Source organism: Brachypodium distachyon, chromosome 2 (genome assembly GCF_000005505.3).
Source record: "Brachypodium distachyon strain Bd21 chromosome 2, Brachypodium_distachyon_v3.0, whole genome shotgun sequence".
NCBI lineage: Eukaryota > Viridiplantae > Streptophyta > Magnoliopsida > Poales > Poaceae > Brachypodium > Brachypodium distachyon.
In genome coordinates, this window is record NC_016132.3 from 24,487,488 (window position 1) to 24,558,742 (window position 71,255).

A 71,255-nucleotide genomic window follows, 5' to 3' on the forward strand; every position below is an offset into this window, starting at 1 on the left:
GACAGAAAGGTGATTTAGGGTTTGAACTTTCGGGAAAAGTTTTAATTTGCTTCCGCGCAATCATTCACCCCCCCTCTGATTGCCTATCTCGATATCACAATTGGTATCAGGAGTGATAATGGAACTGAATTTAAGAATTCATATTTTAATCAGTTTTGCGATGAACTTGTCATTGAACATCAATTTTCTGCACCTTATGTACCACAACAAAATGGTGTAGTGGAGCGTAAGAATCAAACTCTAGTTGAGATGGCCCGTACTATGCTTGATGAATTTTCTACTCCTAGAAAGTTTTGGGCCGAAGTTATATCTATTGCTTGTTATGTTTCAAATCTTGTGTTCTTGAGATCCAAAATTGGTAAAACGCCATATGAACTACGATTTGGACGTAAACCTGTTATATCTCACCTAAGAGTTTTTGGATGCAAATGCTTTGTTTTTAAATCTAGCAATCTAGATAAGTTTGTCCAAACAAGATACATGTCATCACATAAGTATCCATATTATTCAAAATATCCACATAAATGTTTCATCTAAATATCCACATAAATGTTTCATCTAAAAGCATAATATTTATTTTCATTGAATTTATATGCCAAGTCAATTCAACCTTGTCAAGCCTATATTTAAAACACCATGCCAAGCCTATGTCCAAAGTGCAATGATTAACAATCAGAAGCTTAAGGCAAAGGTTTCAATAAACACAGCAACTTCCAAGTTCATACCAAAGTGCAATGGTAAGCAGTCTCGTGAAGATGTAGTGCGACATTGGCATATTTAGATTGACAAATTTATCTAGATTGCCAGATTTAAGAACAAACTTATGTGATATGGTAAGCAGTCTCGTGAAGATGTACTACTACTTATGTGATCAAACTTATCTAGATTGCCAGATTTAAGAACAAAGCATTTGCATCCAAAAACTCTTAGGTGAGATATAACAGGTTTACGTCCAAATCGTAGTTCATATGGCGTTTTACCAATTTTGGATCTCATGAACACACGATTTGAAACATAACAAGTAGTAGATATAGCTTCAGCCCAAAACTTTCTAGAAGTAGAAAATTCATCAAGCATAGTACGGGCCATTTCAACTAGAGTTCGATTCTTACGCTCCACTACACCATTTTGTTGTGGTACATAAGGTGCAGAAAATTGATGTTTAATGACAAGTTCATCGCAAAACTGATTAAAATATGAATTCTTAAATTCAGTTCCATTATCACTCCTGATACCAATTGTGAGATCGAGATAGACAATCAGAGGGGGGTGAATGATTACGCGGAAGCAAATTAAAACTTTTTCCGAAAGTTCAAACCCTAAAACACCTTACTGTCCGTGATAGTAAAACAGCCTTGACTTTCGATTAGATGAACCGAAAAATACGTCTGAGTATCCAAAAGTAAGGTATTAAAATTATCTATCCAGCGCAACAAGAATCAGCCCAATCGGACATGTGAATCAAAAGATATGATCAAAACAGTAAGAGCTGACAGAAAGTTACGAGAATCAATCTAGAACCAATTCGAGGAATAACTAGAAAGATCGTAGTCTTCCCTTGATCTCGTGAGAAATCTGCATCAAAGTATTACGAACTTGTGGTAAATCTGCAGCAAAGTGTTAGAAAGATATAGCATGAAGAATCCACGAAGATCCGAGAAGAACAGATATGACACCGTCAACAAATCTCTTTCTTGCAACGATGTCGATCGATTACAAAAGACGCAACCATGCATCTAAGAACTCTCCAAGAATTGATCAAGATCTAAATCTCTGAGTTCCCTCACGTCCTTGCTAAAACCCTAACCTAGACGCCCTCTATTCATAAGGGAAAATTCGCGACACGAAAACGAGTCCGAATCCAACAAGATCACCTCTGTTTCGTTCGTTATTCTGCCCGTGGAGCCCCCATACGACCTCGGATTGAGATGACTCTAAAATCAAAGTTGTTCGTCTCGACGACGCGCACAACTTTCGTGTCGACCACTTTTACATCGGACGTCATCTTGATGAGGTTTTGTTCAGTCTTTAACAGCTCTCAACCAGCCAGGACTAGACCTAGGTTTCTACACGTCGATGCCACTCCATGCCATCAACTCTCCTTGTGATGTCTTCAAAACTCAACCATCACGTGTCGAATATCTCCAATACTGTACATCTCCGGTATAAACAACGTACGACAAACCGGTGCCCTCCCGGATCATCGTAGCCTTCACTTTCATTGTTCCTTCACTCGAATGTCCCACATGACCTTGATCCCTCGACGTCAGCTTTTCCCAAGCTTCGTCCCTCGATCCCGTCATCAACCACGTCCCTCCAGCTTCGGCAACACCTAAAAGCGAACACACAAATAACCAGTACGAGCACAAGTCCACGACTTGACTCGGGGTAAGTTCCAACACAACTCACGCCATGTTTTCACATAAGAAACTAATGGATCAACACACCACTAGCAAAACACTAAGTCCAAACAAGATATATGTCATCACATAAGTATCCATATTATTCAAAATATCCACATAAATGTTTCATCTAAAGCACGTGCCAATGTTACATATACCTACGATTTCACATAGTAGCAACGAATAATCATGACAATAGATATTTCTCACGCACGAGAACAAGGTGGTTTGGTTTCTTGCGGTGGAACCATCGCCACACAAGTTCAAGTTTCAAATTTGACATGAGTGCTCGTATTTTTCTGGACTCATTATATAGGAAGGTTTAACTAATGATGTTTTTCTTTGTATAGAAAGAAGGGTTCAGTGGGAGGGCAAAAGGTAGTTAAGTTTTAGGTTGGCTCTTGTTTTTTACATACTTTCTTTTCGGTGTAATTTAATAAAGAAGTAGCAATTGATCATTTTATTTCATTTTTTTGCACTGGTAGTTCTTTTTCATTTGAAACATTAATCTCAAAACCCGCCGAGATGTATTTGGTGAGAGTGCGGTAGTGTCTGCTCAATGATGAACTAATGAAGCCGAATGAAACAGCAGCAGTTCTACAGAAGATGGATGTGGGAGATACACGCTGGTGGAGAACATTCTAGAGAGGCTCCTCAGATCGAAGTTGCTGGGAGCAAGAAAAAGTGAAGCTGTTTCAAAATGGGTGCTCCGCACCGGCGAATTAGTGACTTTTGTCTTCGAAATCCGTAATGTGTTTGTCCGCTACTTAGTTTTCTATTAGTTAATTCATCACTTTTTTTTCTGCTGAATTAGCGGTCTGACCCCCAATTTTGCACGGCTAGACTCACTTTTATACTGTCTAAAAGACATGGAACCGAGAGAAGAACGATGGCATGCAGTCTTGGATGCACGATTCCAGATTTGTCTGGCCGGCCAAGCACAAGTAGGATGACACTCAGATTTACTTTATTTTTTCTCTCTAGATTAATAATTAAATATTAGCCATTAAATAATTAAGATCAATGATGCTACTCCCTCCGTCTCATATTAGGCGACTCAAATGTGACCAGATATGGATGTATCTATGCCAAAAAAGCGTCTAGATACATGTAATAAAAAGTCACTAATAATGGAACGGAGAGAGTAGCTTTTAAGCCCACTATTGAGTTTACACGTGTGCAATGCACGTTTTCACAATGCGCGTCTTTTGAACTTAATTACTCTAAGTTATTTATTATTGATGTTTTCTCTAACAAATGACACAACCAATCCAAATCCTAAACGTCTTGTGCAGCAACTGCTGGTAGTGTTTTCAGTAAAATCCTCATGTTGACATCTGATGAAGCACCTTTAAGCATCCCAGTGAAATCCTTGAGGTCATAAATTGGAGGTTACAATTAAACAATGGAAGTCTAGAATGCTGCAATCTTAGTAATACAATACATAATTGACCTTACCCTCGCAGTGCAGAAATACAGAATGCAAGAAAGTTAATCTTGTCAGAAAAAACTTATAGAAGGCGACGACTAAATACCGACTAAATGCTACGAATCTATGTTGATCTGTGTATAGTTAGACAGACACAAAAAAATCTGCAGCGCGATTATCTTTAAGAGAGAGCATAAGTGAGCAAGCAGGAGAGGAATGCTGGTCCTCTCAATGAAGCAACAGATAGAAATTCGTCCTGAAACTGTAAGTTACTCAAAATCACCTAAAACAAGCAGCAACAGATAGAAGACGATCTTCAGAGAAAATATGGTCAGCACTGAATGGATATGGCCGAAGCTTCCCAAAAATGTCCCACTGAACACTAACACGGAACCAAATATAAACATTTATGTTGCATCTTTCACCTTCTCTGATTCTCTGTTTATGTCCTCTGGTATCTTGACAAAATCATTTAGCTTGGCCTACTTCTCACAAAATTCACAGCATGAACTGATTCGAGGAGACCCAGATCTGGGGTTTCCCCCAGAGCACCCTGAGCGAGGGAACGAGAACTGCAGGAACGATGTTTTCAACAAGGTGACGGCGCATAGACGCCGCCATCGCCAGCCATGACAAAGCTCGGCTCGGTTTTCACCGGTAGTCGCGTCTCCCTGAACACACAGATCAAGACGTTCCGGGCTGGACGGCCGAGCACCGTGTCAGGATGCCAACAGCTGGGACGCGCAACACGTCCAAGAAGTGCTAGACGCCATCGGGACGTGAGAAGGGTGCGCTCCTCGCCGCCTCCCTCATCGACGGTGGCTGGCTTTGCCCGACCTCGGCCTCAGGGGACTGCAAGATGGAGGGAGGATGGATGGAACGCGGAGGCCGGCGGTGCTGGGAAATTGCCCCCGAGCCGCTAGGAGGACGATGCGGGGGAGAGGAGTTGAAATCCGTTTTTTTAGGAGCTGTGGATCTATTGGCTTTGCCACAAGCCCACCAAGAAGTTAATGAAACAGTTAATGACCACAGCTAAACACCAGCTGTTTAGTCTAGCTCTGTACTCCGTAGCAAACAAGCCGCTGCAGGGACGGATCGGTTCAGCTAGTTAAGGAGTGATTCCCAAAAGACACAAGAAAATATGTGGCATTGGCTTCAGCACTAGGCACTTGTGACTTGACTAACTATGTTGTGTGATCTCTACGGCTTCCTCTTACAATCAACTCCGAGTCCAGGAGGCAACCAAAATGCTGCAAAATTGCACCCTCGATCTCTACAGGAAAACAGGAACACTTCTCCAAATGTGCTTGACGCTTAGCCGCTCACCCACGCTTGGTTCTAGAAGACATCGAATTACCGGAAGTGCTATAAAATGAATCGGAACACTGAGGAAAGCATTCAGTTCACCACCAAGTGAAGGATATTGAATAAATCCATTACCTGCATGCTTTCAACGAAGTAAAATTTTCAAGACTCGGTCTCGGTGTAGATGGATTGAATATTAGCCCAGTATGAAACAAATCTACACTTGTGCTGTAACAGAATGCTTGACTACTTGCATGTCTATTGCACATAATTGTTCAATATGTATATACTCACAGATGTACGAAACAATGAAGAATAGCATGAGCACAATAATCTGTTGCTTAGCTAGAACAAGTACTCTACGGAGTTTCAGAAGGGATGATCTAGGGAAGTACCAATGCATTAGACAAAGCTAGATACCATCTGAAAGCTAGATACCATCTGATGATCACCGAAGCTCTGGACATGGTTGAAGGTGGTATTAGAGCATCTCCACGAGCAGGAGAAAAATGATTCCCAAAACCAGATAACCATTTTTTCCTCCCCAAACAGCTCCACCAGCTCACCAAACGCAATTTACAATGAGTAAACTTTTAGGGAAGGAGGAAAAATCTCTCTCCTCCCCCCTCCAAATAGGGAGCCAGCACCCGAGCGCGAACTACCGACCGCCGATCCGGACGGCCGCCGCCGCCAAATCCGCGCCGGAGCCGCCGCCCAGAGGCCCCCCCAGCTGCCCGGAGGCTCGCCGCCGCCCCCGACTCCCTCCCCCGTCTCGGACCTGCAGTTCCCCGGTGCTCTGCCGCCCCGGCCAAGAAGCCGGTAGCCGCCGCCAAACCCGCGCCGACTGCCGCCGCCCCTCGACAACCTGCCTCGTCCCAGCATCCTCCGGTGCACCGACTCCCTCCCCCGGTGCCCGCTGCCCCTGACTCCCTCCCCCATTGGCCACCGCGGGAGCTCCGCCGGCCACGGCAGGGCTATCTCCCCCGATCTGCCATCCCATCCTCCCGGCCGCCTCCTCCTTCAACCTCCCGTCGACCGTGCCCTCCTCCGAAGGTGATTTTTCTTCTTCTTTTTTCATTCATTTTGCAATTGAATTTGCTTCTGATTTCATGCATTTTTGTAGATGACTTCACTTGTTCTTCAATTTTTTGAAGAGCAATTGTCAGAGGATGAACAAGAAATAGATGATGATGAGGATGATTTGCTTGCAGTCATGCTGACGGACAAGGAGATGAAGAAGAAGAAGTATGGTTGTTCTAGGCCGGGCAAACAGCTGATTCATCGGAGAAGACAGGAAGCTCAACGCCATCTCATTCTTGACTATTTTGCTCCCAATCTGGTATATCCACTCGATACTTTAGGCGTCAGAATAGGATGTGTAGAGATTTGTTTCAGCGTATTGCCGATGCCATCGTTGTCCATGACTTGTACTTTGTGCAAAAGAGGAATTGCACTGGATTACTTGCCCATAGTACTTATCAGAAGATGACAGCGGCAATGCGTATACTTTGCTATGGTGTGCCCGCTGATTTGATTGATGATCACTTGGCAATGGGAGAAAGTAAAGCCATCAAGTGTTTGAGGCGCTTTGTGAAGGCCATAGTTGGGATCTTTGGGGAGGAGTACTTGAGAGCACCCAATGCACAAGACACCGAGCGTCTTTTAGCAATGAACAAAGATAGAGGTTTTCCAGGTATGCTTGGTTCTGTTGATTGTATGCATTGGAAGTGGAAGAATTGTGCTATAGCATGGCATGGATAGTTCACAGGACATATGCATGATCCAACCATTATTCTTGAGGCAGTTGCAAACCAAGAGACTTGGTTTTGGCATGCTTACTTTGGGATGCCCGGTTCTTGCAATGATATCAATGTGTTGCATAGATCGCCTCTCTTCTCTAGAATGGCAAGAGGAGAAGATCACCCTGTTGAGTTTGAAGCAAATGGCAGCAAGTACGTACATCATTCCCTACTACCTTGCTGATGGCATATATCCAGCTTGATCGACATTTGTGAAGCCAATATCAAATCCCCAAGGTAACAAAAGGATTCACTTCACAAAGGCTCAAGCTGCTGCTAGGAAGCATGTGGAGCGGGCATTTGGGATCCTTCAATCCCAATTTGCCATTGTGCGTGGACTAGCTAGGTATTGGGATCAGAAAACACTTTGGTACATCATGAATGCTTGTGTGATCATGCACAATATGATTGTGGAGGATGAGCATGGTGGGGTGTTCGACTATGTCTATGAGAAGATGGGATGGACGGTGTGATATGGACATGCTAACCATGGATACGACCTTTGGTACCCTCAATTCTATAATATTTGACAAGATTTATAATCAGGTGAATTCAAGTAGTAATTGTTTTCATTTTCATATTTATGAAGAGGCGGAGCTACTACTATCTTGTCTCGTTTTATTACGTAGGCATCTTGTCGAGCTTTTCAAGTCCAAGGTCAAGATGAGATACGATGGAGGCGAACGGGAGGGCCAACAAGAATCAAGCATCCATACAGCTGAGAGGGAAGGATTTCAAGTGTACTTTCCAACAAATCAAACGGCATATGATTTGGAGCTTGCTAGAGAAAGATATCACGAATTAAAGTTGAATCCGATTCGGGTCCGAGTTGTCAGAAGACCCGAATTTGTTTTAATCACCGAGGCCGTATACGGAGTCCAAATCAATCAAACAGGTACTTGTTGGAAAGGTAATTACAAGACCTTTCCAACGGATCTGGCCCCATCAAGAGATTCGACTCGTGATGACCGTGCCGGACAAAACAAGCGAACGGATCTGTTTTTTTGTTTCCTAAAGAGTTGTAGTTTGTTAGAAAAGTTAGAGATAGAGTTGGATTTCGGCCTCCTTACTTAAGGTGGACGAAAATATCTCTTCCTCCTCCTTTTTATACCCCATGAGACCCCCTAAGGAGCCTTGGGTTTTGTTTAGTTAAAAGTTAGCCATCGCTACTACTTCGTGTAATCGCGTGTGTCGGTTAGACCACCTGTTTTATCGCTTTCGGAACCCCGACTTATCGTCTCGTTGAGACATTGGTTTGATATAGTATATTCTCAATTTTAGATTGCATCCGCTATTTATCTTGTTCTTGCTTGTTCTTCGATTGCTTGTAGGAACAAAGACCTTCGTGGTCAGGTTGATCGTGCCCCCGTGTGATCAATAACCCTCTGGAGTTGGTGTATCGATTGCTAAGGCGCTGCCTCCTAGGCCGTAGTCGAATCGTCAACGTCACCTCCTACCCAAATCGAGAGTTACCAATCTCATCGAAAGATCGGGCCACCCTGACCCACATCACGGTGAGGCCACGGAGAAATGAAGATCGCATCCAGAGGTTCCTCCAAGTTTATCGAGAGATCGAAGATAGGGTGACACATGAGAAGCTTTGTGATGACCTTGTTGAGGAGATGTGGAATTGGCATGGGCGACATCGTCATGATTGATTTTCATGTATATTTTCTATGAAGTGCTTTGAACTATGTTTAAATTTTAACTTGAACTATGTTTGAATTTGTATTCGATGGATTTGGTATGTTTGGTTTTTCATATGTTGAAATGTCTAGTTTATTTGAGGTGAATATGTGCAATAGGATGAGAGTTTGAAAATTTAGGGGGCTATTTTTTCTCATGCTGCTAGAGAGGAAAAGTGTTGAGGAGAAAAAACTGGGTTTTCTCACTCCCAAAAACCTGTTTTTCTCCTCCAGTTTTTCTACAGGTGGAGATGCTCTTAGTGCAAGGTACAAGGAGAATACATGGTTTCGAGGATAGAAAAAAAGAGGAGCTCTTTCGCTGCACCTCGAAATAAATATGAGTCCCATTTGCGTACTCTTGAGGGATGATATTGAATGGTACTCAAGTCTGAGAGTATACCACTCACGAAAACTGAAGAGTACAATTATAAGGGCAAAATGGTAACCCAAAGTTCTTTTAAAAATGATCTAAATAAGGATCGGTGAAATCACGAGAGTAAAGCTCAAAGCTACTTCCCGTGAAAAGCTCAGAGCTACATGATTAAAGCCGACATCACACAGACTGGTTCAGAGGATAATCTCAATGTCATTGCCGGGGATCAATCTACTAATTCTTAGAGATATAATATGGTTGGGATTAGAGATAAGATAGTATTAGGGTCAGATAAATATACCAACATAGATTAGGGTTCCAATCTCATCTTTCCGTATAGTATCAGAACGGTTAGACTAACGTCGCCAATCTTGGCCACACCTTCCGCAACATGCTGCCTCTAGGGAGATTGATCTCCGTACTCTCCCCGGAGTATTTGTCCTCCGATCAACAATTAGTTTAGATCAATTCCAAAGTTTAGACAATCTTAGATTTTTCCAGTTACCAATCTACCAGATTGATATTCCTTAGCCATGCATAAATCCGAGTACCCGACGATCCTCAATCTTCCTGTGAGAAATCGAGCACTGACCGCGGTCATTGCAGCTACGTCAACGGAAATCGAGCACTGATCGGTCATTGCAGCTACGTCAACGGCAACGCGGAGATCACGACTTGGCCGACCATGGCCAGATCGATCCGTGCGGCACGGCGGCAACTGCTGCACACCGTCGTCGTTCCGCATCGACACGATCGATCGGCTCCATGGGATCGGCCGGGCGAGACCTACCACGACATCAAGCTCCGCACGGGATCCTGCTCCAGATATGCAGTCCAGGAGATCCGGCCATGTGAGGTGCATGTAATGCATGCACATACACCCGTACGTAGCAAGATGATCCATCAGGCACGTGCAGGTCTTCATCACGTCCAGAAGTGGAAGCAATTCCATCGAGCACCGAGGACCAAACAAGCAGCCGCAACACAACCTGGGTGTTCATCTACTCCGAACCGACGCACTGATCTGCACCGATCTGTACCCAACGACGTCGCGCCTTCGGCTGTATGACTACATCAAGCCCAGTTAACTCAACGTCGAGCATATACACGAGAAGCAACATCAACACGCATCCATCCACACGCCGGGCCGGTGTGGAGCCAGATGTAATCTTCATCAACTTCTCATACACGGCACGGCACGGCATCGACACAGCGTCATCAAAAAGGACGCCTTTGAGAGACAGATCATCATCGACATGCCTGCTACGCCAACGCTGACACTACATCACCAAAGGTCTTCATCAACATGGTCTCCATCAAGAATCATCGTCAACATCACCACGTCATCCACACGGATGGACATCTCCCACGTTCTCTGATAGTTCAACAGCAAGATGCATTAGCAACGACGGCATTCCCACGTCAGCTTCACCGACGACGGCATTCCCGCGTCTCCGATGGCTTCGACTGCATCGACACCAACATCACTATTTGATGACCCCCCACCCCCCCTTTAGTTTTGGCAAAGCTGGAGGTTGCACGGCACGCACGGTCTTGGCAAAACCGATGCGTGCTCGATGGGTTCCCTCCGGTTTTGACAAAAGCGATGGTTTCATCTTCTTTGACGCGTCCTCTGACATCCGCATGACGCCTCCGACGACACCCTCTGACATCTGCAAGGTGCTTCGTCTTCGATTGTAGCTACGTCTCTGTATCATAGTGCATTTTTTGTGTGCCTTTGGCTATGTGCAGCTTCATCCACTACGACGACTACGACATCGTCCACGGCTACATAATGATCGGCTTCCTCGCCATCGGCTACCAGGGATACGTCTACAACTACTCATCAGCAACAACTTCAGTCAAAGCGTCCGCGTCGTCACTAGCGTTCACGACACTCCCGCTATGTCTGCGGGAGGGAATAGAGGAGAGACAAGGGATGGCACCAGAAGGGGACGATAGGCACCACCCTAGGTGACGGATCAGTCCATCAGAAACGCAGTTGATGATGGCGAAGCGAAGAAGATGATAGAAGCAAGACTTCAAATCCAGTCGCAATTGTCCGTTTCGCTCCCGTTACGATTGAGGAGGAATGTTAGAGATATAATATGGTTGGGATTAGAGATAAGATAGAATAAGTTTAAACAAAAAAGATGGGGAGGCCGCAGTTGTAGGATGGAGAGGAAGGTGCGGTTGCCGTGATCTGGAGGGCTGGATGTTCGGGTGAGATGAGGAGCAGAGGCCCTCATTGCGGCGGGGCGCCCATGGAGATTGCGGAGAAGGCGGTGTCCGGTTGATCAAGATGTGCGGCGGGCGCTGCGGATGAGAGCGCTGCTACCAGCGGCGGCGACATGCGCTTGATTGGGATGAGGATTTTTCAGTTAATCAACATTGCCTTAGTTTAAAAGAAAGTTTTGAAAAGAAAAGCTAAATCATAAGGACATGTACAATGGTTGATAAGACCGCTTTCTCTTATGTGTTCCACCTCTTTTAGATAAGACAACAAAACATTTTGTACTATAGGTCGTCTCTTAGTGCAATATCTTACAATTAATGGCTAAATGAATAAAATGAATCAAATAAATGTTAAGATAAGTTGAATTCTAGGGCAATGTGGAATTTTCCTTTTCTTTGCTTTATTCTTCTTATGAAGAGATCATCTTTTAGCTAAAAGAAGACTCATGCGTTTCTTCACCTCGCTCTCTCTTCCACATTAGCAATTATCTTACGTGACAGCGTTAAAAAAAGGCTGACGTCACCCTACACACCCTAAGGAGCCAACCTTTTTTATCTTTCTCCCTTGCACGACTGTTTTTTCTCCGTTGGATGGTTTTAGCTCCTCGTAGCTGTCTAATTCTCTACAGCACGGCCTTGGATTGGGCTTGATTTGCGGCCCTTTTGTTTGATATTTCTCTAACTACTGCAACACATCATTACTCCAGTGGCCCAAGTAGGAGTCCCATTGAAGAGGTTTTTTTTTGTCTTAACCCTTAAAATCTGAGTAGGGGCCTGCTGACGAATGATGATTCAGCACGATTGGCATTACCATCTGGTGGCTGGCACACCAACCCACCCAAGGGCAAGAGGCAAAGAGCAAGGGAAGAATGTACAAATTTTTCCCTTGATTTCCTCAATCTAATCTAGACATCCAATGGCCAATCAGAGAGACCTCGAGATGTTTTTGGTGAGGAATGTGGTAGCAGCTGCTGAATTTTCTCATTGCTGTAGGACCAGGAGATGCTTCTCAGCCGCTTGGACAGCAGGAAGAGATGTAATTGACATGCAGGTCCCAACTGACTTGGATGCTATTGTGGCATGGTCAACACGACCCGTCAGCAGTCATAGGCAGCAGATCTCAATTTGGACTAAAGTGGACTCCTTTAATAAGTTTAGGTGCCATTTGAGAGTAGAAAGAATGAAATGAAGCCAATCACCGAAATTGAGGAGCGAGCAGTATACGTCCAATACACCCTTGATTTTGAAGGGTATTTTAGACTTTTCTATCATTATCTTTTTTGGGTAGTTATTTTTTTGTTTGCAACTGTTTAAGAGGAACCATACAGATGGGCCAATTCCGGCCCATTCCCTAAGACGCCCTGGCGGACGCTGCGCTGGTCAACCTCCTCGGACCTATCCGCTAAGAAAAAACCTCCTCTGATCTCCGTGCTTGTTTTTTTAGAAATATAATACAAAGGCAGACGCTCACACGCACATCCTAACCGTATGAGCATCCCTGAGAGACTGAGCCGGCAGATCTTGAGAGATTGACGAAGTCACAGCAGGCGCGGGTACGTCACCTACCACTGAAAGAATATCGTCGGTTAAATCCTGTAATAAATTCAGGAAATGTGAACACCTATGTCAAGTCTATGTGTTACGTCTGGGAACGCAAACATTGGGAGGGCAAGCACCCCCTTTTTTGTTTAGGTAGGGTGGCGCCGCTCCGAACTTCACCAGTGAGGACTTCGACTCCTATCATTTTACCTAGGTTCGGACCATCCGGAGGTGTAATACCCTACGTCCTGCTTTGTGTGTATTGATGGGGGTGGATGGAACAAGGAAAGAGTAGAAAGAGCGGCCGGAGCGGCAAGTTCAGGCCTAACTAAGGCGGCTCGGGGAGGAGGGAGAAGCAGACGCTGCTCTTCTCCGACGGTCGGACAGCAACCCTTTTCCTACCTCGAGCTCCTTATGGCTGGTCTAACCCTGATGCCAATCCTTTTTGGGTGGAAGCCTCGGGCCTCCTTTTATAATTCAAGGGGACACCACAGTGGTGAACTAGGGCACATGGCATGCGTGCTACTACAGGGGAACATCCCCGCTACAAGACGAATATGAAGTTGTCCGCCTGCTCTGTAGTTTCTATCCAAAGTGATCAGTACCCGGTCCAGGGCGCAGAGAAGCTTTCGGCCTTGTCTGGGCCGAAACGGCGATAGTCCTCGCGCGGCATGGAAGCTGGCAGGTCAAAAGGAAAAGGTGAACCTGCCGCCCCCAGCATGCAGTCCTCGCCGGCGATCGTCATATCACAGTCGCGCAGTCCCGAGGACGCCTCTGAACGGGCAGATTCGTACCAGCCCAGGCTCGAGGGCGCCAAAGTGGATGCCCAGGACCGGTTGAGGTAAGCAGTGACGTATTGTCTCCCCAGGCACCAGACCAGGCGCCCCCGCGGAGCCTTGGGGCTCCGGGTCCGGGAAGGAGAAAACAGACACAAGGCTCCCGGAAAGACGGTCCCGAGGTGCCTTACACAGATATGGTGGGGCCGCGACCAGTGCTCCTAGGATCCGGGATACCCCGTATCCCCGAAGCCGACACTATGACTTGAACCTGAGTGGGCTGATTCCACCGAAAATAACCAGACCACCTGAGTTAGGTTCAGTACATAACTTCGGTTCGCCGCTCGCCACTCGTGGCTCCTATCGTTCTCTATGCACTTGCCGGCCAAACCTTCGCGGCCTCGAGGTTGTCTTGTACAGTTTAATGGAGGCATATTCGACGCTTATATGAGGATTCATTTGCCATTTAATTAGGAGGGTGAGAACTGAAGTTGCGTGATCAGCTCAACCACCTCCGGCCGCCATGGCACATGCCATGCTCATCCTATATTGCGCCGCGCGTAGGTCCCCTGAGCCCTGTCACTCCACCGACTCGTTTGCCACCACCGTTACTCCTTCCCATTTCAGTTTTCGTATTGAGAAGATAGCAGCCGAATTTATGGCAACAACAGGGGAATGGAGCGGATCATGCGGACGGATGGGCACGCATGTAGGATTTTGTGTTTTCCTAATTTGCCATCAAATTCCATATACTGTTCTGTATATACTGTCCACCCAAAACAACAGTATAGATCAATCTTCAACATTAGATCTTGATAAACGGATGACTAATATTAATCACAGGGTACCATAGAAGAGCTCACAACACCATGTTTGGATGTACGTGTTGAGATGTACAATTCAGAACTGGTATTCACTATCCTCAATTCCGTTGTTTTGACGCTGATTTACTGCATAATTGATCGGTGGATATATGCCCATAGATATACTCCGTCCGTCCAAAATAAGTGACTTGAAATTATATAGATTTTTATACAAATCCACGTCACTTATTGTTTAGAACAAGGATTTGAGAAGCAATAACACTCCCTCCGATCCGAGTATTGTTCTCAACGACAGCAAAAGAGAGAAGTAATGGGAGTTGAAAGAGAGTCAGGATTTGGAAGTACAACCAACAATAGAGCACGTCTTGTTTCTTCTATTTAAGAGAGAGCGACCAAGACAGGAGACAGCAGAGACCAAAGAACCAGAAAATGTTCGACCATTTTGAAATGGTTGCCTCACTGTTGCTTCATCTCGTTGTAGATACTAACTAGGCTTTGGAGGCATTTGGAATTTAGCTACTTTCTTCGTCTAACAAAAAAGTCTGACGTTTGTTAAAATTTTAGTTAAAGTTAAGACATCTTTTGTTGGACGAGGAGTATGACACCATGTACGCATGTTACCCGTACGAGAAGAAACAACAGGAAGAGGATGCATGTGCACACTTGCCGCCCGGATCCAGATTATCGAACTCAGCGAAGCAAAGTTGACATGCCATAGTATTACGACTTTGTCGTACACCAGTCAGAATCAAAGAGCTCGGACAAGATTAGAAATGTACTGCAGTGATGTTACGTGCAGACATGCAGCTTGCTCTGGCTTACGGACTCGCAAAAGCGTAGTGACTCGTAAAAGACACTGCTTATTACTTCCTCCGTTCATAATTTTTATCTTAATATTGTCTAAAAATAGATGTATCTATTCCTAAAAAATATAGATACATGTAATATCTTGATAAAAATTATAAAACGGAGGAAGTATTTTTCATTGGCTTCCGCCATCGGCAGTAGAATTACGCTGGTTAATTTGGGGATGACGAGATGTACAGTGGTGCTATTTTAGCCAACAGAACGGATGAGTTGCATGTTTCGTGGTTACAATCTTCACCCCCTCTCCAATAGCCTCCTCTTACATTTGGAATGCCAAACTGTATACACCAATTCCATTGCGTGCCTTCATCTTCTCGGCAAAATAAGAACGTTCTCCAAATCTGCTCGATGCATGCTTACCCAGACCCACACGGCCACACGGCCCACACTTGGTTCTGGGAGACAAAGCCATTGGAGCAACGTTAAATTGCCCAAAGTACAGCAGAATTTGGAACATTGCGGCAAGCAGTCTTTGTAAAGCTAGTCAGCCCAAACCGCAGGTTGATGTCAAAAACGATATATCAGTCCACAGACATTCAGCCTGTATATGTTCAAAAAGAGTGAATGGTGAACGGATTCCTTTTCAAAAAAGAAAACAAAACTCGGAAGTACGGAGTATAAGCCAGTCAGCTCCTAGCAAGAATGGATTAATCGGAACCGAAGACACGTCTGAACTCCACCTTAATAAGATTGTTATTCTATATTTCAATCCCTTCGCTCTCATCTTGTGATCTAACTAACACGTCACTTACCACAATGCATTGTTTCCTATGGATCTCATCTCTGTCCTTCATAGTAACGAATGTTAAAAAGAAAAACATTTTAGTGTAGATTAGAGAAGATGGGATATGATCTTCAATCAAACAGCAAAATATATAAAGAGGAAACAACAGTCAAAATAAAACTGAGTATATTGGCAGTTTGGCCAAGTCATTGTGCTTAAGCCACTAATGGCTTTTAAGGATGATTCATAGTTCGGTCAGGGCACATCCGACCACGGTCTTGTGCTCCAATGGATTTCACAACAAGCGGCTTTGATGGCCTAACAGGAGGTACATTCCAAGCAATCCGATACAAGTCTCAGTACATACTGGTATCAAAGACTGCCTACCATAGAAAGTTTCTACTTCATTGACATGAAAAGTGATGCTTCTGCGCATTAGTCATTTCAGGGTAACTGACACAAGAAATATGGATTTCAACAACGGTGGCTATTTCAAGTTCCAACCAGCTGCTGAGTAACTCAGTAACAAAATAAATGCAGATGTCTCTGTTTAAGTTCCAACCAAACAAAGGTAGTACAGACACAGAAATTTCATTAAGCCGAAGACCGAAGCAAGCAATAAGTGGTTCAGAATAAGAACGGCCAGCATGTATGGATTTAGTTCTTATGATATAATATGTAGAAACTGTCACCATAAAGAGTTAAGAAAAGGAGGAAACATGGAATACAAAAGCATTGAGTTACTTTGGATATGTTTTTGACTTTTTGTCGATAAGCGAATCCCTATATATGAACTTGAATACGGAGCCATAAGGTCATAAGGAGTTGCTTCTTTATGGGATTCGAGCAGGAAAAGAAACACCATGGTTGTGAAGGAACTTCCATAAGTTGATAATATAAAGGCACAAAGCTACTAGTAATATTACTCCCTCCGTCCAACAAAAGATGTCTCAAGTTTGTTAAAATCTGGATGTATCTACATGTGACTTAGTGTATAGATGCATTCAAATTTAGTTCAAGTTGAGACATCCTTTGTTGGACGGAGGGAGTATTATTTTTACAAGTGAGATAAACCTAACATCAGTATGTCTAACAAAACAAGAAATATAAAAATGGTTATGAATGATACGGAGGAATGGAGGACTGAACCTTGTATTCCCAAGGATCCATAGTCAGGTACGGTGTAGTGCAGAAAATCAACAAGCCTTACGACACTACAGAGCCTGAAAAGATCCACGGCACCTTCGGAAAGTCCTCATCCAACCCAACAATTATACCTTGATCACATGAGCCATAAATACGATTGATGTAGAGACTAGAATAAGTGAATTTCAGATAAATATGTTAACGTACCACCTGCAATCAGAGCCTTTATCTGCAACAGAAGTGGGGACCAATGTCAACTTGCAGTCTGCTAAATCAAGGCGGCATAAATATATTTCAGGAATAGTAATTGCATCACATAAAAGGAGTAACTCATTGTTCGATGATTACATACGGATAGCGGTACAATGTACAAAATAAGAATCAAATTCAGGGCTTGCTAACCTCATAGGACTTACTTTATCCAAGTATTCCTATATAACACAGATATGTCATTTCAAACAGGATCTCGTGAATATGATTAAACATATCATGCTTAGCTATCTCATGCCACATCAAGAAAATAAAATCAGGTTCTATCGTAGTAAACATGTGACTGTCACCTATACATTATTGAAACTTCATAAGCTAACTTTGTACTTTCAGGGTAGTATATTCTCGATACCATTTATATATTTGGAGGAGAATGCAGAATATTGCATAGAGATATTACAATACAAATTTATAAACCTTGTAGGTTAAGAGCTAATGTTAGTGGCACTTGGAAAAATAGCAGGTTAACATAAGCAACTTCCAGAGTAGCTTCAGAGTCTTTAATCACTTACTGATTCTGGACGCTATTAAGGAGTTCTCCATGACAATTCGAAGCAAACAAGCATGCTTAACCTCACCAGAAAAAATTCCAGGCAACCATCAAAGTCAAAGGTAAAGCCTAGTTCGGACCGATCGATACATCAGTTAAGGAAAGGAATTGGAGTAGTTTTGTCTCTTTCTACCAGGATCACCTGTCATCAGTGTGTGGGATTGACAAAGATGAGGAGTGAAAGAGAGAAGGGCAGCGACGACCACAGGCATGAAGGCAAGATGAGCGGGAGCTTATGGAGAGAAGGGTTCACATGAAGAAGAAAAAAAGAGGAGGTGAATGAAAAGAAGAAGCTCGGTTGCATGACAAGAAGCAAAGGAGAGGCGTCATGGAGCTGCTTTATCTTCCATCTGAAGCAACACGTGCTTTATCTTACTTCCCTCTTCTTGACCTTCCATTAAAACCAATTATAGCAATCCAGCTATTTGCACAAGTGATTTAATGGCTGTGGCAATAGAGGTGCTGAGGGCTTCCCAGCGTGCTCTACTGCAAGCTTCAACTGGCCAACTTAAAATATTGAGCAAAGTTTAAGAGAATAACGGCTCATTTAACACCACAAGTAACAAGAAGGCAGTATGAACATTAGATATAGAATCCATTTCGGAAAATGCTAAATTTTATTATCACAAAAATTCTTATTTACACAGCAATTTATTTGGACCAGAGGTCTTTGAAAGAAGGAAGCGAGTGTCAACAGAGTTATGACTTATCACAGAAGCAAGGAGAGATCCCTCTTCGATTCAAATAAAACACAACTGTGTGCTTTTACTTCATAAGATGAATATCCTGGCACTTGTTGCACTTTAGGATTAGACTCAGTTGCAAAGAAACCCGGAAGCGCAAGTGATGTATCAACCAAGCATAGCCACATGGATCCTTCTGCAGGAGCAGGTAATGTCGCACTTATTGATTCCTCATTTGCATTGAAACAGATGTACAAGTCACCTTTGGTTGAATCTGGCATATTTCCATCATTCTCTGCGATTACATGCATGCAAAGAAATTTGCTAGTAGGATCCTCCCATCTTGGCTCAGATAGATCTTTCCCGTGCCAATAAATATTTTCCAGTTTGAGGAATTCTCTTCTCTGAAATATGTCACCTCGCCGACTCCTGAGAGCAGCTAGAAATGAAATGAATGCAGTAACTTCCTTAACAAAAGTGGTCTTCAAGCCCTTCCAGTTTAGAGGAACTCTATCCATGTATAATGTGGAACCACCAGAGGAGTGTCCGCACTCATCTCCCATGTTCAGAACAGGAATACCAAGTGAAACAAATAGAATAAATATGAAATTCCTTATCTGCCTCAGCCTCGTCTGAAGGACTGCACTGTTCTCAGACGGTCCTTCTTCACCACAATTCCAACTCGACTCAGAAGCAAGATCATCATTGCTGAAGCTCACCAAATCAACAAGAGTAAGTCCTGAATTCCTGGACACGGAATTGAAAGAAAAGGCTGGGCCCCTACTGGAAAATAGGTCCCCGCTACCACACAGACGAGTAGCAAGATCGCTAATAAGCGCTTCTCCCTTTAAAAATTTACGCACATCAATAGAAAACCTTGTGTTCATCTCAGCCCACCTTTTCCAGTGAGGGAATGGAAATTGCACATTAGATATGCCGAGTGGTGACCAAGGATCTGCAATGATTTTTGTCTTGGAAAGAACTGGGTCAAAAGCTATAGATTCAAGAAGAGGTGGTCGAGATAAATATTCACCACATGGGCCCCTGAGAAGGAAAGGAGCATTAATGAAACAAAACCCATCGACATGGAAATCAAGCACCCAATGGCGGAGGCTGTCCAAAATCAGTTTCTGAGTCACTGGGGAATTGCAATTCAATATACCCACATTGCATCCAACAATCTCATCAGCAATGTAATAAGAGAAACTGTCAATACCACGGATTGATATCATCTGACAATCTGCTTCTCCTTCAGCAGTATGCGTAAAAACAACCTCCAAGAGGACCTCTATTCCATTTTTGTGCATCGCCTTGACCATATCCTTCATAGACGTGATAGCTGAAGCACTGCAACCTTCACTGCTATACGAATTCATTGGTGAAAAGAAATGGTAAGGGAAGTAAGGGCCCTTCTCCTTGTGGAAAGGGAACACTGGTTCTAGCAAAACTGCATTGACACCAAGACTCCTAAAGTGGTCTATCTTTGCAGCCATCCCGGAGAAAGTACCGGCAACATTGTCCGGCAGCTCAGCCGACTTGTCCTTGGTGAACAAAGCTACATTCGCCCGGTACACCACCAGCTTCTCGAACGGCAAGCAGGGATGTTTGTCCCTGCCCCAATTGTAGCTCGGTGCATTCGCCAATGATCCGAGGAAACTCATGGACTGCACGGGGACCCCCTCCACATAAACAGAATTAGCAGAGAGGAAATCACCGAGCACCTTGGCATACGGGTCCAACAGTGGGTGGCCCGTGCCGAGCAGCCCGCAGCGGAAGCCGTAGCTGATGTATCCCTGCACGCAATCCAACAACACGTGCCAGACGTTGCCCGTCCGGTTGACGTAGGGATCGAGCTCGATCTCCAGCGCGGGCTCGTCGCTGCCCTTGCCGTCATACAGGCAGAGCACGACGCCCTTAGCGGTCTTGCTGTACAAGGCGAAGTTGGCGGCCCCGTCGTCCGACAGGGACATACCGAGCGGCGCGGGGCTGCCGCGCCTGACACCGACCGGCACGCGGAAGGTGGTCTTGCGGTGGGTCCATATCTCCGCCCCCTCGCCGTCCGTCAGCAGGAAGGAGAGGTTGAACGGCGCGCGGGACGCGTCGAAGGAGAGCTCGGCCGCGAGGCACGCGCCGTCGCCGCCGGACGACACGGCTGGCGCCAGCGCGAAGCCCTCGCCGGAGTCCGCGGGGCGGAGCACAAGCCGGCCGCCCTCCCGCCCTCGGGCGCTGCCCGGGAGGAGCGGGACCTGTACGCTGACCGTGTACCCGCCGCCCTCGCCCTCCTTCCTGGCGACGGCCACGTCCACGACGCCGTCGTCGTCGGTCCGGAAGCGGTAGCACGAGGAGCGCGCGGCACGGGAGATCAGGCCGTGGCGTGGGGCCGACTGTCGGGGCGGCGCTGGTGGCCGGACGCCGCGCCAGGAGGCGGGCGGCGCGAGGAGGTAGGCCATGGGATGGGGGCCGCGAGCAGTCGTTGGGGAATTGGGTCGAGCAGTGGGTGGGCATGGGGGTTTGTGCTGGTTAACTTGAAGGAGCGAAGGGGAGCGGCACGAGGGGGTTGTGGAGTGGAGTGGAGGGAAGAGAGACCGATGGGCGGGCGCCCACGTGGAAGTGAGACCGAGTGCAGTTGCCAGTTGGGTTGGCGCCGGCGCACGGGATGCAACGACGGATGGACGGCTCGCGGCAGAAGACGCTGTCCAAATAGACTTGTCTTTTTGCAACCTTGTGTCCATGCCCATGCGGTGCAGCCGGTGCAGATGGCTTCGCGCACACTGCTGGTGAACAGTACATTCCATGTGAGCAAGACGCCCGGAGGTCCCCCCGCGTCCCGGGGTACGAACGGCGCACGATGAGTTAGCGAGAGCAGTCATTTTTGGTAGGGATCTTCACGGTTAAATGGAGTAGAATGTACCTTTGTCCCACTTACTGCCTTCGCTTGGATATATTATATTTAGTACTTACATGTATATAAAAGTTACCCGTTCCGTTCCATAATTTCTTGCCTCAAAATTGCAAAATTGCCTAAAAATGGATATATGTACGTCTAGATACATGTAATATTTCGACAAGAATTATGAAACGGAAGTAGTATATCATTAGAAAAAGTTTTTTCAAAATGAATCCAACAATATATCTCTTGTGCCGCAATAATCTCATACTACCAATGTAATTTTTGACCAAAATTTAGCATAAAATTTCGCGTCGCTCTTATAAACCTGAACTGAGGGAGTAGTTTGTTTAAAAACTTGCCATCCTCCATTCTTGCACTAGTGTTTGCAGTACAATCAGCCGTAGTGTTTTCATCTGTGCGACAAGCTTTCTAATTGGCTCACGAAAATGATGTTGTCATTTATACCATTGAGAAGTACTCCCTCCGTTTGGGTTCACAAGACCCACGGAATTTTATGCCAAATTTTGATCAAAATTGCGTCGGTAATATGAGATTATTGCGTCGCAAAAGATATACGAGGTAAATTCACTTGCGATGCTACTATTATTGAGTTGGTGTCACTTTATTCCTAAATTTATGAAATTGCACACTTAGGTACTAATTATATTTTAAGTGGCTCACGCGAGGTCCTAAGCTGGTTCAGGCCCGTTTTACCCATCTACGTGTCTCCTTAACCCGGTACACGTCATCAAGGGGCTCAGAGACCATAACGAATGGCAATGTGATTCAGCAAAAAAAAACTCACGGAAGGGCCATCTCTCTTATTTCTCCCCTCATTTCTTTTCCATGAGGGGTTTCTCCTTACATTGCCATTGGTTATGATATGTGGGGGCCCTTGCTCAAGTGTATGGGGTCAACGAGCCACATAGGCGTGTCAAACGCGCCAGAACCAACTTAGGACTTCGCGTGAGCCACTTAAAATAAAATTAGGACCTAAGTGTGCAATTTCATAATTTTTAGGACGAAGTGGCACCAAATCAATAATAATAAGACCGCGAGTGCATTTATCTCAATGATATATTGTTGGATTCGTATTGAAAAACTCTTTCTAATGGTATAACTTTTATATACATGTACTAAATATAATTGAATAATTGTTGGTCAAAGTCTACCACAAATTTAAATAGTAAACCCAAACAGAGGAAGTATCTTTAAACAATAAATTTCAGCCATCTTCTCTATTTTTCTACACCATCATGTTCTCTCTTTCTTTCCCTGACGCATCCACTGCCTTTGTGCTTCTCCTCCTGATTCAATCCCTACCTCACTTCGACACCATCTGTTTTTCCACTGCCAGCCTCACCCCAAAGACATCGCACCATCCATCGTCGCTACCATCTCCCGTAGATCTCCGTTCTTCCTAGATCCCTCTCTCTTGTGTCTCTCCTTTTCTCCTAGCACCCTTTCTTTGTAGGTCATATCAAGATTGAACGGTGTCCAATTCCTCGCCTTCCTCTCGACGCCTTTGATCCCTTCTCGTGGCGATCCAAGCTCTAGAACCGGTAAGCATTCTTATCGAGGAGTGATGACACACATGGTATGTGACGAAGTTCCACTTCGGCAATGCCCATGTTGAGGGGCTTTGTGTTTAGGGAGAGTGACATGCGTATGTGTTGGCGATCCCGTCGGTTGACAAGCAAGGGCAGGCAAGAGTTTACCCCAAGTTCAGGGCCCTCGAAAGGTAATACCCCTACATCCTGCTTGTCTGATCTAATATTAACGGAGAGATTACAAGGTTGCCATGGAGGCTATGGTGCTCAGATTACATCTGGCGTGAGGTGTATGAGATGGAGTCTCTATGAGAGATTGGATCTATCTTGAGGGAGAGAGAATCTGTCCTCCAGAGTGCCCCTCCTAGTCCTTTATATAGGAGGCTAGGTCTCGGGTGCAGAAACCTGGTAGGTTACAATTTGTATTTAAACCCTAAGTCGGTTTCCTTATCTTAAGTCACAAGATTAGGCATCCGGACCCCTGGAGTTGTAGTAGGCTTCTACATGGGCCCCCAGCTGGGCCATAGTGGGTATACCAAAGATGATGACCCGATTGGTTATAACCACATCGGTAGCCCTTGAGACTCAAAGTCGCGGGTCACATATCGTGTAGTCGTAGTTGACGTGACGGTGAGGAGACGGAGAAAACTTAGGGTTTTGAGGTAGAGCACCGTCCGGATTCACTGGTTCCCCTCACCTCATGACGCCATCTTGGCGCTGCGAGGTGGGGGGAATCTCGGGTACTCTTGGGCGTTTTCAGAAGTTTTTACTATTACAAGTCTTGTGATCTTCATCGGCAACGCTACGGCGGAGAGTGCAATGCCGTCGAGAATAAAGGTACTCTGGTTCTTCCTCTGTTGCGGCGGTGCCTTATTGCGCCACGGGGCCAGAGAGTTTTAATCACCAGGAATTCCATGTGTCCGATCACGCGGATTTTCAGTTTATGTCCTCACAGATCTGTTCATACGGATTTGATGAGTTTTTGTCAGTGTGTCATGATGCTTTTGTTGGTCTGATCTTTTGTGACTTTGGGGTCTTTCTCTAGCGTTTTCGTGAAGATCATGTGGTTCGATGACCTATGGGGGATCATCCCCAGCCCAAGTACGTTCAATGCTCACGGCTTCTCATCTTTTTAGATGGGCGACTCAGGGGGCTTTCTGAAACATTTGAAGGTAATCAAGTTCGTGCAGGGTTACGAGTGGCGATGTTGCCACTCCAGTCTAATTGCAGTTCTTTTCCTGAAGTCTGGAGAATATCGTGTTGCAAAGATTGATGCCACGGAGAATATGTTTTCGAGAAATTTCATTGTAATTCTTAGTCATAGGGGTTACTTTGTAGTTTCTTGTGTCTATGATCCGAAGCACTATACCTATAATGGTTTTCGAGTTTGAATAAAGTTACAGGAGATTCTCAAAAAAAAAAAGTTTACGTGACGGCGGAGTTGAGTCGGACGCTTGAAAGGACGGAGCCGACGCAGTGCAGTTGGAGTTGACGTGGTAGCGAAGTCGTGTCAGAAGCTTGGATGGCGAAACCGACAGACCCGAAGGGTGGTGGAGCCGACAGACCCGAAGGGTGATGCATCCGAAGTATAGGGTGCGTGGCCAGCGCGGCCCGTGAGAGTAGCCCCCGAGGCTATGTTCGACTGCTGGTAGTCGAGCATAGGCTCAAATCTTCGTGGCCTTCTTGCTTGGATTGATTTGAGCTGCAGTCATTGGAAACAATCATACAGTGTTGAGACTTCATAAAATATTGCATTAGCTTATTTATTTATTATTTTAGCAATGGTTTTGTTATTTGACCGAACTCGACATGCTATCTAGTATGCAGGCCCTTTCGTTAGCCTGACGCCCGTCATCTCTATCCCATGCCAACCTGTCAGTTGGGATACAACTGGGTTGGAGTTCATGGGTTTCGACTTCGTAGGCTGAATCAGCTAATCAGGACAGCATGTTTGTTAGGACGTGGAGTCAAACGTGTTTCGACTACGAGAACTCGAAAGTGTATCAAGTCGTCGTAACCGAAGAAGGTCAACTATTCGTAGTCGACGGAGTTTAAACTGTTTGACCAGAAGGTGAAATGTGTCATGTTCGTAGCGCCAAGTGCGGCGAGGCATGCCTCAGCGTCCTGGATCGCACGGACCAAGGTCTCTTGGCGCGCCTGGGTGCTCTCGAAGTCTGCCTTCGCCCCAAAAACCGCAGCCGCGAACTGCTTCTAATTCAGCTCGATGGCGTCGATGGCGCGGCGCATGTTGGCGAAGCTTGTGGTGTCGACGACGAAAACCGTCGCGAGGTCGGCCTCGGGGAGCGGGGTGCCGCCCTCGCGTGGTGCCACCACGGTGGCATGGTGGACGCCCCCATGAAGAGGGCCCGCCAACACGCTTGCACCAGCGGCGGCGAGTTGTGCGGCTTGGGGCGTGGGCTCCTGCGTGCCCACGCGCGGTGTTGGCAAAGGCTCCATTGCTGCGACCTGTGGGGTTGAGGGCTCAGTCGTGGAGACCGGCGGGGTGTGGGGGAACACCCCCGCGGGTGTTGCCTCTGCCGGAGGCGCTTCCTCACGCGCATGCTTTGCGCTGCGCCGAGGGGAAGCGTTGCTAGAAGAAAGAGAGGCGTCGGCGCGAAAGAAAAAGGAAGGTAAGAAGCAGGCGGTGGAAAGGACACTAACCTGCCTGCCGGACGCTTGGAGCCCCACGATCCCCGCGGGATGGACAAGCGGAACACGGGAGCGCCACCCGTGGGGGAAGCTTCGACAGCCGCCTCCTGCTGTGGTCCTTCTGAGGCACCCGCGGGGCACGAGGGCGGAGTGGCCCTACCAGCACGGGCCAGGCGCTTGTCTGGCCTTGGGGTGAGTTCGACTCCGGCACCGGGGTTCGTCACCCACGACACCGGTCCTAGCTCGTTGCAGGCCGGGAGGGAACAAGATGTCATCAAGCCTAGGCATGTCGGCATGGAGAGCTTGCACGCCAACGGGGAGCGTGGCCATGTTGGGGGAAGAAGGCGTGCTTGGGACGGAGCGCTTTCCACTCCTTCTCCCTTGCGCGCGGGTGCTAATGTGCGGTGGCAGGGGATTTACCCCCGGATTTCGCGTTCCTTTTCCCTTTCGGGCTCATCGCTCCGCCGGGATGGAAGTGGAGATGGAGGAAAGGAAGAGGCCAAAGGGGAGCAGAACAGGAAAGCGCGGGTGGAAACTGCGGGAGGAAGCCCTCCTCCCTGGTGGGTTATTTAAAGACGACGGAGCAAGGCCCCAAGCGGCAAGGAGGCGTGGCTCACCAACGCAATGGTATCAGTTCCAAAGCAGGAGCAGGCCGGGCACGGGCCCCTCTGGTTGACGTGCCACACTGGGGGCTGATGTCGGACCCCTAGTAACTGGGGTCCAAGTACCGCTTGGGGCCGGCCCGCTTCAACCCCGCCGGGGGCTTAAGAGCTGGCTCGCCGAGCGGCGGGCGAGCACAAAGAGTAAACACCACACATGTCGCACCTGTCAGCCGCATTGAAGCCTCTGCCTCGGTGGTTGGGGCGACAAAAGAGTAAAATAAGATGGGAATCTGCACTGTGCAGCGACAAGACGGGGCCTGCACGGCCCGCGCCCGACGACTGGGTGGCTTGCCCGGTCGCGTCCGGACTGCTCGACCTGTCGGGTCGGTGCAGGAGGAGGATAGACACGTGCAGGAAAAGGTCTGAAGACCACGCCAGGGCCGGTACCGCACACGCCACGTATCCGCAGCACGCGGCTCGCATGCAGCCCAACCTTGTGGTATCCCCTTGTAGTATAAAAGGAGGACCAGTGGCACTAGAAAAAGGGTCACGAACAGCAAGGACAGACACACGAGGAGAGCTCGACTCCAGCGAGAGTGAGAATCCCCAGGAGCGGGTGTGTGCCCCCGGGACCATGTATCCCGTGTGTTGCTCCAGCAATCCAGATAAGCAGGACGTAGGGTATTACGCTTCGGCGGCCCGAACCTGGGTAAATCGCGTGTGTGTTCTTGAGAGTTGTTTGTTTGATCCTACCGACACAGCTCCCTCACCCCTCATGAAAAAAGGGGTTCTAAAGATCTCCGGTGTCGGAGGTCCAGGCACCGACACACCGCATGTCCTATAACTATTGGAGGTGTGTAAAGTGAGTCCTAGTTCTTCAAAAGTGCATATTTAGATCATAATTCTTTTAAGTTGTTCACCGCAATCCTAAATGAGGCCGAGCCGTTGCTGACCGACGAGATGGCAAGTTGACGACTGCCACGTCAGGCAAGGGTCATTGGGTGGGAGTTTTCTCGTTGTTTCGGTGGTCTGGAAATTTTCAGGAACCCACTTATTAACAATGGAGACTGCAGTTGGCAATTCTATCTCTTTCTCTCTCTCTCATTTTTCTCTCTTTTCCTCCTGAAAGGGCATTTCGATCCCTAATGAGTTTTGATGTTAATGACAACATGACATGTGGACTAACCGTGCGCTAAGCATGTTCAGAAATTATATAGAATCAAGTGATGCGGTTCGTTGCCCTCAAAATGGAAAGAAGCGTAGAAAAATTTACGGCTTTTTATTTTATTGAGTCGTAGGAAAGTCCGTACTATAAAGAGGGAGTCCATTTTGGAAAGGCTAGGGTAAATCAACTTCACGTACACAACTAGCAGATTGCACCCACTAAATAGCCTCCAAAACCCATCGGTGAAGATTAGCGAAACCAAATTTTGAGCCAAAGAGGTTCTGACTGTGTTCTTTCCAGGGCGGCAGTACCGCTCGGCCCAGGGTGCGCGGCAGTACCGGGGCCAGTAGTACCGCCCTCATACCGCACCAGTGCTAGGAGGTAGCAAAATGCTACTGACCTCGTGTGGCACTGATACGGTACTAGTGCAGTACTACCGCGACGATAGTACCGCCTGGTCTGGCAGTAGTACCGCCCAGTGCAGAAAATGCACATAACGGGCAGAAATCAGGAACTGCTATAAAAGGGGGTCTTCATCCCAACGGCTCCCATCCCGACTTACCATTGTTCTTCACCATTTCTAAGCTTCAAATGTCGAGATCTCTCTCCCTAGTTCATCCTCGAAGCTAATATTTTGAGGAAGGGTTGAGAAGAAATCGACTTAGGGTTTTACCAAATCAAAAGTTGATTCCCCTCGTTTCCCCCAGTGGATTTTGTTACTCTTGGAATATTAGGATTCCTAGCTAGCTGGAGCAAAAACACTAACGGGCTAAAAACACTATCACTGGCGGGCAGGGCACCTGGGCAACGCCCGGTACTAACACTCAAACGACCGACACTGATGCCATTTTTGAGGAAAAAAAATCTCCGACCCCAAATCCTCCTGGGGCACCACCTCGACCGCGCCATCGACTGCAAATGTCCATGACGGCGCCGGCCATCCACCTTGTTCAGCGCCGATGAGGAGACGGGCTCTCCTCTCCACGTACGGCCGCCCCTTCTCGATCTGTAGAGAGAGAACTCAGAGGCAGAGAGAGAGAGAGAGAGAGACGAACCGGGGGCGGCGGCCGGGGCTTGGGTCGGGGGTGGCGGCCGGCGGCTAGGATCGGGGGCAGGAGCACCATGGCGACCGGATCTGGCGATGCTCGGACCCGCGGCGGCCCGATCCGGCTGTGACCGGTCCCCCGGAGGAGGCTGTGCGGGGTCCGGCGGCGAGGACGAGCGGAGGAGCCCTCCCGCGGAGGAGGCCGTGTAGGGGCACGGTGGCGGTGGCAGGCTGGGTCGTGGCCGCCGGATTCGGCCCCCCTGCTGCTGCTCCATGCGCAGGAAAGAGAGAGGAAGGGAAAGGGCTAGCGTGGAGGAAGGGAGAGGCGCCTCCATCTGTGCGGCGGCAGCCTCTGCTCGTCCTGCAGGCGGAGTGGAAAGAAGAGGACACGGGGAGAGTAAGGAGGCAGACGGAGAACCAGAGGAGATGGGGGAGTGCGTGCGTGAGAGATAGAGATTAGAGAGAGAGGAAGGAGTGGATGGGGAGTGCCACATCAGCGATCCATGCCTCCACTGTGTCAACCAATCAGAACGCCAGTGGCGGGCTGGGCAGAAAGACCCGCCAGTGATGAGTATAAAATTTTGTTTTTTTGTTTTCAGTATAAGATATAAGTAATTAATCCCCAAACTGTTTTATAAGTATACACATATGTTCTACTTTGTGTGAAAAATGAAAAATGTTACCATCTGATGTGTGTATGCACATATGTTATACTTTGTGTGTATAATCCCTGAACTGGTTTATAAGTATGCATTTGGAAAATGGAAAATTATTTTATATAACAAAAATTTTGTAAACCTGTTTGGCAATATAGTTTGTCATGACTAGATGCACATTTGTTCAAAAAATGGATACATTATCATGGACTATGGCATAGAAATGAACAAAACTTTGGTCATTTGGCTTAAAAACCTAAATTTCAAATATGAGAAATAACAAATGTGTACTACATAGTTCATTTTCAATTGTTACCATCTGATATTATTGTTCCACTATGTTAAGCAAGAAAAAAAATAAGACTTCAGCAAAAAGAATCACATTTTTCTGATTTTTTTATGAACTAGTTATGATTTTTTCAATTTTCAAAGGTCTTCAGGATTCATCAGTGGCGGGCATAGATTTAACGTCCGCCATTGATATGTGTTTTTGTGAAATTTTGTTATTGTTCAAATTGAACCATTAGTGACGGGTCTCCGGCGCCCGTTACCGATGAGGAGTCATCAGTGACGGGTGTACCTCGCCCGTCACTGATGAGTGGTCATTAGTGACGGGCGAGGATGCGACCGTCACTGATGTGTATCATCAGTGACGGTCGTGGTAGGCCCGTTACTGATGATTGTCATCAGTGACGGGCGCGAAAGGCCCGTCACTGATATCTCGTCACATATGCACTGTTTTGTAGTAGTGAAGGTGTCTCCTCAAGGCCTCCAATCTTGTGAGGAGGTGCTTGTGGATTCGGAAAAGAGCCTCCAATTGACTTGTGGAGTCGTGCCCTTCTCTTTGTTTGTAAAGGTTCAACGTTCGCCTTCAAGCAAGCCACTAGTGGAGCTCACATCGCCTTTGTGGTGTCGTGAGAGGAGAATAGAGTGAACCTTTGTAGCGCCTCTACCTTTGTGGTAGAGCAGTCCTCCAAAAGTAGACGTCCACCTCCCCAAAAGGTGAAACTCCGGGATAAATCTTCGTCTCCCGTGTGGTATCATTCTCGTCCTTTACTTACTTGTTTTACATTATTGTCTATCCTTTGCTTCGGCTGGTGCTTCGGCTATTGCACTTCATACTAAGGTTGCATTCACTTTAGAGATTGTAGTAAGCCCAAGGATTAAGTTTTTGTATCTTTCAAGAAAAGAAAAAGAAAAGGTTAAAATTTGTTAGTCACCTATTCACCCCCACTCTAGTCGACCATACCGATCTTTCACTCACGTTGCTTGTGTCGCCGCCCCCAGCCTCTCCTGCCGGCCCGCCGCCATGTCTGGGTCGATGTCGACCGCAAGTTCCTCTGCTGCGGTGTAGAAGAGAGGCAATAAGAAGAGCTCCCCTCCACCACCACAGCCCCCACAGCCGACCACACAAGCTCGCCTGTCACCGGTCGTCATTGCCATTGGTGAAGTGCCATGCTGTCAAATAAGGACCGTACTCCATCTCGTGTGTCAATCAGAGATGAACCTAGACAAGTGTTCTACAAGTGCCCGAATTACCGGGTAATTTTGCTGATTTCTCATCGATTTGCAATTTCCATCGACCCAGCAGTTAGCCAGCGTGGCAGTCAACTTGTCACCTGGCCGGTCAGCAGCGGCTCGGCCTAATTTAGGACCGCGGATGAACAACTTAAAGAGAATTAGGGTCTAGATATGCACTTTAAAAAAATTATGACTCACTTGACACACCTCCAATAGTTATAGGACATGTGGTCCATTTTACTAAAAAAAAAATCTTGGTAGGTTGCACAAAATAATGTTGTACTAATTCCATATGGGTCTTGGTGCGGTCATCATGACTCACCCTATAAAGTCGCTGGTTTTGGCGCCTCAATTTTTTGTGTTTTTTATGCTATTCCTCATCAACTCACCATGAGAAAATTACTTAAAACCACCACATTTGAGTCACATATCTAAGAAAACCACCTTTTTTATTTTTATTTTCAAATTACAAAAAGCGGTGGTAATTTGTAAAAAAAAGGTGGAGAGGAACAACGGCTTCCTCTCCACCACAACAGTACGTACATTGTGATTCGATCTGTTGTTTAGTTATGATCTGCGAGTTCATATTGCTGTTCGTTGGGCTATTTAATACTTTTAGTATTTTTGAGATGCATCTGTTAGTTGCTGCTGTCGTCATGATTTATATTCTGGAATTATTCATTGAATTGTTATTCCCGAAATTTCTTGATTTTCCAACATTAGATCATTCCATTTATCCTTCCAGAACAGGCAGCTATTTCCATCGACAACCAAGCAATTAGAGAGTCCTCTAAATATAGAAGTTAACTTCAAAATGTCCCTCCACCAAAAGGATCCGCAAGGAGCTAAGGCATGTGGGACTGCAGAAGTGGTGCTCCAGAGCAGATGAACCCAAGGAAAATCCATTCTGTTATAGAATTTATCGAGGTGCTTGATAAGCAATGCCTTATTCTGAATTTTTAGATTAAGAACTCCGAGACCCCCTTGTTCTTTGGTCTGCAGACTATATCCCAGGCTGCAAGACACTGGCATTTCTCACCAAGATCTGTTAGCTTGCTCCAAAGAAGATGGTGACGCGCCTTGTCAATGTGTTCAATGATCTTGAGTGGGTGGGCGGTGTGTGGGGGTGGGGGGGGGGGATCTCCAAAGAGCACATAGTGTATGTGGCGAGGGAGGAGACCACAGAGTTAAGAATGGTGACACTCCCACCATAAGATAACATGGATGTGGTGTTAGACATCCTCCGTTCAATACGGTCCACCAAAGGAAGAAAGTCAGTCACATTAGGTCGGGTGGTACCGAGGGGCAATCCCAAGTATGTGAAAGGCATTGAACCAATCACACATCCCAGGACAGAGGCAAGATCTTGGGCTTTCTGATATGAAACATTGACTGGAACAAGCTGAGATTTATGAAAATTCACCTTCAACCTTGTAGACGCCGCAAAATCAAGAAGTATTTGCTTTAAACTTTAAATGTCCCAACTGAGTAGCACAGGCCGGCAACACAAGAATTGTGTCGTGGGCGTATTGTATGATCGGGAAATCAGATTTTTAAGTCTGAGGAACTGGGAGGGAGACCTGGCCAAGGCTGTGAGCACGATTAATAATGAACTGTAAAAGATCAGCTGCTAATACAAAGAGCAACGGCGACAATGGATCACCTTGCCTCCTCCCGACAACTCCATTGAGTAAAACTGCCGACGTGCCAGATGAAAATATCTCCTTGATCCATCTGCACCAGGTGTCATCGAAGCACTTGTGCTTCAGAATCTGAAGAATCACCAAATGCTCAATTGTGTCAAAAGCCTTTTCGAAATCCAGTTTAAGGATAACAATCTCACGACCCGAGGATTGGCATTGGTGAATAAACTCGAAAGCGCACCCTAAGCAATCGTGAACTGACCTCTCCTTCAAGTGACAAGTTGGGTTGCAAACCGGCACCCTTTCTCACGTCGTCATTTCCGCGAAGCCCAGCAGCAGGGAACAAATGGAGGAGGCGCGGCGCGCGCCAAACAAGACGAGACGAGCAACCGGACCGCGTCGTGCCGGCCAGTCGTCGTCTCATCCCCTCGCTCAATAACCAAACCCGACAAATTTTTCAGACGATCCCTCATCTTCGTCTCCCTTCCGATCTCCTCCCCTTTCGAAAGCTAGCCCGAAGCGAAGTTTTAACTTCCATCGTGACTCTTCGGGCTGGCCGATCGATCTGTCGATTCCCTCCCGATCGCTGCTGTTCCTTGCCCCACGAGACCCTTCGCCTCCTCGAGTCCCCGACCGATCTGGCGATCTCCGCGAGGACCTGCGCCTCCATTGTCCTGCCGGCCTCGCTGTGGCCACCTCTGCGCTCTCCCCTTCGGTCCTTGATTATTCACCTCTGCCTGCCTGCCCGTCTGAGCCGGTTCTGCCCATCTGCTGGCTGCTGCTGCTGTGCTAAATCACCTCAGGTGACGAGGACAGGGGCTGCATCATCTTATCATTCTTTAATTTCCAATTTGTTATTGCGAATTTGCAAATACTCCGTACTTTCTTTCTACATGGTTCATATGATGTTGAATTAAATGATCTAATTTCTGAGCTCACTGTTATAAAGTCCAGTTTGCCAGAGAGTTTAAATGGTTTGTGAACTTTATGCATTGAGAAGAAATTGGTGGATGAGATTGATACTTATAGCATCATCAACGACCTTGCATCAAGAAATGTTACGAGAAAATTTTAAGATAATATATATAAACTTTTTTTTTTGATATAAATGTAACTTTTGATTCATTGTTAGTTTTGCCGCTGAAAGTTTATACTATATACATATATTAGTTATTATTATATATATTTTATTTAGGGCCACAACAGGTTCACGAGTCCTAATTTCTCACCGGGCCTCTGAAATCTCAGAACCGGGCCTGCGCGACCGGCTTGCCGACGCGACTGTGCTGCCCCGCGCCCTTTGCCTCTCCCCGTAGCCCGCCCTTGTTTACCCAGCTATAACAGGATTCGAAGCATATTAGGCGAAACCCCCAGGGGCACCTATAGGAGGTAACGCCTACCTGTTTCACAATTGTAATGCCTTGATTCCACCTTCTTCTTCTTAACCTGTGTGATGGCGGCGGTTAAGGTATTTTAGGTGTTCGGTCTACCGTCTACCGTTTTGCTTCGGATGATTCATGGATGCGATTACGGGCAATTGGTAACGGGATCAAAATATGTAAAATTCCTGCAAGGACTGCATTATGCTACAGCTAGATATGAGAGAATTAGGAAATTCGGCGCTCCCTATATATTGTTTTCCTTCGTGGGCCCTCTTCTCTTGCATAGTGCATTGAACCAGCTACTGCAATGTTACATGGATGAGAGATTACTTCCATTTGTTCTTGTAAAATCAGCTAAATGTGGAAAGTACACTGACAAATTGATAATACGTGTCCGTCTTATTTTTTTGGTGTGCGACAAAGTTATTTGCTTCAGTAAAATTCAGGATCCAGGTGCCAACAATTATTTGACTCCATACATGTAGCAAACTAGTTGGGTTTTAGACATAGCTTGGGGGAAGAGGCATAACACTATTAACACGTGGTTCATTTCAAATACTTTACAAAGAATCGCATATAAATTTTCTTGAGCATTGTCTAGTTCCTCCAGCTATGCAATAAAAGGTTCAACTTCTTGCTTCGACCGTTCTGAGTTTTATGGTTTCACAAATTAGATGGATCATTTCTGGAGGTTCACTGATTGCCATTTCATGGATCCTTGAACGATGTCAGTCAAAGTAGATTCTGATCTCATTCATTGATTATGTCTATATGCACCTAAAGTCATTTGTCTAGAAAGAGCCATAACATCGTTAACAAGCTTAAAACATATCATTTCTATACTGATTAGAATTTACAATATCTAAGTTTTCATTTTGTATTATGTTACATCTTTAGTCGTATGGAATCCCTTTGTCATAGGTCGTTTAAGTTTTTTCTAGTCACTTTAATTGCCGTTCATAATCTACCAGGACATCTGAGTTGCTAATGCCAGTGATTTTTTTCTTGAACCCACATCTAAGTGCGTGTCTTTTCATTAGAAGAAGCGCCGAGACGGTGTAGTGCCAATGATTATGACATAGTTCCCTTCGATTGACCAATAAATAGCCGTTCTACTAATTTAAATCTATGTTTCTATTACACATCATTTTACCATGTTTTCCTTTCTGTGCAGATATTTAGTCTTACAGTTAGCTACTCTTCTATGATGCATGTTCTGGAGTGAGTCTCTCTAGAGCGGGATGGGTTCCCTCAATGACATTGGCGTTGCAGCAGGAATAAATATATTATCAGCATTGGGTTTTCTTCTTGCATTTGCAGTTCTGAGGATACAACCTATTAATGATCGGGTGTACTTTCCGAAATGGTACCTCAAAGGGACAAGAAGCAGCCCAAGAAGCATAGGAACTGTTTTGTCAAAATTTGTGAATGCTGATCTGTCAACATATATCCGGTTTCTGAATTGGATGCCTGCAGCTCTGCAAATGCCAGAACCTGAGTTAATTGAGCATGCAGGACTAGACTCCGCAGTATATGTTCGCATCTATCTTCTTGGGTGAGCATGATATTCATGTTTCCCATTCTCACATCACAACAATGCTTTCACTTTCATGTCTCTCAAGCTTCAAAAGGATGAATACGGCTGCTACTGTGATGATGAAATGTGGCCGTCCCTTATGATGTCAACAGACAGACATGTAGATCACAATGTGTAACAGATAAACATATTACATTTACTGACGGTGCTTTGTTTTCTTGATTTGTAGTTTGAAAATATTTGTGCCAATTGCTGTGCTGGCATTCATTGTCCTAGTTCCTGTCAATTGGACTAGTGGAACTTTGGAAAATCAAAAGGATCTAAATTATGATCAAATTGATAAGCTTTCAATATCAAATCTTGGAAAAGGTTCAAAAAGGTATTAATTATGTGCACTCCATCTATATGTTGTACTATTTGCAGCACCAGCATGCATTGTGCCATGTTTCTTCGACTAGTCATGTGTTGTGTGTTATGGAGTATTTCAAGATTGACACTCTAAAAAAAAAAGAGTATCCCAAGATTGCTAAAGCTGATGTATTATTTTAGATATTCTAGGTCCATTATATCAGTTGCATAGAGTCCTAATTAGAACCTTGTAAAATTTATAAGTACTGTTATTAGGTATTTAAAATGCATCTTTTCTTTGTCTCTATTTTGGTAAGGTGGCAGTCAGAAATGTGGGTTTTGTGAATATGTTCCAAGTTCTTCTCAGTTCTGGTGTAAGTTGATTGCAGGTTACCTATCCAAACAGAAACATTTCGACCAGAAACATTTGAACTTCTTGGATAGGTAACCAATCAACTGGTGTCTGGTGTAACTAATTAACCGGTGAAATATCTCATTGCGAAGGCTTATAAGTAAACCAAAGCTATTACCTATTGAACTAGTGTAAGATGGTTGGTTACCTATCGAATTAACACGGAGTAGCATTTAAAACTCCAGCCACGTTGTTGTTTCTACATATTAAAAAAAGCAAAGGACTACCTGCAAAAAGCAATCCTTTATTGTAGGGTATTCCAGAGAACAGTTCTCATCAGTTTTTGTGCAATCATTCTTTCGGATCCGATTGGGGTGTGACTTGTGACAGAACGAGCAATTACTTATGTAACCAACACAATCACCTAGCTGTACAGTTGACAGTTTTAATGTTCATAGTTTGGAAGCAAAGCAAACACAGCTTATTGTTATTCTTATCTGCAATTGAAACTGAATTGACAGAAATCATATCTTCCCAAGTAGTAACTATTCATATAGCTACAAATACCGCTTTTTTGTATATATTCTTCTCCTGTCACTTCACTTCACTGACAAGTGTTGTACTGAATTGTTGAATGTTTTCATAGGTTTTGGGCGCACATAGGAATGGCCTATGTGTTTACATTTTGGACATTTTACGTGTTGTATCATGAATACAAGGTTATAACAACTATGAGATTGCGCTTTCTCGCTAATCAGAATCGTCGACCTGATCAATTCACAGTAAGAAACATTCTCCATACCAGCTTAACTAATACTCCCTCCGATCCATAAAAAGTGTCGCCCATTTTGTATTAAGTGGACGACACTTTTTATGGATCGGAGGGAGTAGATTAAAAATTCATCAGATTTAAATGTGGATCTTATCAGATCTATTTTAGCAGACTTGTTGCATTGAAAATTATTTTAACAGAACTATATTGTCGTGTAGACTTTCCTACTCTTTAACACGTTTGTTTTTTGTTTAGGTACTTGTGAGAAATGTACCACCGGACCCAGACGAAACAGTTAGTCAGCATGTTGAGCACTTCTTTGCTGTGAATCATCGGGATCATTACCTCAGTCATCAGGTTTTCTTTTGCCTATCTTCTGTTCGCTGTAGTATTCTTATGGTGAATATAACTATATGATTGGAAACAAAGAAAGCTTAAAATTTAAGTGCAAGATTGTTCAGTTATTTTTTACTCTTAAACTGAAGTGCAAAAATTTTCTGTACTCTTCAACTGAAGTAGGAGCATTTGTTTACTCTTCTAGAAAGAGGGATCGCCTGTCTATAACAAAATTCCAGGTACCTTCTAGTATTATTTGTAGTAATTCGTTAAGTATGTGATCAACAGATTGTATACAATGCAAATGACCTTGCTGGCTTGATTGAGAAAAAGAAAGGCTTGCAAAACTGGCTGGTCTACTACGAAAATCAGCATGCTCATAACCCGGCTAAGAAGCCAACTATGAAGGTACACTTCCCCCTTTCAAAATTTAAGAACAAATATGTTTCACTGATTCTCTAATTAATATGGCAAGTGGTATGAATCAACTACCTCTCTTATAGACAGGACTGTGGGGTCTTTGGGGGCAAAAAGTTGATGCAATAGAATACTACAGGGAGGCAATTGAGGAGCTATGTAAGCAGGTACTAGTTTCATTCAAAGGATTTGTCCCGTTTAATTTCATTATATTCAGTGTAATTAGACTCACTATCCTTAATTTGATTGTACAGTGTAGTGCATATTAGTACCTCATAACGTCCATAATACTACTGAGCAATATTAACAGTATTTAACTTGTGTTACAGGAAGATGAGGAGAGACAGAAGGTGATGACTGACCCTAACGCTATTATGCCGGCAGCATTTGTGTCTTTCAAAAGTCAGTGGGGTGCTGCTGTTTGTGCTCAGACACAGCAGACAAGTAACCCCACGGTGTGGCTAACCGAGTGGGCTCCAGAACCTCGTGATGTTTACTGGCCCAATCTTGCAATCCCTTATGTTGAGCTCTCGGTTAGGAGGCTTATCATGTCTGTTTCGCTCTTCTTCCTGACCTTTTTCTTCATGATACCAATTGCATTTGTCCAATCCTTGGCAAATCTAGAAGACATTGAGCGGCGGCTTCCTTTCTTGAAACCTATAATAGAAAGGTGAGTATAATTAACTGCTCTTTGTTTACAGTTGAATTTTCAACAAAAATATATTTAGGGCACATTGTTTCACAAGCAGCATCTACTAAATCCTGCCATCCTGCTACTTTAACAATTGAAAAAGGCATCAACTCACTTGTGACTTAGTTCATGCCTAGCTAGCAACTATCATGTACACATTTCAGTTTGGAAAATTAGGTTGTCTTCATCGTAAAGATGTACAAATTTTAGAACACCATGACATGTGAGCTTACAAGTGTCGGTATGGGGACACGGCAGTTGTATTCTCCAACTTGCGTGATCTTTGCGATCATACAGAGCAGTTTTGCCAATTTAGATGGCTAACATTTGCAATTCGTTAGTTGCAAAGTCTGTATTCCAGTGCTTAAATCCTTGATATCTTTGAAGAAGGCTTTGACCAAGAATTACTCTATTAACATGTAGATTATGCGATCCAAATTATGAGCATAAGTAAGTACTCCGTACTTCTGAATACGAATACAATGATATCAAATTTTTATGTCACATAAATTATATATTAGTGGACTAATTGTTGGTCAAAGGAAACGAAATGCGCCTTATATTTTTTAACGGAGGTATACAAGCTATTAATGTTACTTAATTCTGCTCTCTGGAAATGTTGAATATTAGTCACAAAAAAGAAAGTTCTCCCATACTTGAACAATCAAGTGCAGAGACAAATTCTGATAATTAAATAAATGTTACATAAATCGATTCATTTGTTTTTTAATCCAACTACAGTTGTTAAAGAAAGGAGTGTTGCCTTTCTGGATCTAATCATCATCGTCAAATGCAATATCCTACAGAAATTCTTTGAAGTCGGTTATACAAGGTTTCTTGCCAGGGATAGCATTAAAAATCTTCCTTATACTTCTCCCGACTTTTCTTATGACCATGAGCAAGATTGAAGGCCACATATCAGTATCTGGATTGGACAGGAAGACAGCTTCCAAATATTTCCTTTTCCTTTTTGTCAATGTATTCTTGGGGAGTGTAATAACTGGAACAGCATTCCAACAGCTCGACACTTTTATCCATCAGCCTGCTAGCAAGTAAGCCAAATCTGACCGTTGCTTTTTTGCTTTGATACTTCTATCATAACAATGGAGTAAATATTTAGTGCCACTTAATCTATTTATTTTTGTCCATTCTTCTCCTTTGCTTGGCACAAGAATTCCAGAGACCGTCGGAGAATCAATTCCCATGAAAGCTACATTTTTCATCACGTACGTAATGGTTGATGGATGGGCCGGTGTCGCTGCTGAAGTTCTTAGGTTGAAGCCGCTGGTCATGTTCCATATAAAGAACACTTTCTTGGTCAGAACTGAGCAGGATCGGGAGCAGGCCATGAACCCTGGGAGCTTGGATTTTGGCACCACAGAACCACGAATACAACTGTACTTTCTCCTAGGTCTTGTATATGCTGTTGTCACACCAATTCTTCTTCCTTTCATCATCGTGTTCTTCAGCCTTGCCTATCTTGTTTTCAGACACCAGGTTTCTTTCTATTCTTTCACCAGCATGATTTATTTATTTATTCTTATTGGTGTTCCACATTGGCACAGAACATAAAATTATGTGTACCCATATAATCAGAAACAATTGATTGTTTCCTGTAGTAGACTAATAATACCCAGCCTTCTAGCCTTAATTCTTCTATTAGCACAGGTCACTAATAATATATTTTCTGCTTCTTTCGTTTGGAAGATCATCAATGTCTATAATCAGCAATACGAGAGCGGTGGACTATTCTGGCCAGATGTGCAAAGGCGAATTGTTGCCGCACTAATAGTATCTCAAATCCTCTTACTGGGGCTGCTGAGCACACAGGAAGCAGAAAAGTCCACTGTCTCTCTTCTTCCTCTTCCTGTCCTGACGATATGGTTCCACTATGTTTGCAAGGGCCGGTTTGAACCAGCATATATAAAGTTCCCCTTGCAGGTAGGTTGAAACTTATTCTTCATTAGTTACCCGCAAAAAAAAGAAACTTATTCTTCATGCAGATGTTCAACATAGTGTCCCAAGTGTTAAGCTAGGACATCTTGATGCATATACTTACTGCATGGTTTTGCAGGAAGCCATGGTTAAGGACACACTGGAACGGGCAAATGACCCAACTCTGAATTTGAGAGATTACCTGAAGGATGCATATGTGCACCCGGTTTTCCAAAAGAATGACTTGTATGAGCTTGTTGCCATGGATGAAGAAGAGAAGAACCCCCTCGTAGCGACGAGGCGGCAGTCCCGCATGAACACACCAGTAGAGAGTAAGTTCAACTCCAGTTCTGGCACTAATGAGGGAGAGTCCAGTCGGATGCGCCCTACTTGAAGACCAACTTTCATGAGAAGATGTAACATTTTTTAGATTTTGGTGATCTTGTAAATGTTTTTGAAAAAGGAAGTGCGACATGTAGCAGAATGTACATTATACATGATCAACAGTTGCATAAGTGCATTAGCATGTGCTGCCACAATGAAATTATAAATTTAGAACTGTTGCAAGATAATAATTTGAGCCCTTGAGCACTTCATCATCTCAAGCACTAACTTGGCCGTTTGTTGAATCAAGACTTTGCACCCAATTAAGTTTAACATGATACATTCATACTGAGGATTGTATTGATGCCTTATAAATGCAAGCTACAGTAGTCTTGAAAAGTTTGTATAAGGCAAAGTAGTTTCCTACGACAAACTTGGGCCAACCAGGTGCATCGATTTTGAACTGCCACAATAATTTTGAACTCGAAACTTCCAGAAGAAAAGCAAATCAAACATTGTGTTGTGAGCGTTTGTACTGTGTTCTAAAAAAAAAGAATAAGAAGAAAAAAACATGATAAGCTATTAACAAATTTTTTGCAATATTAGGTACAGACACTAGAAATTCTTTCCTGTTGATCATCTGAAACTGAGCATTCTTTCCAATACATGGCATACTTTGTACATTTCTTTGCCTTGACAGTATCCTTTCTTACAAAAAGCAATGATCACTTCCCGGTACATATACACATCTATTGCAAATCCTTGCCCAAGAATCCACCCAATCAGATTATGCAATTCACCAAGCTTACCACCGTTAATGAGACCGCGTACAATACTTGAAACTGCAGACGGAGAGAAACCATCCTCACATGATCGGTAGAAACAGCTAAGTGCCACCGAAAATTTCTCCTCTCTACATAGACAATCAATCACAAGACTGTAGGTGGTTTCATTGGGAGCAATGCCCTCTTCAATCATGTCATGAAGCAAGAGGTAGACCTCATTAGCTTTACCTGACAAACTGAGATGATGGATCAATGTATTGTATGTGATAGCATTGGCAACAAACTCTTCACTCCCCATCAAACAAAGCGCGTTACGAAGCTTTCCTAGTTTACAGAGGCTGTGAACTACAATGTTTAAGGTCCAGCTATTTGGAGCTATCCCTTTCTTGGACATGTCAGTGAACAGCTTGACAACAGCCAACCATCTCCTCTCATCACAAAGCCTCCTCATCACGGTGTTATAGTTGATAACACTGGCATCCCACCCAAGCTCTGCACTGCACTCCAAAAGGCATTTTGCAGCCCACGCAGTTAAGCTGCGGCAAACACCATTAAGAAGGATATTCAGAGTGACCTCATTTGGGTGCAACCCATTGGATAGCATCCTATCGACCAATGCAAAGCTCTTATCGACCCTACCGGATCTGCATAGCCCATCCATGTATGTGCTGTATGTGATTGTATCAGGTATCCACCCTTTTGAGGTGCTCTCCTCAAGAAGCACGTCTACTTCCTCAAAAGCACCGACCTTGGAAAGAGCTTCAATCAAGACATTGTAAGTAGCTGTGCTTGGAGCACATCCAGCAGCGATCATCGAGTCCAACAGCTTCTTGGCCTCATGAATCATTCCAGTAGTGCAGTACGCGTGCATGATAGGTGTATATGTGTGTGCATTCGGGTGGCATCCTTCCTCCAGCATCAAGTCCAGCACACCCAGAGCTTCAGCTACCCGCTGAGCTCTGCACAGCCCACAGATCAGAGTCGAGTAAGTGACCACGTCTGGGGCCACACCATTATCCGTCATCCACCGTACGACCTCGTAGGCCGCGTCGAACTGCTGCAGGCGGCAGGCGTATACCCCGACGAGCACAGTACAAGCCACAGTGTCGGGCGCGACTCCATCCGCGGCCATAGCTTCGAGCACGGCAAGCGCCGCGCCAGGCCTGGATGCAGAGGATAACGCTGCAGCTACCGTGGTAAAGCAAGCAGCGTCTGGGCGGCGCTGGAGGAGGCTGCGCATTTCGTCGAGCAGCTGGAGGGCGCGGTCGGCGCCTGCGCCGGCTCCGTCGCCAGAACCGAATGCGGCGTGCGCGGACATGAGACGGTTGTAGTCGTACGGGTGCGAGGACCGTGGCCGGGTCGGGGGAGGCAAGGGCGGAGGTTGGTTGGAGAGCTCCTTGGCGAGGGCAGCGAAGCGCAGGAGGAAGTAGTGGTCTCGGAGGTGAGTGGACGAGAGGGAGCGTACCAGGAGGAGACGGGGAATGCGAGGAGAGAGATAGGGCATACGATGGTGGGAACGGCGGCGGCGGCGGCGACATCTGAGAGCCTGCGAGCGGCGGCGGCGGCGGGTTGCGGACTCGCAGCCTAGAGGCGGAGCAAGCAATGTGCGAACGTCCCTTGTTGGCGGGTGGAAAGTGAGACAGAGGACCAGTACGTGGCTGGCTGTAGCTGGCACACGGGCCGGCTACGGCTTGCCATGCCGTGCCGGCCCGCTTCAGCCAAACCCAGGCCCAGGCACGGAATCGCAAACCGGCCGGGCCAGCCCTGGCCAGTTCAGCCTGTTGTTGGTTTCGTTGTTTAAAATTCAGAGAAATAAAAAATATGAAAAATGAGCAAAGTGTCACGTGGGTATTAATTTGGTGGTTTCGTTGTTTAGAAAAACGATCGGTTGCGTGAGGAACGAAGGAAAAAAATCAAGGTGGCTCTTTTTTTTAGAGCAAAATCAAGGTGGCTCGTGCGGTCATGCTGAGCTGCTGAGGCGTTCGAGAGATGGGCCAAGAAAGAGCGAAGGCCCAGAGGAAAAGAGAACAGAGAGAAGGGAAAGTCCGGGGTGAAAAGAAAAAGATATGGTCTAGGCGAGCTATGTAAGAAAACAAAGAAAAATGCTAAACGGGTTGTGCCCATACCTATTTATTGAAGCACTCGATAACAATTATAATCAGCTGGATTCATTATGAATTGTGTCCAATATATTACTTGCGCAGAATTATTATCTTGTGTAATCTTGTTATGTAGGCATCTTATTGAATTCCACAAGTTCAAAGTAAAAATGAGGTGCGATAGCATACAACGGAAGATGAAAGGTGAAGCCTATCAAGTGTACGTTTTAACAAATCAAACGGCACATGAGTTGGAACTTGCTAAAGAAAGATATCACGAACTAAAGTTGAATCCGATCCGGGTCCGAGCTGTCAGGAGACCAGAATTTTTTTTAATCACCCAGGTCGCATACGGAGTCCAAATCAAGCAAACAAGTACTTGTTGGAAAGATAATTTCGAGACCTTTCCAAAGGATCCGGCCCCACCAGAAGATACGACGCGTGCTAACCGTGGCGGACAAAACAAGCTGACAGATCTGTTTTTCTGTTTCCTAATTAAAGAGTTGTAGTTTGTTAAGAAAGTTAGAGATAGAGTTGGATTTCGGCCTCTTGTTAAAAAAAAAGAGTTGGATTTTGGCCTCCTTAATCAAGGTGGATGAAAATCTCTCTCCATCTTTCTTTATATACCGCACGAGCCCCATAAGGAGAATTGGGTTTTGTTTAGTTAAAAGTGAGGCATCTCTGCAAATTCGTGTAATCGCGGGTGTCGGCTAGACCACCTGCTTTACCGCTTTTGGAACCCCAACTTATCGTCTCGTTGAAACATTGGTTTGATATAGTATACTCGCAATTTCAGATTGCATCTGCTATTTATCTTGTTCTTGCTTGTTCTTTGATTGCTTGCAGGAACAAAGACCTTCGTGGTCAGGTTGATCGTGCCCCCACTTGATCAATAACTCTCTAGAGTTGGTGTATTGATTGCTAAGGCGCTGCCTCCTAGGCCATAGTTGGATCGTCAACGTCACCTCCTACCCAAATCGAGAGTTATCAATCTCATCGAAAGATCGGGCCACCCCCGAGCCACATCACGATGATATGGACATGATCATCCACGCATGACCCCAACCGGGTCGCGGGCCGGCCGACGGGCTATTTTTAGGGCACGGCCCATGTCACCAGGTCACGAGAGTGTAAATCTTCTTAACTTTGAGCCTTCGTAAGATGTAAATGATCCGAAGCAACGGTTGTCTGTTTTAAGGGCAATGTGAGAGTGTGAATCTTCTTTAACTTTGAGCCTTGATAAGATGTAAATGATCCAAGGCAATGGTTGTCTGTTGGTCCAGACGTCCAGTGACCGGGAGGATTATACTACTCAGGATACTCATAATGGGAGTAACTTGGGTGGTAACATAAGTGCCAACTAGGCAATTTTGTGATGTGACATGGTAACAAATGAAGAAAGAGAGTGTGGTGGTAACTAGATATGTTACCATAACATCACACAAATCAAGACAAGATGAGTCTACAAGCTAATAAATGACACAATATATGACACCATACATAAGTTACTACCCACTATGGAGATAGTAATTTAGACTAGTAACATAAGCATGTTACTACTCTAAGTTACTCCCCGCTATGACCAGCCTCATAGTGAGAGTAATATAGGTGGTAACATAATTGTCAACTAAGCAAATTTGGTGATGTGGCATGTTATTAATGAGGAGAGAGAGGTTTGTGGTAACTAGATATGTTACCATAACATCACACAAACCAAGGCAAGATGAGTCTACAACCTAATAGATGACACAATGCATGACACCACATATATGTTACTACCCGCTATGAAGGTAGTAACTTAGACTAATCACATATGCATCTTACTATTCTAAATTACTCCCCACTAAGAACATCATTTCGTCAGTGGATCGTCAAATGACCGGGATAATAGATTTGTTTTCGTCTAGTAGAATAAAAGCCATGGGCGTTTATAACGTTTATAGCTTAAAAAAGAAAAGAAAAACGCGGCAGCTCGAGGCAGGGACGGAGCCAGGAATTTGACACAAGGAGAGGAGTTGGGATTAGGGAGGGCCAAACTAGAGACTTCACCTATTTTAAAGTGACTTTTAATGAGCTGAGTAGTAACAATTAACTAAAATGAAACTTCTTTGGGGCACAAAGCCCCCCGGCGCCTGACGAGGGGCTACCTCGGCAATACCCTGACTCAAGGGTTTTCGACTGAGGAAGAGCACGGGGTGCACCAGCGATCTCATTGACTAACAAAGACTAGGAGAGTCACAAGATTTACCCAGGTTTGGGGCCCTCGGAAGGTAATACCCCTACGTTCTGCTTTTGGTGTATTGTATTGATCGAGATTACAGAGAAGCTATGAAGTTATGGTGCGCAAATGAATCTGGCATATGTGTAGAGGTTGGCCCTTCCCGATCCCCCCCCCCCCAGCCTTATATACTGGCGGCTAGGTCTCGGGCGCGATAATCGGGAAGGTTACAATCGGATCAGTTCATTCCGGTATGATGAGATTATGTTTCTTGGCTTGAACCGCACTTTGAGGGACTCGACCTGCATATACTTGATGGGCCTTCGAGTGGGCCCCCTGTTGGGCTGCATCGGGTATATGAGGGTTGAGAACTCGAAGGGTCATTCCCTCGTCAATTAGCCCCCGAGTCCCTGTTCGAGGTGTAGACTCGAGGAGGGACTCAAGAGTTTCCTTATTCTGATTATTCGACCGTGTACCAAACTGCAATATCTTCCCTTGGTCGATTGACTCAACTGTTCGTCAGGCCCAAACTTTGACAGTTCTTAGCTTATGATGCGGAAAACACAAGGTATTTCTGCAAATTGTATTGATGTTGTGTGGGATGGTTGCGTAACACGCCTGGAATACTCGATTGGTCGAGTCCAGTTAATTGCACCGGGGCAAAAACTTTGTTAGCATACATCAGCACTCAAGTCCCCAGGCTCGAGCCTGGATAACTGGCGGTGTTTGAGTTAAACCTGCCGAGGGCTTTACAGACTCAAAATCCAGTGCTGCGGGGCGATCAACCAACATGTCCGTTGGGATCTTTTCTTCATGCAAGCGCATGGATGATCTGGAATCGCCTGAAGGTGCTGATTTCCAGACCCGATGAAAAACCATCCGGTCTTGCCTTCACGTTATGAATGTGGCTTCGGGTGTGTTTCGCAGTCTGTGCGACCCAGATAATGCTGTCGAGTGCCCGTGTGTCGGGTACACTTCGAGTTCCTGTGCCGTCGGGTAGCAGTCCCGAGTTTTCTAGAGTTTGATATGACGTCTTTGCTGACGCTCTGATTAAATAAATGGTCTGGGCAGTCGATGGGACGTACCTTATGCTTTACGCACGGACTGAATCGAGTACTGTTGATGTGGTCAGTTTGATTTGACCACACGACGTGCGCGAGAATTTAGGCCCATTGATAGCTGTCATGGGTTCCTGAACCGGTGGAAGGGGAAACGGCTCATTTCTGCTGGGACCACGCGTCATACGCAGATGCGAAACGCGTGGCATCATTCTGAATCGTGCGGCGGAGATTCCGCCCTTTCCTTGTGGCAATATCAATCTTCTTCCTCTTGCCTCATTTCGTCTCCTTGTCTTCCGCCTTCAACCCCTGCTTCCTCCTACGCTCAGCTTCTCCCAGCTTCCTCTCCATCGTTCTCACTAGCACCACCGCTCACTTGCTGCCATGGGCAAGAAAAAGGCTTCCGCCGCCAGCGCCAGCGCCGCCGCCGACAGTAGGAAGGCATCCCGCGGTGCCTCCTCCACCGTAGACAAGAAGCAGAAGAAAGCCGCCGACGCTGCTCCTGCCGTCGATAAGAGGACCGAGGAATGGGAGCGGTCCGGGATCTTGGCGCGCCATTTCTCGGTGATGAGGAAGCATGGGCTGATCCCGGGGGAAGCCTCCGGCAAGACCCGCGTCCTCGGCAACGAGGTAACCCCGCGCCCTAGGCCTGGAGAGCGGGTGATGTTTTACGACTTCGCCATCCGTGCTCTTTCTCTCCCGGTCCATTTCTTCTTCCATGGACTGCTGCTGGCGTACGGGCTTCAGATGCACGATTTTACGCCCAATAGCTATCTGCACATTATGTGTTTCATCACACTATGTGAATGCTATTTGGGCGTGAAACCCCACTGGGGCCTGTGGAAGAAGCTGTTCATCATCAAGCGCCAGGGCAAAGGTGACCGGATTTACAAGACCGGAGGCGCCAACATCCAGATCCGTGGAGACGTGCAATACTTCTCTCTTCACCAGATTGAATCGGTGCAGCAGTGGAGACGCCGGTGGTTTTATCTTCAGGATGAGCCAGTCGACGACAGAGAATTCAGTCTGCCCGAGTTCTCTACATCCGCTCAGGTGAGGAAGCTGAAGTCCTGGGATCATGAGCTGTCGGCCAAAGAAGATGCAGAGGCTAATGCTCTGCTAAAGCAAGTAGTCGAGCTTCAACAGACTCCCGAGAAAGAGATGAGTGGTTTGCAGCTCATTGCTCTTTTTATGAAGAGGTGGATTCAACCGATACAGGCCCGAGTCCATCCTATGTGGGAGTACTCGGGACCAGCTGATTCCACTCGAGTCTGCGTGCAAGAACCATCGGACGAGGACCTTCTGACCCGGGTTAGAGTGGTCACTCGAAAGAAGATCACCTTGGAAGATCTGGAGTCGCCTCTTCCCCCCTACGGACCCGACCGATCGCGTGAAGAGGTGATTTTATTTCCGTACTCACCATTTATTACTCTGCAATCTCCAAATTAGTCTTATTGAAAGATTTTACTACAGGGCCACCAAGAGGTCATGAGCCAACCTCCGCTTGATGAGGGAGTGCCAGTCGACGATGACGATCTGGCTGATTGTTCCAACTCTGATGCCCTTTACGAAGATGACGTGGATGAGGACGAGGACGATCAGCAATCCCGAAAGCGGGGTCGGTCGAGTGAATCGTAACAGTCGACTGGAGACTCTTATCCGCATGAGATGCGAGAGGAGATGATTCCTTCGAATGCTACAGCCGCATCCCGACGAGCCAAAGCTCCAGTCGCCGTCTCCGTCGGCTCCCCTAACCAAGAAGGCCAAAGTTGCTGTCAAACCGAAGGGACGTCTTCGCATCTTTGACGGTTCGTCGAGTGGCTCCTCCAGGTACGCTTTGTTAAAAAACCATCCCTTTTGCCTGTTGGAGTTTCTCTCTTCTAGGTTGACGGGTAATCGAAATCCACAATGATGGTGATGCCGCAGCCAAGAACTCTTGCACCGTTTCTCCAGCCCGGAGTCCTTCGAAACCGAATACGTCTTTGGCTTGGTGTGAGTTGCAAGATTCTCCGCCGGCAAGGAACTCGCTGGCAGGGCTTCCCGAGACACCACCGGCTCCAACGATCGCGCAGCCGTCGACTTCTGCGTCTCAGCTTCGTATTGGGTCGTTGGCTCTGGAAAGTCATGTAAGTATTCTCCCGATGGGAGTGCTGAGTGAAATTTTTCTGCTAAGGGTTTTCACTCATGCTTCTGTCCATTGCAGCCTTTCGTCGAAATGCTGGTAGATCTTGGAGACCGCTACCTGATATTAGAAGAAAAGAACCAGCAGCTACGCCTGGAGCTGGACCAAGCGAAAGAGGCCGTTGCTCACACCAATGGTATGAATTTGTGTTCTTTAGCCAGATTTAATCCTTCTCCATACTGCCTGTTAACCATGTCTGCATTTGTAGGTTTGACTAAACAAGCCAACCGACTACGCGATGTGGCGGTTGGCACTAGTCAAGAATGGCGGTCGAAGAATGAGTGACCAGTTGCCGATTTCACCAAGGAATGGGCGGCTGCTCATGCCGGGGTGGACGCAGCTGTCAAGCAGTCCAAATTGGAGGCACATGAGAGTCTTGCACTTGAGAGGAGGGAGATTGCCTCTTGAGACGACAAATTGAAGTCGCAACTTTCAGCTGCCGTCGACGGACTCATCGGTGAGTTTGACCTTATCTTAGGAAGTTTCCTTTCCCCTTCGATTACTTCGACTGATGCGATATTTGCGCAGATTCCCTTGGCTCTTTGGCCGCCTTTCGTGGCAAACACCAAGTGACTGAGTTGAGCGGCATGGTGGGCTCCGTCGGAGAACTTTGCGATCACGCGGGTGATATCGGAGCATTTAATGCTTGCTTGTGCCATACTCCACGCCCTGACCAGCCCTGCACAAAAGGAGCCTGCCGGGCGGCCACGTGGTGCCAATACTCTGCTTGCATTGGGCGCCGGCCCTGTTGTAAGCGCTAGGGAACACCCTCCCCGGCAAGTGACCTTCCCGGGGGGCGCCCTGACGGGAACCATCATGCTGCCATCCGGGGCAACCCCCGCAGCCCGGTTAGTCTTGCCGAGCTGGTGGCTTCCCGGCCAGTTGTAACATCCCAAATTTTCAAAACTCTCCATATGCATTGCATCTCATAAGCATCATGCCACCCTTGCATTTAATCACATTAAAAAAACCCAAAGTTAACCAAGAAAACCCTTTTGCAAAAGTGCTTTTATTTGATTTTGGCCCTTTTTCTTGCTTTTGGATAATTGCATTTTAACCCATGGGGGTTTTGGCATAAAAAGGGGTTTAATGCATATATAAAGCTATCCCATAATTTGGCTTTTGAATTTGTTTTGAAAAAAAACAAATTATTTTGATAGTTAAAAAGCCCTAAAGGCTAGTTTATAGGCAAAAGTATTTTTAAATATTTTGTTTTGAGGGAATTCTTGTCCCAAAAGTTGAATCATATGAAAATATGATTTTACATATTTTGTTGCAATTTATTTGGTTTGTTTTGGAGCTTTGAATCAAATTTGGTATTCAAAAACAGAAAAAAAGAAAAAAGAAAAAGGAATGAAGAAAAAAATAAGAAAACCGTAGCCGGCCCGGCAAAATGGGCCGAACCGGCCCACTTACCTGCTGCGCGGCCCGGCCGCCGACTGAGCCAGCCCACTCGTGAACCGCCTTCAGCCGCTGACAGGTGGGTCCCCTATCAGTATCGTCTTCAACCGCCGGCCGCTTCTTCCGCGCGCAACAGCCTGCGTCGCCCGCGACTCCCACCCCGAGTCCGCGTCGCCCCTGACCCCCTTTCTCCGCATTGAGCACGTCTCTATAAAGCTTCTCCCGCCCGCAGTCCTTCCCCTCTCTCGCACAACTGAATCCACGCCGCCAGGCTGCCGGATTGCTCGCCGGAGTTCCACGGACACCGCCGCAAATTTTCGTCGCCGCCGGTTAACCGGTGAACTTTAGCCCCCATCTTCTGTTGTTCCTTTCTTCTTTCTTCCTTGCGCACCCCGTGACACGCTTGGTTTTCTTTCTTTCGCACTGTAGCGCCTGGACCACCATCACCCGAAGCACCCTCAAAGGAAGCCGTCGCCGTCATCGGGATCGCCTCGCGGAGCCGCATCTTCCCCGCCTTCTCCCGAGCTCGCTGCTTAACCGAAACGCCGCCGCCCAACTCCCCGATTCGCCGGAGCTTCGCCGGAACCCTAGCCGCCGGCCGGAGGTGAGCCCGAACCATCCTGACCGTCGGATCTTGTTCAACAGCCAAGATTAGAACGTTTTTATTGAACCGTTATGCTTAGATCTCGACGCCCGTTTTATTTTAAGTGAGATCCATCGGTTCGTATTAAATCCCTTACCGACCGGTAATGGCCTGTAGGATAGCGCCACGTGTCGCCCTTTTTAATTAAAACTTATTTCTCGGCCGAATTAAATAAGAACTTTGCAGAAAAGCCCCTGGAACTTCAAACCATCATATCTTTTAAACCATTTGACCAAATTTGAAGTTCTATACCTTTCTGGAATCCTCACAACCTATAGAATCTTTTGGCATAGTTTAATTTTGACTTTGAAAAACTTTAACAGGAGAAAATTGCAGAATGCTTAATTATGGTTTAATATTCAAATGAATTATTTCAAACTAGTTTTGAGCATGTTAGCTTGTTGAAAAATATTTGAGTATACTCTCTGTCCATTAGGACCAGAGGGGAAATTATTTTGTAAATATTTTTGCCACAGAAATTTAATCTTGCTCCATGCTTTAGAAAAATCAAATAAACTTTTAATTAAAGCCATCTTTGTTTCATACAAAGTAATTATCTCTTTGTTATTGTATAATCTGTCCAAAATCTTTTGTGAAGCTTTTCAAAACAGAAACTAAACATGTTACATTTAGAAGCAACCTAAGTGTGCATCATCATGACATTTGCATCATAGCATGTTTTTGTATTGAATGGCATGTTTATTATGTGTGTGTTTTCTTTTATTTTAGATTGTGTGGATTGTGAACCTTGTTGTTGCGAAGAGTGCGAGAACTACCACAACCTTGGACAAGGCAAGTTCACTTTGATCATCTCCCAAATATTTTTACTGTGCACTAGTTGTTTTATTAGTTGCATTAGGAATATTAATCGTACCTCTATGCTAGCTATAAATACCAGGTAGTATGATTTACCATTGCCATTACCTTGTTACCAAATTGCCATTGATTGTAGTTGAATGCTAGGCTATGGTAGTATCGAGGGGGAAATTACTACACTATGATATTCTTATGCCTATGGAGAAAGGAAATGTTTTATTAGAATAACGCAAAACAATTAATTTAACGAACCATCCTGAGTGGGCAGCTTTGAGGATTTTGAGGTTATGCGACGTCAGGTCCATTTCTATGGGTCCCTCAGAGTCGACTCTCCGTGGATTCGGGGAGGGATCGTCCATGGACGTCTCCCCGTGGATTCGAGGAGCGCTTGCGTTGCAAATGTGGAATGCCACCTGGGGTAACCGAGACCGGACTAGTTTCCTATTTAGTAGCTTCCAGTACAACCACAATGCTAAATGGGCTCTTGCGAGACAAGAGTATGTTGTATGAACCTAGACCCGAGAAATTTTACTAAGGTAGAATGTGTAGGGGGAGCGTGATTCTCTCGTGGTTTAGGGAATTACCTCTGAAAATCTCGTAATCGACGCCGTTGCTACTCTACCCTGAGGACAGCAAGGGATCAACCCGTCGGTTTCTTGTGGAGAATGTGTACAAACTCTCGAGAGCATCAAAACTAAGTACTTAGCCGTGTCCCCGATTATGGACAATTATGAGCAACTGGATGTGGAGCTGTAAGGAAAGTCTCACTCACTCTAATTTCTTAATAAAATGAATGGTTTGAATTTGGGTTTAGGAGCATTGATGTGTCTACTCAATGTCCTTAGTTTAATAGGAGCATGGGTGTGTCTACCACATGTCCAATAGTGAAAAAATTTATTTGATTAAATTATGCAAATAGCCTTGAACCCCACCTTGCCACATTATACATATACTTGGTAGGTTCTGTTATAACCCCTAGTGATCTTGCCAATACATTCAATGTATTGACCCTAGTGGCTGCATCGTTTAATGATGCAGGAAACTCCGACGAAGAGTAAGAGTATGTTCTGGTTCTTCGGGTTACGGGCCTATATTTCAACACGCTCTCACCGTGGTGTTGATGTAGCCCTTGTATCTTCCTTTTTCCGCTGTTGAACAATTGTTTTATTTCCAGCTAACCCATGAGGTTATGCGAGTTTGTAAGTACTTTTAAATTCTGGATGATGCGTTGTAATATTGAGACCTTTGTTCTATGATATTACATCTTGAAACGGTGAGTGCTAGTGAGTCGATCCGGGGACTAGCACTAAAAGCACAGAGATCGAATCCGTGTATGGGGCGGTCGCTTCAGCAGCTCGCACTGCGCTGCCCGGGGTGCCGTCCTTGCGGGGAGCAAGCGAGGCGACCCACCTGTTGCGCAATGGGGGTACCCTGGGTGCCACTGGTGCGACAGTAGCCCCCGGGCGTGGGCCGGCAACACCTGTTCCTGGGCGAAGTCATCCTTGGTCGGTTGCCGGGCTACGCCCTTAACCGACGCGTGGGTCCCGAGTCGTTTCGGGTTCCCGTTCATGTGCTGCTCCAAGGGCTCCGCCGTTACAGGCAGAGTGGTGGGGGCGAGATTTCCGCCCTAACCTCCCCTTAACTGCGGGTGGTTAAGGCCACGTCCCGCATTCCCCTTCAATTACAAGTTTGTGTAAGAGGCAGGGACGGCGCTCCGGCCGGAGCCGGCAAGAGGGGGAGAACCGACGCTGCGCCCATCGCGCCTAGCAAGAAGCCGCGCACCCGGGCCAGTGTTAGTGCCAGCCAGGCCAACACGCGGGCTGGCGGCGCCGCCACTACGCCTACCGCCGACCCGGTCCAAGAGGAGGAGGAGCCCGCAGCAGGTACGGACCCCTCTCCTGATTCCATTGTACACGCTCGTCCTGCACGTTGACCCGTGACTGTGTAATTACCTTGGCCCCCCCACCAGACCCGCAACCCGCTAGCACGGGTGTGGAGGAAGACGTGGCTGGGGAGCAGCAGGCGGCTCCCCTGCAAGGGAACGATGCTCCCCCCGGCCAGACCATGGCAGCGGGGGTCTCGTCCTCGTTCGCCGCTACTTCTAGCCCGGATCTCGGCATCCTTGTCGGGGCGACTTGGGACCCAATCACCTGGGACCCAAGTATCTACGATCAGGGGCACCAGTTCCTCGACGCCATCAAGGAGCAGCAACTGGCCTTCGTCACCTCGTTCAACAAGGTGAGGGAGCACCACGAGCTCGCGAAGGGTCAGCTGGGCGAAGTGTGGCGGGATGTCGAGAGGGAGTGGCAGGAGCTCTCCCGGCTGAGGGAGGAGACCCGCCTGGCTCGGCAAGCCAGGGACGAGGCCGCAATGCCGGTCGTCCCCGAGGCAGAGCTCCACCGGCAGCTGGAGGCCCAACGTGCCAAGCACCAGCAAGTACTGGACTCGCTGGCCGCGGCGCGGGAGAAGGCCAACAAGGAGCATGAGGAGGTGCTTGCAACAGCCCAAGCTCGCCTCAACGAGAAGAGCGAGCTGGTCAGCAGCTACTCCTCCCAGCTCCAGGCGTTGCGCACGAAGCTGGAGGAGCAGGCCAAGGCCACGGAGGACGCGGCAGCGGCGTTGGCACTGCGAGAGAAGGAGCTCAATTCCGCCAAGGAAAGGAGCGCCCATCTCGAGTCCGAATTTGCCACCGCCCAGGGCGAACTCGTCAAGATGGACGAGGACAATGTGAGCAAGGCCAAGGAGATCATGCGGGTCACGGAACTCCTCCGCAAGGCCAAGCATGCGATGGTGCTGGCGCGCGGCAACCACGACAAGTTGGCGGAGCAGCGGAGGAGGGAGACCGAGAAGCTGCACGAGATCGCCATGGCCGTACGCGAGCTGCTGCCGAGGTTCGAGCTGTAGGCCGCGAAGGTGGATGGCACGAACGTCAGCGCCTTGATCCCATTCTTCTCCAACATGGTGCGGAAGCTCGGGGCGCTTGTAACATCCCAAAATTTTAAACCTTTTCATATGCATTGCCCTCATGAGCATCATGCCACAATTGCATTTTGAATCTTGTTTTGAATTCCAAAAAGGCTTTGAAAAGATTTTATTTCATTTTAAACCTTGGCCTTTTACCCAATTGAGTTTTGAATTTTAAACCAATAGGGTGCCATTCAAAAAAAGGGGGGTTTATTGCATAAATGAGCTATCCCATATTTTTGTTATTTAATTTGGAGTTGAAAAACTATTTTATTTAATTAGTTATAAAGCCCTAAAGGCAATTTATAAGCAAAACTATTTTTAACTATTTTATTTTGAGGGGAAATTAGTCCCAAAAGTTGAATCATATTATAATATGATTTTACAAATTTTCTAGAGTTGATTTGAGTTGATTTGGAGTTCAAATTCAAAAGCTAGAAGAAAACAGAAAAAGAAAGGATAAAAGAACAGAAAAAAAAAAAGTGGCCCGCCTGACCATTTGGGCCGAACCGGCCCGGTTCCCGCGCGACCTACCGACCGGCCCAGCCAGCGAGCCCACCCAGCTAGCCCGCGCGCCGACCCGCAGCCACTGATAGGTGGACCCCACCTGTCAGGGCCGTCTTCCTTGAAGGAAAGAGCCGGCAGTCACGCCTGCGCGTCCGGCCGCCGATTCCGCGAGCGCCATCACCGCACGCCGTCTCCTCCGTGCTCCCCTCCTCCTTCCTTTCGCGTCATTATAAAGCCCGCGCCCTCGCCTCTCTTTCCCCCCTGTTCTCTTTCTCGCTTGCGCACCCACGCTGCCAGAATCGCTCGTCGGAGTTCGTTTCGGTCGCCATCGTTCCCGAGCTCGAAGCCAAGCCGCCAATGAGACAAGCTCCGTCCCCCTTGCCGATTCATGACCCCTGAACCCTTGCGCACGTTTTGACGTGCTTAGTTTTTCGTTTCGTGCACCGAAGCTCGTCGTCATCGTGAAGCAGAAGCTCCCCGCCGCTGGCGACTGTTCCGAGGAGCTAGGGATCACCGCCGCCGCCCGCAACGAAGACCGAGCGCACGGGGGAAACCGCCGCACCGAGCCGCACCTCCCGCACCTCTTCGCGCGCCCGAAAGCTCGCCGGAGCGACCATGCCGCCGCCGCCGGTAAGCCATGCTCGATCTCGTCCGTCCGATCTCCATCCACGGTCCAGATTAGATCAATTAAATCGAAGGGGTACGTTTTGATCTGAGCCGTTGATTCCATATAAGTTAGATCTAATGGCCCACGTTTTATCGCGTCCCGAACCGGTACTGGCCAATCACAACACGGCACGTGGCTCGGATTAAAATTAAAATCTATTTCCTGGTTAGATTAATTGGCAGTTTTGCAGAAAACCCCCCAAAACTTCAAACAATCATATCTTTCAAACCCTTCGGCCAAATTTGATGATCTTTACCTTTCTAGAAACCTTGGAGCATGTAGAATCTTTTGGCACTGTTTAAATTCAAATTTGATTATTTGTTTCTGGAGTTATTTACAGAATAGTGTTTAATGCCATTTAATCCATATCTATTGTTTTAAAAATCCTTTTTAATTGAAACCAGTGCCCAAAATTTTGTTTTATTGTTCTGTGTTCATTGGAACAGAGAAATCATTTTTTTGCTTTAACTGGTTGGTTGATCCAAATAAAACTTTGTTTTAAGCTTTTAAAACATGTTATTTATAAACCTTGTTTTAGCCTTTTCTTTTTGATTTATTTTGTTTAATCTTTTTAACTAGAGATTAAATGTTGTATGCTGGAGAAACATAAACCCTTTCTCGACAAATAAAATAAACCAAATCATGTCACATGCTTGCATTGCATCATAGCATACTTTCTTTTGCCGTGCTGTGAATTGTTTGTTTATGCGTGTGTGTTGCTTGTTATTTTAGTTTACTCGGTGAGCGAACCGTGCGATTGTGACAAGTGTTTGAACTCCAACTGCTATCAAGGCAAGTTCACTTTGATCATTATCCTATTATTGTTGTTTATAAATACTTATGCATTAGTGTTGCTTATTAGAATGCATTGATAGGATCATTACTCGTACTTATGCTAGCTATGACTTGACCTATTAGTGATATGATTTCCTTTGCCATGAATCCTCTACCAATAGCCACCGTGAATAGTTGTTGCTTAGCCATGCTATGTTAGTATATGTGGGAGGGAATCTCAATTATCATGAAACTGATAATGTGGAGCATTTTTGGAAACCTGGCAAAACAACCTTAAAGAATCATCCTGGGTGGACGGCTTTGAGTTTTCGAGATGTTATGCGACGTCAGGTCCATTTCTATGGGTCCCTCTGAGTCGTCTCCCCGTGGATTCGGGGAGGGATCGTCCCTGGACGTCTCCCCGTGGATTCGGAGAGCGCTTGCGTCCCAAATGTGGAATGCCACCCGGGGTAATCAGAGACTGGACTAGTTTCCTGTTTAGAAGTTTCCAGTACAACCACGTGGTAATATGGGCTCTGCCAGGATGGAGTAAGAAATATGAACCCGGATCTGAGGATGACATCAGTATGTAGCTGTGTAGGTGGGAGCGCGTCCCTCAAGTGGTCTGGGGGATTATGTTCTGAAAGTTCTTGTAATCGATGCCGTTGCTACTCTATCCTGAGGACAGCAAGGGATCAACACGTCGGTTTCTTGTGGGTAAAGTGTACCACCTCTCGAGTGTCAAACTAAGTACTTAGCCGTGTCCCCAGTTACGAACAATTTTGAGTAAGTAGATTTGGGGGCTGTAAGGAAGGTCTCACTCATTCTAATTTCTAAATAAAATGAATGGCTTGAACTTGGGTTAGGAGCATCGATGTGTCTACTCGATGTCCTTAGTGTAATAGGAGCATCGGTGTTTCTACCCGGTGTCCATTAGTTAACAATATTGTAACATTCAATTGTAGTAAGGTAAACTATATTCTGCTACCACGCTAAAAAGACTGAACCCCACCTTGCCATATACTACATGTACATTGTTAGGTCTGTTATAACTTCCAGGTGAACTTGCCAATACATTCAATGTATTGACCACGTAGTGGCTGCAATTAACAATGCAGGTGAATCAGACGAAGAGTGAGGTCCGTCGTTATTGTTTGGGTCATGTGCTTACATTCCAACATGCCCTCTCCTTGGAGTAGTTGTGGCCCATTTGCTGCTACATTTCTGCTGCCTAGTTTTTGAAACACTATTTTGCTATGCTGACCTAATGGGTCATGCAAGGTTGTAAGTACTATTAAATTCTGGATGAATGCGATGTAATAAAGTACTTTGACCTTTGTATCTCGATATTTCATCTTGAAACCGTGTGTGCTAGTGAGTCGATCCAGGGACTAGCACTACAAGCACAGAGATCGAACCCTGTGCGGGGGCGGTCGCTTCAGATGGTATCAGAGCAATGTGTTGCCTGTAAAAACATGACCCTAGCTTGGATTAGGATAAGACCAAACCTTACGATTACTTCTTGTCCCTATCTGATCTATATATATTTTATTCCTTATCCCTACCCGTCTAAACCATTGCTTTTACATCTTACTCATGCATGTCATATTTGTTAATTTATTTTACCTTTACACTAAATACTATGCCATTGAACCACAGATGCATATTTTCTTTCTGTTTTATTTTGCCATCCACCACTATAATCATGTTGTCATATTATACTCATATTATCATGCATTCTTTTTCTATTTTTGCAATTCCACCCTTAATCATAATTTTTGGCATTTTTCTCCACCCTACTATCTTTATCTTTTACTTTGTATGCATTCAACCTTTTGATCACGTCACTGATACTCCTCCACCTTTCCTTCTTTATTTTCTATAGATGGAAAGCCCACCACCACCCTTTGGCAACGTTCCACCGTTCACTCTTGTCTACTACCCCTCCACCGACGACGAGCAGCTGTTTAGTGCCTCCTTGGCGGCACTATGTGTGTCCCTCGACCTGCCACCTCCTAGGTTCAGGGGCCGCGTCGAGTCCGCCGTGCCCGAAGGATGGAAGCCATGGTGGGAGATTGAAGCGAAGGTCCGCGGGCGCGAGATCGCCCCAGCGACGCCGGATATCACCTTCATCTCCCGCTACCCCACCTATGAGAAGGGCCTCCAGTTTGCCATGCAGTGCGCCTTTGCGCAAGTGTGCCGGGATTACCGGAACGAGCTTCCCGAGGGCTCCCCCTTCCTCCTTTTTGGAAGGCGGAACCATGCATGCTCGGCCGTGGCAATAGCCGACAGCGAGGAGTTGTCCGAGGTGGCCGCCCAATTCGAAAACATGGAGGCGAACACCGTGGATTTGGAGTCTTGCCTCGGTGACGAGATGATCAGGGCTGACATAGCCGAGGAGCAGGTCGGCCAACTACTGGGGGAGAATGCCCAACTACAGGAAGACAAGACAGTGCTGCAGAATATTGTCCTCAACATGGGTGACGCAATAGAGCAGCTGCAGTATGAGAGGGATCAGGCCCGCTACTACTGACCGCCGCCGCCGCAGCCGCATCCACTCCCATGCCAGCCACTACGCCGGCGCCTGTTCAGACCCCACCTCCACCTCAGAATCAGGAGGTGGAGCCTCAGGAGGGAGTACTGGCTGAGGAGGAGCCCCAGGAGGTTCATGAGATGGACACCCCTGCCTCCAACACCCGCTCCAAGAAGAGGGCGGACGGGACCACACCTTCAGCCGCACTTCTCTTGCCCTAGTTGGTGCCTACCAGACTTTATAGTTTATTTTATTATCAGTTATGCGAGTTAGTCATTGAGAATACAATCTATGTGTATGCCAATGTAGATCGATTGCTTTATTTCTGTACTTTTATTATGGGCAGTGTCCCATCGTGAACAAGTTTGTGGTTGCTGGTTTTCTAAATTTTTTAAGGATTGTTTGATTGTGTGATTGAAATATGTCTGAGTTAATGTTTTCTTGTGGGGGCTTAGATATCTTTAGCTCTATTCTATCTATTTATCCTCATCTATGCCACCCTAAACAGATGCCTCCAAGACGCCAGAACCCCAACAACAATGCTGAGCCCAACAATGCCGAGGCGGATGGGAATGTAGCCACCATGCAGCAATTGTTGGCGGCTTAGACTCAGTTTTTCCAGCTGATCACACAGCAAATGGCCAATAACAACCAGAACAACCAGCAGAACCTCAACAACAACCAGCAACACCACCCACCTCAAGTGGACATGCTGACCCGTTTCTTGCGGTTACGCCCACCCACCTTCTCAAGCTCCACCGAACCCATCATGGCTGACGATTGGCTTCGCTCGGTCAACAAGAACCTGGTTACCATCAACTGCACTGATGAAGAGAAAGTGAGGTTTGCCGCTCACTTGCTAGAAGGACCAGCAGCATCATGGTGAGATCACCAGCCCATTGAGGATGTCACTTGGGACATGTTCCGGGACGCCTTCCGCACCGCCCATATCTCTATGGGAGTGCTAAGTCTGAAGAAGAAGGAATTCCACAGGCTGCGACAGGGAGGCCGCACTGTGTCAGAATACATTGAGGTGTTCAATCAGCTGTCCCGCTATGCACCGGATGATGTGAACACTGACGCCAAGCGCCGAGAGAAGTTCTTGGACGGACCGAACGACGAACTGTCGGTTCAGCTTGCTGTTGCCTATACCCCCACCTACCAGTCATTGATTGATAAGGCCATCATATTGGAGAGCAAGCTAACTCAGATGGAGAGTCATAAGAGGAGACACCACCAGGGAAACTCTCACACCGGCCCGCACCAGAAGCATCAAACCTCCTATGATGGGAGTGGCAGTTCATCCGCGAGCAGGAATGGGAACCATAACGGCCACCGCAGTGGAGGTAATGGCCACAACCACCGCCAGGGAGGCCCAGGACATCACCACCAGGGTGGCAGTGGGAACATGCACCAACACCAGCATCAGCATCAGTCTGTTCGCCCAAGGCCCAACAACGGCAATGGCAACGGCAGGAACAATGGCATTGGCCAGGACAATAATGGTCACTCTGGACAGAACCGCAACCCTGGCAAGAACATGAGCCAGGTGGAATGCTTCAAGTGCCACAAGATGGGGCACTACTCCAGCGATTGCTCAGAAAGAAATGGAGGGAATGGGGTTAAATCAAACCCATTCCAGAAGGGCAACGTGAACCACATCGATGTGGAAGAGATCACCGAGGAGCAATGTATAGTCATCGGTACCTTTAGCATTAATTCTTTTGAAGCACTTGTACTGTTTGATACCGGTGCATCTCATTCATTCATCTCAAGAGGTTTTGTGCATCAAAATGGATTACCGGGAGGGGAATTGATAGCCGCCTATGACAGTCGCGGGCTAAATTTGGAGATAGGGAAACACACCTTCCCAATGGACCTAATAATAATAGGGTCCAAGGGTTTGGATGTTATCCTAGGGATGGACTGGCTGGCCAAGTACGAAGGTCTCATAGATTGTGTCAGGAGAACCATCACACTCACCACCCCAGAGAATAGGAGAATCCGTTTCAAATCTGCCAATGAACTTAAGAGACCTAAGGTCAATTCTCTTAAGGGGGTTAGCATGGACGAGGTACCCATAGTGAAAGAATACCCGGACGTATTTCCCGAGGAATTATTAGGCATGCCACCGGACCGCGATGTAGAGTTCCTCATTGAGTTAATGCCAGGAAGTGGACCCATAACCACGAGACCATATAAGATGGCTGTGGATGAATTAAAGGAATTAAAGAAACATCTTGCAGAGCAACTGTCGAAAGGTTTCATCCGCCCCAGTTCATCACCATGGGGAGCACCCGTTCTGTTTGTGGAAAAGAAGGACAAGAGTCAACGGATGTGCATCGACTATCGTTCACTAAATGAGGTGACGGTAAAGAATAAATATCCATTGCCCATAATCAATGATCTATTCGATCAGTTGAAAGGGGCACGTGTGTTCTCAAAGATCGATCTGAGATGAAGGTACTTTCAACTGAAGATCCGAGAGGCAGATATACCCAAAAAAGCTTTCACCATTAGTTATGGTCTGTATGAGTACACCGTGATGCCTTTTGGTTTGACCAATGCACCTGCCTACTTCATGAACATGATGAACAAGGTATTCATGAAATTCTTGGACAAATTTGTCGTGGTGTTCATTGATGATATCCTGGTTTACTCCAAGAGCAAAGAAGAACATGAACAACACCTGCGCTTGATTTTGGAGAAGCTGAGGGCGCATAAGTTGTACGCCAAGTTCAGCAAGTGTGACTTTTGGTTGTCAGAAGTCAGTTTCCTTAGACACATAGTGTCGGGAGCCGGAGTAGCTGTTGACCCAGCTAAGGTGGCAGCTGTTACAGAATGGGAGTCACCTAAGAATATTGGAGATATCCGCAGTTTCCTAGGACTCGCTGGATACTACCGGAGGTTTATTGAGAATTTCTCCAAGATAGCAAAACCCATGACCGAGCTCTTAAAGAAGGAGAAGAAGTTCGACTGGAATGAGAAATGTGAAGACAGTTTCCAGGAATTGAAGAAGAGACTAGTGTCCGCACCTATTCTAGTATTACCCAACCTGCAAGAGGACTTTCAAGTTTATTGTGACGCTTGACGTCAAGGTTTGGGAGGAGTTTTGATGCAGGGAGGAAGAGTTGTAGCGTACGCTTCGTGGCAACTAAAGAACCATGAAGGCAACTACCCCACACATGACTTGGAATTAGCCTCAGTGGTGCACGCCATAAAGACTTGGAGACACTACCTGATGGGGAAGCATTGTGAGCTATTTACGGATCATAAGAGCCTGAAGTACATATTCACCCAGAAGGAGTTAAGTCTGAGGCAGAGGAGATGGTTGGAACTAATAAAGGATTATAATCTAAATTTGCAATACCATCCAGGCAAGGCTAATGTAGTAGCCGATGCTTTGAGTCGCAAGGGTTATGTAAATGGTCTGACAGCTGGGGAATTACCGCCAGAATTGTGCGAACAATTCAAGGACCTGAGACTTGAAATAGTACCGCAAGGACATTTGGCCACTTTGGAAGTACAGCCCACGTTGTTGGACAAGATTAGAGAAGCACAGAAAGGCGACTCAGAAATAAATGCGATAAAAGAGAATAAGATTATCGGGAAGGCAGAAGATTTTCGCGAAGATGACCAGGGTACCATATTGTTCGGTAAACGCATTTGTGTGCTGTAGGATCCGGAAATCAGGAAACTGATTTTACAAGAGGCCCATGACTCACCATACTCGATCCACCCTGGAAACACAAAAATGTACATAGACCTAAAAGAAACCTTTTGGTGGTCCGGATTGAAGCGAGACATCGCAGAATTTATTGCCTTGTGTGATGTGTGCAACAAGGTTAAAGCCGAGCACCAGAAGCCACCAGGATTGCTACGACCATTGCCAATACCAGACTGGAAGTGGGATAAAATAGGCATGGACTTCATCACCGATTTACCAACGACCAGATCAGGATATGACTCCATTTGGGTAGTGGTTGACCGTCTGACCAAGGTTTCCCATTTCATACCAGTGAAGACCACTTACACCAGTGCTCAGTTAGCGAAACACTACATGTTTAGGATTGTATTCCCACACGGTGTACCCAAAGAAATAGTCTCAGACAAAGGTACCCAATTTACCTCAAGGTTTTGGGGACGGTTACAAGAGTCTCTAGGAACGAGACTGGAATTCAGTACAGCGTTTCATCCGCAAACGGATGGACAGACCGAAAGAGTAAATCAGATACTTGAGGATATGCTAAGAGCCTGCACTCTAGATTATGGATCCAGTTGGGATGACAACCTACCGTATGCGGAATTTTCATACAACAACAGCTTTCAGGCAAGCATTGGAATGTCACCGTTTGAAGCTTTGTATGGTAGGAAGTGCAGAACACCATTGTTATGGGATGGTGTAGGAGACCGTAGCCTATTCAGTCCTGACATGATAAAGGATGCCGAAGAAAAGGTTAGACTTATCCGGGACAGGCTGAAGGTAGCTCAGTCGAGACAGAAGAGCTATGCAGATTCCAAGCGTAGGAAGGTTACCTACGAGGTTGAGGATAGAGCGTATCTCAGAGTCTCACCCATATGCGGAGTTAAGAGATTTTGAATCAAGGGGAAGCTAGTACCCCGTTTCATTGGACCCTTCAAGATCTTGTCACGCCTAGGAGAGGTAGCCTACAAGCTGGAATTACCGGAAGCACTTTCAAATGTCCACAATGTGTTTCACGTATCGCAACTGAAGAAGTGTCATCCTGAGATGGCCGACAGACAACTAAGGGATACGATTCCGCTCGAGGAGGTCCAACTGCAAAGTGATCTCACCTATGAGGAGAAATCGATCAGGATTTTGGATACAACTGAGAGACATACCTGATCCAAGACTATCAAGTTCTGTAAGGTGCAGTGGGACCATCACACTGAAGAAGAAGCCACATGGGAACATGAAGATGATCTTCGAGAAGACCACCCGCACCTCTTTGCTAGCCAAACCGAATCTCGAGGACGAGATTCATCTTAACGGGGTTAGGTCTGTAACATCCCAAAATTTTAAACCTTTTCATATGCACTGCACTCATGAGCATCATGCCACAATTGCATTTTGAATCTTGTTTTGAATTCCAAAAAGGCTTTGAAAAGATTTTATTTCATTTTAAACCTTGGCCTTTTACCCAATTGAGTTTTGAATTTTAAACCAATAGGGTGCTATTAAAAAAAAAGGGGAGTTTATTGCATAAATCAGCTACCCCATGTTTTTGTTATTTAATTTGGAGTTGAAAAACTATTTTATTTAATTAGTTATAAAGCCCTAAAGGCAATTTATAAGCAAAACTATTTATAACTATTTTATTTTGAGGGAAAATTACTCTCAAAAGTTGAATCATATTATAATATGATTTTACAAATTTTCTGGAGTTGATTTGAGTTAACTTGGAGTTCAAATTCAAAAGCTAGAAGAAAACAGAAAAAGAAAGGATAAAAGAACAAAAAAAAAGAGAAAGCGGCCGGCCCGGCCATTTGGGCCAAACCGGCCCAGTTCCCCGCGCGACCGACCGACCGGCCCCGCCAGCGCGCCAGCCCCGCTCGCCCGCGGGGCGAACCGCAGCCACTGACAGGTGGACCCCACCTGTCAGGGCCGTCTTCCCCGAAGGAAAGAGCCGGCAGTCACGCCCGCGCGTCTGGTTGCCGATTCCGCGAGCGCCATCACGGCACGCCGTCTCCTCTGTGCTCCTCTCCTCCTTCCTTTCACGTCATTATAAAGCCCGCGTCCTCCCCTCTCTTTCCCCCCCTGTTCTCTCTCTCGCTTGCGCGCCCACACTGCCGGAATCGCTCGCCGGAGTTCGTTTCGGTCGCCGTCGTTCCCGAGCTCGAAGCCAAGCCGCCGGTGAGACAAGCTCCGTCCCCCTTGCCGATTCATGACCCCCGAACCCTTGCGCACATTTTGACGCGCTTAGTTTTTCATTTCGTGCACCAAAGCTCGTCGTCATCGTGAAGCCGAAGCTTCCCGCCGCCGGCAACCGTTCCGAGGAGCTAGGGATCACCGCCGCCGCCCGCGAGGAAGACCGAGCGCACGGGGGAAACCGCCGCACCGAGCCGCACCTCCCGCACCTCTTCGCGTGCCTGCAAGCTCGCCGGAGCGACCGCGCCACCGCTGCCCAAAGCTGCGCCGCTCGTCGGAACCCTAGCGCCGCCGCCGGTAAGCCATGCTCGATCTCGTCCGTCCGATCTCCATCCACGGTCCAGATTAGATCAATTAAATCGAAGGGGTACGTTTTGATCTGAGCCGTTGATTCCATATAAGTTAGATCTAACAGCCCACGTTTTGGCCCCCTCAGCCAGTTGTCCGCCAACGGCCGAGGAGGTGGGGGTGGCAGCGGCGACTGCTGCGCCCGAGAGGGGTCAGGGTTCTCCTGGGCCTGCGACACGGGTGCGACCGCGTGTGTGCCGCTGGGGCGCCACGCGGGTCAATCCGAGAGTCACCAGCCCCCTTGGGAGGCATGGCGACTGGCTCTGTTGTCGGGGTAGACAGGGCCGATGCTGCTGTAGACGACGACGCCGGCGATCACCGGCGAGCTCTCCTTACGCGCCCCTTACCTGGCGCGCCAGATGTCGTAGCACGGGGCTCAGACATCGGGGATGCGCGAGCACCCCCTTTTAGGTTTGGCAGTGGGCTGCGGGGATCGCTCCGGTGATCGCCGACGGGGCCAATGTCAAGCGTTGGGACACGATGAACACAAGATCGTTTTTACCCACGTTGGGGCCACCCTGAGGTGTAAAACCCTACGTCCTGCTTCTGAGTTTGCTATTAACCGATGAGCAAGGGTTTACAAGTTGCCGGGGGGAGTCCCCGGGTGCTCTATCTCTTCTTAGCTAAATTGCTACTTGCTACTCTTGGCGAGAATTAGTAGTGAACCGAGAGTCCATCCAACCCGAACCCAACCTTTTGACCGTTGGTGGGGGTCCTCCTTTTATACCGAAGGGGATACCACAGGTGCCTCGGTGCATGGGTGACAAATGGCGAACAGGGAGCCAGGGCAGCTTGGCCCTGCCACGCTGTCTTGCATGCAGGATGGGTAGCCCTGCAACTAGGGTCCTACGTGCCTAAAATTTACACCCTGCGCACAGGGAGGCCGCCGAGCGGCCACGTGGCGTTGCTGCCCTGCCCACTCGGTCCCGCTCCTGTAACGGGCGCTTGTGCTCGAAAATGCCCTTCCCGGCAAGTAACCTTCCCGGGAAGCGCCCAGGCGGGATTTCTCTTGCTGCCCTCCAGGGCAACCCCCGCAGCCCGGCTAGCCCTGCCGTGCTGGTGACTTGCCAGGCAGCCCACGGGGTGCGATCCTCCTGGGGAGCAAGCGAGGTGGCCCATGCATCATGCAGTAGTGGTACCCCGGGTGCCACTGGTGCGACACCCCGCAGCCCGGCTAGTCCTGCCGGGCTGGTGGCTTCCCGGGCAGCTCGCACCGCGCTGCCCGGGGTGCCGTCTTTGCGGGGAGCAAGCGAGGCGACCCACGCGTTGCGCAAGGGTGGTACCCCGGGTGCCATGGGTGCGACACGCGGCGACTCCGGCGTTTATTGACATATCTTGCTAGATCAACTGCTTCGTTGCTTTCGCCGAGATGAGTCGCTCGATGAGATCGTGTACCTTCGCGGTCGCGTGAGGGACGCTGAACATCAGCTCTTGGCGCTCCGCGGGGAGGTTGCTGTGTGGAAGTCGAAGGCTCGTGCTGCTGCCACCCGAGAAGAATTTCTTCTGGGGGAGCTTGTTTCGATAAGCTCTGATCTGCGCGGTAAGCAATGTTCGTAGTGATTGGTCATTCTGTATTGCTTCTTGTCTTTAACAGACTGTCTTGTACTTGCAGAAATTATCCCCGAGTCTCACGAGGAAGCTGAGTGCGTTCGTCATCGCCTGAACACTCTTCAACGGGCGGGGCCGACGGTTCCGTCCTTTTGGTTCGACTCTGATAGGGGGTATGTATTGGCGCTTCTGTAGGATCGGGCTGCCCGGGCCAAAGCTTGTTCGAGCTCGTGCCGCCATATTATGACTGACATTCATCGAGTGCTGTTTCTGAACACGCCGGTTCTTGACAATCTCCGGGGTTTGGTCCGTTTGTTCACGGATTCGGCTGTCATCAAGAGTTATATACATGAGCAGCTTGTAATTGGCGCCACTGTTGGCCTGGCCTTTGTTCGGCTTCGATATCCCGGCTTGGATCTAGGGGGATTGCATGTGGTGCCGTTTTTTGAAGACGGCGAGATTAACATGGAGTATTACTATGACGCCGTCGAGTGGCATGCTCGAGAACTGGTCAACCTTGTCGAGATGATATAGACTTCTACTTCATCGTTGAGTTTTAGTACTTTTTGGGGGAAACAGCCCCCGAGTCTTTTCTTGCAATTAGATGTCGAGTAGCACGTGCTTCATCTCCTTTTGTTATGTCCTGCAACCAAAACTTTGTTAGTTAAAGATCTGGAATACGTACCTTTATCAGTTGATCTTTCCTGACGATGTTGAATATCTTGTGTCGTGATGAAGTGCGACAGACTTGCGCCTGAGTGTCGCCTGCGACAAGAGCGGCGATCTGATGGTTTTGAGTACAGTGCTTGTATTGGCGGGTGTTTCGCGCAGCCCCCGAGTCCCGATTGACTTTCGGGTGAGTGCCACCCGTGGAGCTTTAGCTGCGGCGCTGGTTGCCCCACTCTAGCGATATTATATAGATACATCCCTCAGGTCTTTGGAGAGACGGAGGTGTTTAATGTAGTAATTCAGCTCACGTACGAGGGAAAAACTAGTCTTTATTCAAGGATATACTGACGAAGATAATATGACTGAATAGAAACTGAAGACGATGAAAAGATAAACTGAGTCTGTTTCTCTGTGCGGTATTCCACGGCGTGCCGAAATCGATGGTGGTGGATGGATCTTTCAGGATGTAGGCACCGCCTGGGATTACTTTGGATATGATGTAAGGCCCCTCGCATGGCGATTGCAATTTGTGATGACTTTTCTGTTTCAGCCGAAGGACTAGATCGCCCTCAACGAATGAGCGGTGGCGTAGTTGACGGTCGTGATAATTGCGGAGACTCTGTTGGTAAACTGCTGACCGAGCGAGGGCGATGTCGCGTGCCTCATCTGTTGCGTCGAGTGCATCTCCCATACCTTCTGTGCAATCTGGTCCGGCGTATGATGTGACCTGAGGTGCATTATACCTCACCTCGGATGGCAGTACTGCTTCTGCCCCGTACACCATAAAGAAAGGGGTGAACTGCGTGGAAGAATTTGGTGTGGTCTGAAGGCTCCAGACTACCGAGGGGAGTTCTTCGACCCACGCACCAGCTGCTCGCCGCAAGGGTGTCATCAACCTTTTCTGCATGCCTTCAGTGAGCAGACCATTGGCCTTTTTGACCTGGCCATTTGTATGCGGGTGCGCGGTTGCAGCGTAGTTGATTCGGATCCCCATCCGCTCGCAGAAGTCTTGAAACTCGCCTGCCTTGAAGTTGCTTCCATTGTCTGTGATGATGCTGTGAGGAACACCAAAACGGAAAACGATGGATCTGAAGAATTGAATAGCCATTGTAGATGTGGCACTTGCGATTGGCATGGCCTCGATCCACTTCGAAAATTTGTCAACCGCGACTAGAAGAAAAAGATGTCCTCCATGACGCGACTTCCCCAACGGGCCTACCATGTCGAGTCCCCATTGCGCAAAAGGCCAGGCGATGGGAATTGTCTTGAGTTCAGAAGCTGGGGCATGCGACTTCGTGGCGAACATCTAACATGCCTCACACTTGCTGACGATAGCCTGAGCGTCGAGTCGGGCCGTGGGCAAGTAGAACCCGGTCTGAAGGCTTTGGCAGCGATTGTTTTGCTTCCGGCGTGGTGCCCGCACGTGCCCTGATGGATATCTAGGAGGATATAATGTCCTTCTTCTAGTGCAATACATATCTAAAAAATGCTAGAGACACTACGTTTGTACAGCTCGCCATTGATTACTGTGAAAGCTTTCGATCGCCGCATAATCCTTCTAGCTTCGGTTGTATCCTCTGGCAACTCCTGCCGGAGCATGTATGCGAGTAGTGGCTTCATCCATGTTGGTTCAATTGCCATGACTTCGACTACGCCTCCTTCTGCTTGCTCGACTGCGGGGCTGTCGGGTGAAACTGTTGAGTCGGTTAGAAGCTCTGAGTTGGATGACTTTTTGACTGAAGCCGTCGTGCTCTTCTCTTTGATGGATCGTTGATGAATGATCTCCAGAAAGACTCCAGGCGGAACTGCTGCCCGTGTCGATCCTAGGTTTGCTAAATGATCGGCCTCTTCGTTACTGGCTCGGCTGACATGCGCGAGCTCACAACCATCAAAATTACCCTCCAATGTGTTGTACATATCGCGGTAGGCGATTGTCAGGGGGATGACCCCGGGTAGGGTCATGACGACACATATTAGCCGAGATAACGAGGGCAAAGCCGGCACAGGCGAATACGCCGGTATCCTTAAGCCGAATTAATAACAGGCCGGCATACCAAGGGTATGCCGGCATATCTATCTTGTCTTATGTGATTGCAGGATAAGCACAAGCAGTCCGATCTCGGCCAATGCCGAGATGCGTCAACGGTCTTATCCTGAGCACATGGCGCAAAGTAAAGCATCGCCCTCTTTATCGCAGGAAAGCAGTCGTTGCTCACGTCGGGGTGCCAGGCGACTGCACAGTGACACGCCGAAGAAGGACCGATGACGAAGGCCGGGCGTGGCTACAGTACGCGCTGCTTGGCGCTACGAAAAGTAAAGTTGTTTTGTCCCTTGCCGTGCCACCCGGAGGGAACCGTGGGGCATGCCTGGCGGGCCTTGTAGAAGATAGGTTTGCCTTTGGTCCACATGTCAGTGTGACATCGGCGGCCTATAAATAGGAGCTCGACCCCTCCTGAGAGAGGGGTCCTTCACCTAGTCATCTAGGGTTTTCCCCTTCTTCTTCTTCCTCCTCAAGAAACTACTCAAGGAGCACCATTGTAGCCGTCGGAATCTTGGGTAATACAACAAAGTAGGATTAGGAGTTTTACCTCATTTAGAGTGCTCGGAACCTGGGTAAAACTGTGTGTGTTCTTGTGTTGTGCGTGGTTCTAATCACGTCCTCCCTCCTCCGGTTCCTCCTTCGTACATCGGTCCCAACTTAAGCCATCCTATGGCATCTGCCGTGACAGCACCATGACAGTTGGCGCCCACCGTGGGGCCAGCAGCGGCGCTGGCTGGAGTTTTCATCCGGACGGGAAGCTTCCTCGTCACCGGAGAGCGCGTGGTCTCCGGTTTGGTCCAGAGATTCGGCTCTCTGGCTTCATCGACAACAACGCGGGCCGCTTCAAAAACGCGCCGCTTCCCTGCGCAGGCCGCTTCATCAAGTTCGGCATGCATGAGGTTTATATCGCCACTGACCATCCTTGCAGGTACCCCGAGCAGGTGGTGGTGGCCGAAGATCCCCCCGCCGTTTGCACGGTTCGTGGCCGGCAAGTCGACTGCCCCGCTGACCGTGCGGAGGTCATGGTGACGGCTCACTGCAGCGATGCTGGCAAGGGCACGGCAGAGAGCGCCGTGCTCCCAAGCAAATCCGGCAGAACGGCGAAGTTCCCAATGGAGAAGCCGGAGAACATCGCTGCTCAAGCCGGCACGTTCGCTGTGCCGACAAAGCCGGCTCAGCTCCAGGCCGCCATCGAACGGTTGACCTTGCCGGTAGCACCAAACGCTAACCCGGCCCAGCTGCAAGCAGAGTTGGAGTTGGAGCCCCAGAAACTTCTGCAGGAAGCTGTCGACGTGGCTCGCGCTCGGCAAGAGCTCGATATTTCGCACCGTGAGTATAACAAAGCTCATGGTCTGAATTCCACTGCTATGCCTAACCCTAGCCGAGTGGGGCAAGTGTGTAATCGTGACAGAAATGCCGAGATAGCTAGAGATGGTAGGGCAATTTCCGCCGTGTCGGCAAGTTTTGTCTCGGCACTGAAGCCGAAATACAACACCCTTGTCAAGAACCTCAGGGCAGCCTAGGCTGCAGCAGAAGAGGTGTCGAATCTAACGGGAGAGGCGCTCCGACTGCAGCAGTTGCGTGTGAAGGAGTTGCTCCGCACGGCTAACAAGCAGAATGAGGCATACATGAGGTTGCACGGCAAGCCCAGCGCATCTCAAATCATTCACTCGGCAGCGGGCGCTGACGG

General features: G+C 47.1%; 3 protein-coding genes and 1 long non-coding RNA gene across 8 annotated transcripts; 2 read left to right on the forward strand and 2 right to left on the reverse strand.

The window, feature by feature from the left end:
• Positions 1–5,596: 5,596 nt before the first annotated feature.
• Positions 5,597–7,494, forward strand: LOC112271098. Its single transcript, XR_002963966.1, has 2 exons — positions 5,597–6,189; positions 6,260–7,494. It is a non-coding gene; the product is annotated as an uncharacterized LOC112271098 (long non-coding RNA).
• Positions 7,495–16,828: 9,334 nt separating this feature from the next.
• LOC100825202 (isoamylase 2, chloroplastic) lies at positions 16,829–28,965 on the reverse strand. 4 transcript variants are annotated; one of them, XR_002963032.1, is made up of 3 exons: positions 17,887–28,965; positions 17,312–17,333; positions 16,829–17,235 (listed from the first exon to the last, which is right to left on the reverse strand). XR_002963032.1 is itself a non-coding variant. In XM_014899311.2 (2 exons), exon 2 carries the CDS (start codon positions 21,475–21,477, stop codon positions 18,634–18,636), a length of 2,844 nt encoding a protein of 947 aa, XP_014754797.1. In that variant the 5' UTR covers positions 21,478–24,749; positions 28,519–28,965; the 3' UTR covers positions 16,829–18,633. The 4 variants fall into 4 exon arrangements, 1 of the variants encoding a protein (XP_014754797.1); XR_002963030.1 differs by having other exon boundaries at positions 16,829–17,333; XR_002963031.1 differs by having other exon boundaries at positions 17,312–28,965.
• Positions 28,966–32,703: 3,738 nt separating this feature from the next.
• LOC100825508 (CSC1-like protein At4g02900) lies at positions 32,704–40,683 on the forward strand. Of its 2 annotated transcripts, XM_024458374.1 has the most exons (13): positions 32,704–33,131; positions 33,577–33,717; positions 34,885–35,265; positions 35,477–35,626; positions 36,594–36,729; positions 36,975–37,076; positions 37,344–37,463; positions 37,559–37,639; positions 37,802–38,142; positions 38,970–39,215; positions 39,336–39,660; positions 39,871–40,104; positions 40,238–40,683. In XM_024458374.1, the coding sequence occupies exons 3-13, from the start codon at positions 34,952–34,954 to the stop codon at positions 40,490–40,492; spliced, it is 2,304 nt and encodes a 767-aa protein (XP_024314142.1). In that variant the 5' UTR covers positions 32,704–33,131; positions 33,577–33,717; positions 34,885–34,951; the 3' UTR covers positions 40,493–40,683. The 2 variants fall into 2 exon arrangements, with proteins under 2 accessions (XP_024314142.1, XP_003568506.1); XM_003568458.4 differs by lacking the exon at positions 33,577–33,717.
• Positions 40,684–41,058: 375 nt separating this feature from the next.
• LOC100826335 (pentatricopeptide repeat-containing protein At1g09900) lies at positions 41,059–42,711 on the reverse strand. The gene has a single exon (XM_003566225.4). It carries the CDS (start codon positions 42,709–42,711, stop codon positions 41,059–41,061), a length of 1,653 nt encoding a protein of 550 aa, XP_003566273.1.
• Between the last annotated feature and the right edge of the window lie 28,544 nt (positions 42,712–71,255).

Excerpts from the sequence above, each read along its gene's own strand:
- LOC100825202 (XM_014899311.2), bottom strand. The coding sequence starts at position 21,477 with ATGACTGCTCTCGCTAACTCATCGTGCGCCGTTCGTACCCCGGGACGC.
- LOC100825508 (XM_024458374.1), top strand. The coding sequence starts at position 34,952 with ATGGGTTCCCTCAATGACATTGGCGTTGCAGCAGGAATAAATATATTA. Across the intron at positions 37,464-37,558 it reads CTAAGAAGCCAACTATGAAG|ACAGGACTGTGGGGTCTTTG; the intron begins GTACACTTCCCC and ends CCTCTCTTATAG. Across the intron at positions 38,143-38,969 it reads TTGAAACCTATAATAGAAAG|AAATTCTTTGAAGTCGGTTA; the intron begins GTGAGTATAATT and ends AATATCCTACAG.
- LOC100826335 (XM_003566225.4), bottom strand. The coding sequence starts at position 42,711 with ATGCCCTATCTCTCTCCTCGCATTCCCCGTCTCCTCCTGGTACGCTCC.